At 39.1% G+C, this 72,089-nt stretch overlaps 1 pseudogene; it reads left to right on the top strand.

Annotated features, from left to right (window-relative positions):
- The first annotated feature begins 32,812 nt into the window (after positions 1–32,812).
- Positions 32,813–33,884, top strand: LOC100663130 (small ribosomal subunit protein mS35-like; annotated as a pseudogene).
- Positions 33,885–72,089: the final 38,205 nt, after the last annotated feature.

Genomic DNA, 72,089 nt, shown 5'->3' with positions numbered 1-72,089 from the left:
CTTTCCCTTCCATATGAAATTGGTGATTTGTTTCTCCATCTCATTAAAGAATGTCATTGGCATTTGGATCGGAATTGCATTAAATGTATAGATCGCTTTTGGTAGAATAGATATTTTTAGAATGTTAAGTCTTCCTATCCATGAGCAACGTATGTTCTTCCACTTATGTAAGTCTCTTTTGGTTTCTTGCAGAAGTGTACTGTAGTTTTCTTTGCTTAAGTCTTTTACATCTCTGGTAAGATTTATTCCTAAGTATTTTATCTTCTTGGGGGCTACTGTAAATGGCATTGACTTGGTGATTTCCTCTTCGATGTTCTTTTTGTTGGTGTAGAGGAATCCAACTGATATTTGTATGTTTACCTTGTATCCTGATACTCTGCTGAACTCTTCTATTAGTTTCAGTAGTTTCCTTGAATATTCCTTAGGGTTTTCTGTGTATAAGATCATGTCATCTGCAAATAGAGACACTCTTACTTCTTCCTTGCCAGGCTGGATGCCCTTTATTTCTTTATCTAGCCTAATTGCTCTGGCTAGGACTTCCAGCACAATGTTGAATAAGAGTGTATGGCTTGCTTTATGACCTAATATGTGGTCTATTCTAGAGAATGTTCCATGTGCACTAGAAAAGAAAATATACTTGGTTGCTGTTGGGTGGAGTGCTCTGTATATGTCTACGAGGTCAATTTGGTTGATTGTGTCATTTAGATCTTCTGTGTCTTTATTGAGCTTCTTTCTGGATGTCCTGTCCTTCACCGAAAGTGGTGTGTTGAAGTCTCCTACTATTATTGTGGAGCTGTCTATCTCACTTTTCAATGCTGATAGAGTTTGTTTTATGTATCTTGCAGCCCTGTCTGGGTGCATAAATATTTAATATGGTTATATCTTCTTGGTGTATTGTCCCTTTAATCATTCTATAGTGTCCTTCCTTATCCTTTCTGATGGACTTAACTTTAAAGTCTATTTTGTCAGAAATTAATATTGCCACTCCTGCTCTTTTTGATTGTTGTTTGCTTGATATATTTTTTTCCATCCTTTGAGTTTTAGTTTGTTTGTGTCTCTAAGTCTAAGGTGTGTCTCTTGTAGGCAGCATAAAGACGGATCTTGTTTTTTAATTCATTCTGCCACTCTCTGTCTCTTTATTGGTGCATTTAGTCCATTTACATTCAGGGTAATTATGGATAGGTATGAATTTAGTGTTATCATTTTGATGGCTTTTTTTACGTGTTGACAGCTTCTTTTTCCCACTTGATTTTACATGCTGAGTAGATTTTCTTTATATATTGTCCTTTCCTCATATTGGTTGTTGTCGATTTTGTTTCTGCTGAGTCTGTATTTTTCCCTTGTATTTTATTTTGATGGGGAGGATAGTTTGTCTCCTTTGTGGTTACCTTTTTTTTTTTTTATTTACCACTATTTTTCTGAATTTATAATAAAGTTTTATTTCTTTGTATCGCCATATCTTCCTCTCTATATGGAAGGTGTATGATTACATTTCTTAGTCCCTCTTTATTATTTTAATGTTGTCTTCTTCTATACAATAACATGGCCGTTACCCTGCGTTGAGATTTTTTTTTAATCTTGCTTTTTTTTTTTTTAGTTTTCCCTGTCTGGGTTGACTTCTGGTTGCTCTGCCCAGTGTTCTAGTCTTGGGCCAATACCTGATATTATTGATTTTCTAACCAAAGAACTCCCTTTAGTATTTCTTATAGTTTTGGTTTGGTTTTTATGAATTCCCTCAACTTGTGTTTATCTGGAAATATCTTAATTTCACCTTCATATTTAAGAGACAGTTTTGATGGGTATATGATTCTTGGCAGGCAATTTTTTTTCCTTCAATTTTTTAAATATGTCGTCCCATTGCCTTCTTGCCTGCATGGTTTCTGCTGAATAGTCTGAGCTCATTCTTACTGGCTGTCCTTTGTAGGTGACTTTTCCTTTATCCCTCACTGCTCTTATAATTCTCTCTTTGTCTTTGGTTTTGGAAAGCTTGATAATATGTCTTGGTAACTTTCTTTTAAGATCTACCTTATGTGGAGTTCGATGAGCATCTTGGATAGATATCTTCTCATTGTTCACAATATCAGGGAAGTTTTCTGCCAACAAATCCTCAACAATTTTCTCTGTATTTTCTGTTATTGCTCCCTGCTCTGGTACTTCAATCACTCATAGGTTATTTCTCTTAATAGAGTTACACATGATTCTTAAGGTTTCTTCATTTTTTTTTAATTCTTTTATCTGATTTTTCTTCAAATATATTAGTGCCAAGTGATTTATCTTCAAATTCAGAAACTCTAGCTTCTACTTGCTCAATTCTGCTCCTCTGACTTTCTATTGAGTTATCTAATTCTGTAATTTTATTGTTCATCTTCTGAATTTCTGATTGTTGTCTGTCTATGGATTTTTCCAGCTTATTAAACTTTTCATTATGTTCCTGAATAATCTTTCTAATTTCTTCAGTTGCTTTATCTGTGTGTTCCTTGGCTTGTTCTGCATATTGCCTCATTTCCCTCCTGATGTCTTGAAAGGATCTGTATATTAAACTTTTGTATTCTGCATCTGGTAATTCCAGGAATCCACTTTCATCTAAAAGATCCCTGTATTCTTTGTTTTGAGAGCCTGTTGAGGTGATCATGGCCTATTTCTTTATGTGACTTGATACTGACTGTTGTCTCCAAGCCATCTATAAGTTATTGTATTAGTTTATGCTTGCTTACTGTGTCATAGCTGCTTGCCTTGTTTTGTTTTGGTATATTCCTATGGGTTGCTTGAGTGAGCTAGCTTGATTATTTTTGCCTTTGGTGCTCTGGTGTCCTCTCCCCAGCTGGCTAGAGCTGTTATCAGATATATCAGTCTAGGAGTCCATTCAGTTTTCTTGTACAAATTCAGCTCAGGTTTCCAGGTAGCTGATATCAAGTGTGTAGTAAAGGCTCTGTCCTACAGTCTTAGAGGGGCAGAGGAGATTGGCGTGTATACCCATATCTGATTGCAGCAGGGGGACACACTCTGAACAAGGCACGGGCTGAGAACCAACCCCCAGGTGTCTTGAGGAAAACGGGTCTCTGTTCCCTAGAGTGTGCTGGTGGGTGGGCTCTTCAGAGGGACGGTGGACACCCAAAGTTTTTGTTTTAAGGACTGAGAGGTACCAGTCATCCCTGGACCCCTGTCGCAGGTGGCTGGGCAACCCAAGTGGAGCCACCAGTCCTTAGATCCCTGTTGTGGGTAAGTGAGGACCTTGTTTAATAGGCAAAGCAATGTCAAACGTCAAATGCCCAACTCTCCACAGCACCACTGAAATGGTTGGAGTTTGCCAACAAGGGCCTATTCTCCTGAAATAGGCCCACACAGATCCATGGAGAAGGGAAAGGTGCTCAAGGTCCGTGGATAGTTTATGCCTGGACAGGAGCCACTTCTGTCCTGAGCTCCCCCAGTTAATGGAGCTAGCAAATTATCTTTTCCCCCCAGTTGCAATTTTTTTCCTTCCCCAAGGCCGGGAGGATGGCTCCAGGTGCTCACCAGGGTCTATCTCAGGCCCAGGGATTCAGCTGCTGAAACTGGCTTGGGGCGGGGGGGCGGTAAAATATTTGCAAGTACTTAGCTTTTGCCGACAGCGCCTTTCTCCTCAGGTTCTGGAGGTGTGATTGGGCTTTGTGGCTGGCTGCTTCTCCCTGAGGAAACTGCAGTGGAATGCTAGTACCAGCCCACCATCACCGTTGCCACTGCCGCCGCTCCATGAATGGTGCCTGAGGGCTCCCCGCGATTCAGGTCCGGTAACTCCTCTCCACTTCTGAACGGCCTTTTCCTCCCCCTGCCCCTCGGTTCATTGTCTAAGCTTCCCTTTGATGCTCAGGGCTCCCAGCTTGTCACAAATATACTCGTTTCACTTGTTTTTTTGGGTCTTTGTTGTAAAGAGGGCTCGACGGAAGCATCTGTCTATTCCACCATCTTGTCTCTGCCTCCCAAGGTTGCCTTTTATTACTACTCCTATTTAACATTATGTTGGAAGTCCTAGCTAGAATGATAAGGCAAGAAACAGAAATAAAGGGCATCCAAATTGGTAACGAAGAAGTTAAACTCTCCGTATTTGTGGATGATATGATATTATACATAGAAAACCCCAAAGACTCCACGAGAAAACTACTGAACTAATAGATTTAGCAGAGTAGAGGGAAACAAGATAAAATACAAAAATCAGTTGGATTCCTATACATCAATAAAGAGATTGATGAAAAGGAAATCAGGAAAACCATACCATTTATAATAAACCAAAAACCAAACCCAGTGCCGTCGAGTCGATTCCGACTCATAGCGACCCTATAAGACAGAGTAGAACTGCCCAATAGAGTTTCCAAGGAGTGCCTGGTGGATTCGAACTGCCAACCTTTTGGGCAGAAGCCGTAGCACTTAACCACTACACCACCAGGATTTCCACCATTTATAAGATACTTGGGAATAAATAAAATAAAATACTTGGGAATAAATCTAACCAGGGATGTAGAAAATATGTACAAAGAAAACTACAAAACACTATTGCAAGAAACCAAAAGATATCTACATAAATGGAAAAAAAATCATGCTTGTGGATTGGTAGACTCAACATAGTGAAAATGACAATTCTACCCAAAAAAAAAACAAAAACCAAACCCAGTGCCATCGAGTTGATTCCGACTCATGGGGACCCTATAGGACAGAGTAGAATTGCCCCATAGAGTTTCCAAGGAGCGCCTGGCGGATTCGAACTGCTGACCCTTTGGTTAGCAGCCATAGCACTTAACCACTATGCCACCAGATTTTCTAAAGTGATTTACAAATATAACAACATTCTTTAAAAAGATGGAAAAATTTATGATTAACTTTATATGGAAAGGGAAGAAGCCTTGGATAAGTAAAGTATTATTGAAGAAGAATAAAGTAGGAGGATTCACATTACCTGACCTCAGAACCTACTATGCAGCTATGGTAGTCAAAACAGTCTGATACTGGTACAACAGATACATTGACCAATGGAACAGAATTGAGAACCAGATGTAAATCCATCCACCTACTTTCACGTGATCTTCAAAAAGTGCCCGAAGTCCATCAGATGGGGAAGCCAGCACAACCTGTACAAGGCAAGGTCATGGTAGCTCCATAGACACATCCAAACTCCCTGGGGGACCCAATTGCTGGGCTGAGGGCTGTGGGGACCACGGTCTCAGGGAACATCTGGCTCAATTGGCATAGCATAGTTTACAAAGAATATGTTCTACATTCTACATTGGTGAGTAGCGTCTGGGATCTTAAAAGCCTGTAAGCGGCTATCTAGAATACTCCACTGGTCTCACCCCTTTGGTAGTAAGTAGTAATGAAGTAAACTAAAGATACAAGGGAAAGATTAGTCCAAAGGTCTAATGGACCACATCTACCATGGCCTCCACCAGACTGAGTCCAGTACATCTAGATGGTGCCTGGCTACCACCACTGACTGTTCTGACAGGGATCACAGTAGAGGGTTCCAGACAGAGCTGGAGAAAAATGTAGAACAGTATTCTAACTCAAAAAGGAAGACCAGACTTGCTGGTCTACAGAGGCTGAAGAAGCCCTGAGAGTATGGCCCTCGAACACCCTTTCAGCTCAGTAATGAGGTCACTCCTGAGGTTCGCCCTTCAGCCAAAGATTGAACAGGCCCATGGAATAAAACAAGACTAAAGGGGCACACCAGCCCTGGGGCAGGGATTGGAAGGCAGTAAGGAACAAGAAAGCTAGTAATAGGGAACCCAGGGTTGAGAAGGGAAAGCATTGACATGTCATGAGGTTGTTAACCAATGTCAGAACAACATGTGTACTAACTGTTTGGTGAGGAACTAGTTTGTTCTGTAAACCTTCATATAAAGGACAATTAAAAAAAAAAAGTTAAAGATAAACTAACTTTCCCATCTGTACAAGGCTCCATATTATGAGACTCTATCATGTTATGTGATATACATTATAAAAATAGCAAACAAAAATGAATTTATCTCAATAATTCAAAATGCCTTAATATGGGGGGCTACATATATTCTCATTACATTAACAGAATAAAGTAAAATAAAACATGATTCAAACTGCTAAAATGGTAAAGAAAAGGCCTTCAGAAACACTCAACACTTGAATCTTGATGGAACTCAGTATCCTTTTTTACCTGAAAAAAAGTGTCTTCAAATATATAGAACAAATGTGATATTCTATGGTAAAAGTTTACAAGTATACTCTTTTGTAACAGTAGCAAGTTAAGAATGTTATTTATACCACTTCTATTAAACATTGAACCAGAAGCTCTAGCCAAAAACAAAGTAAGATATACAAACTTTGGAAAGCAAGAAACAAATGACTCCTTGCAGTTGATATTACCTGCAAAGAGCGTTCAAGAGAAAATCTGGGGAAATCACAAAAACTAGCAAGAAAGTTCAGAAAATGGGTGCCTTCTTGTTTAATAAACATATATTGTGTCCTGCACAGGAATAAAAAAAAATCTGTAATCTAATGCTTACGTTGTTGTTAGATGTCATCTGGTTGGTTCCCACTTTCAACTTATAGTCACCCTATGTACAACAGAATAAAATACTGCATGGTCCTGTGCCATCCTCACAATCATTGCTATGTTTGAGCCCATTGTTGCAGCCACCGTGTCAATCCATCTCATTGAGTGTCTTCCTCTTTTTCACTGACTGTCTGCTTTACCAAGGATGATGTCCTTCTCCAAGGACTAATCCCTCTTGGTAACATGTCCAAAGTACATGAGACAAAGTCTCGCCATTCTCACTTCTAAAAAGCATTCTAAATTCACACAGCAAAGAAGTATTTTAAGCAACATGTAAAAAAAAAAAAAATGGCAAAGCAGCACTTATGAAACCATCTTGCCAGGGGAAGACTCCGTTGACAAATGTAGAAAACACCCGTTATTTGTGTAAAAACATGGTATATTTCTTTTGTTTACTTTCATTCTTCTTCCTTTTTTTTTTCTCTAGTTAAAGAGCAGAGTACTACGAAAGATGGATGGATGGATGGCTGGATCCGTGGATGGTTGGATGGACGAATGGGCAGGTGGGCAGATGCACAAATTACTGGATAGATAGATGGATAGGGAAATAGATAGATATCTAAGGGGCTCCACAGGTGAGGATGTAGTGTATAAATGACGTGTCATGTAGAAAAAAACAATGAACTTATCTATCCTCACTCTTGACTTTAACTGGTCAAGAAGAGCCATGTTCCAGCACTAATGTATCTGGAAAGATCAGAATTAGAGCAAGGTCTTTGTACGTTCTCCAAATCTTTTTCACACTTCCCTAATATGCACTTCACTGTACAGAAAATATGGTCATAGAAGAAAAGGACATTTCCCAAACAATTACTATATTACTTCATGGCTTCTGGTTTTATAGGAAACCAGAAAATAAAAAGTTTTTATTATTTCATTTCTGCTGTTCTTTTTTATGCCGAAACTGTCACAGCCAGTGAACTATGACTGTGGCCCACACTTGACAAGATGATGAGGTCATTTGCTAGCTCTGGTATGACTGTAGGTGACTGTTTCTGGCAATGACATGTTTTTGATAATTTGCTACCAAGAATGATTTGTCATTTGTTGGAGTTACCAGAGTGATTTGTTTTTACTAATAAATTTTGTGAAACTTTGTGATTCTTTGAACTTGGTTTCTTCAGTTAAAACATTCTTTCGGTTGTTACTCTTGAATCCTTTTGAAAACTCACTGAGAGAGGGCACCATAAACAATTTCTATAACCATTAGGGCTAGAGAAATGATTATGACTGCCAGCCTGACAGTCAGGCACTGGTTTTCCGTAGGTTGCTTAGGAAAAAGAAACGTTTTTTCCATTTGTTCAAATTATTAACTGTTGTCTCTGTCAATTGCATTCGAAGTCATTAACAGACACTGATTATCATCACAGAGCAATTACTCAGCTGCACAATTGCCAAACTACTGTTTCTACAATACTGAGCACAAAACATAACCTTCAGCTAGAATTGTGAAACCCAGTTATGTCACAAAGAAGTTTATAAAGTGAGTGCGGATAGACTAAATAACTCATAAAATAAGTCTATGAACAATAAGCTTTGATTAAGTTTACACAATTGTAGAAATGTAATGTATCTAAAAGGAGCCTTGGTGGTGCAGTTGTTAAGCACTCTGCTACTAATCGAAAGGTTGGAAGTTTAAACTCACTGGCCGCTCTACAGGAAGAAGATGTGGCAGTCTGCTCCAGTAAAGATTACAGCCTTGGAGCCCTATGGGGGCAGTTCTGTTCTGTCATACAGGGTCTCTATGAGTCGGAATCGACTTGACAGCAATGGGTGGGTGGGTAATGTATCTAAACAATGAAGTCAAGATAAATATCCAGATAACCTATTCATAAGAGGAGAGTAAAAAACCACTAGCTTTTCTTTCCCCCATAAAGGAAAACTTGGGCCTAGAAGTAAACACGGAAATAACAATAAATGAAAATTTTATTCTTTAAATCTGAATCTGCGGTAACTCAACAGAGGTGATAGCAGAGACAGAGGTGAATTCATAGTATGAAGCACCTGGAATTTATATCTTTTCTATGAGGTTATGCAGAGACAAGATTTTAGTGCAATAAAAGAAGGCCTTTACTTGTCTCAGCATCAATCACTGAGCGTCAACACTATCTCTCACATCTATTCATATGTATTTCTTTCATTAATAAATGTGAAGATGATTTATTATCAGTCAGCCCACAGGTTAGTAAGTCAGTCAGTTTGGATGTTGTTCTCATAATCATAGAATGGTTAGAGCTTAAGAGAACCCTATATATCATAAATTTATACATCATAATTGTTCTTGGATTATCAAAGATCTTTTTGTAAAATTATGTTTCCCAGGACTTCTGCTTCCAGGGAGATGGGTAGATATACTTTTTACTACTCCTCCCACTAAGTCCATCTCAAAATCCTGAATACTGTATATAAAACAAACATAAGAAAACTCTGAAAAGTAGAGAGAAGAGACAGATTGGTGAAGAACTTTGGGAGACCCAGAAGTGGCATGGTGACGATTCTTCTAGGGTTTCTTTTTGCCCCATAAATTCCAAACTTGGAGCTGAAGAAGCTGTCAACCCAGAAACAGAGAGAGAGAGAAAGGCTGTTCTCTCTAAAAAGGAAAAAGGCAGCCGAGTAAAGCAGAAAATTTTTAGGTGATAACCATGCTACACCAGCCAAACACCACAGAAAAACTATACCCTCTTTCCCTCTCATGCCAGGACAGACTGGCTGGGGAGCATAGATTTTCACCCTTGCCAAGCTCTAATGAGATGCCTCCCACTTGCCCTGGGGTGATGGTAGAAAAGGCTGATAGGGAGCCAGAACATTAATCTCCACTGGTCAGTAACCAGCACCCTTTTCTTTCCTGCCCTCACACTGGACTGTGTCAATGGAGAACATATGAGGAGCCTGGAATTACATCTCCACCAGCAGTAATGAAGTGCTCCTCCCTTTCAACAATGAAATGGTGTCAGTAAAGGTCTATAGAGACTTGGAATTTTTACCACTGCACATTGGCAATGAGACCAAACCTGCTATGGTGTCGGTGGAGCCCATGTTGGGAGCCAGAGCTCCTGCTCCTGCCCAGCACTAACTAGGACCCCCACTTAGGTATCAAATGAGGCCCAGTGGAGAACTTTTATGTGGTAGTAAAAAGGTAGCACCTCCCTCCACTTCCAGAACAATGTCAGAAAAAAACAGTTAAAACAGAAGGTTTAAATAAGATCCAAATCCTCACAGCATATTATGAAAATGTCCAGGTTGCAATAAAAAATCACTCATCATACCAAAATCAGGAATATCTCAAACTGAAAGAAAAAAAAAAACAAAAAACTCAAGATGCCAACACCAACATGACAGAGAAGTTAGAATTATCTAACAAAGATCTTAAACCAGCCATGACAAAGATGCATCAATGAGAAACTGTGAACACACTAGAAACAAATATAAAAAATAGAAAGCCTCAGCAAAGAAATAGAACATAAAAAGAACCAGATGGAAATTTTAGAAATGAAAAAGAAAATAGCTGAAATATAAAATTCAGGAGCTGGACTCAAGAGCAGGAAAGAATCAATGAACTGGGAGATAAAACAATAGAATTTGCTCAATCAAAACAATAAACAGAAAATACCTCCTCTTTCCACCATCTTTACCAATTCTGACACCAATCGTCCCTCCCATGGCACTCTCTACTTCTCTGCTGGGTTCAATAATTCATTGCAATGGACTCACAGAACTCACAGACCATACTCACGATTATGGGGTATATTAGGGAAGTAACAGGTTATAATTCAAGCTCAGGAACACTCAGGATACAGGTCTTCCATCAGGACAGCCTCTTCTCAGACGTGTTCAGAGGCATGCTTCTCCTGGCCCTCAGTTTCTGCCCAAAGCACACAGCTTTCTCACTCCATGGGCGTGGAAGTCCAGTGCACTGCCTTCTGCAGGTCTCTCCTGAGGGTCTGTCCTACCTTGGTGTTGGTGGGCTCCTCTCTTTCCCACATCTGGGAGGGCTTATTTCAAGCCCAGTGGAATGGCAAAACTAACCAATCCCTTTGGTGGGCCACAGTTACCATATCTGCATAGTCTCGCCCAATCACTTGGGTGGGGGCTAAAAGACCATGGCTAGAATGGCCACAAAAAAGCGATCTATGACACTACGGGCTACCCCTGGGATTTTCCAGCCATGGTTCTTTTATACCTGGGGGGTAACTTCCCCATCCCAATCATTATACCGTTCCAAAACAGTCTTTAACAATTAGTCCTTCAAGAAGGCAAACAGTCCACAGGGTGAGGTTACTCAAGTACCAGTCACTCAGATCTGCTGCTGATTTCCATCTGATCCGGTCAGGTTCTCCAAAAGTCATCTCAGCTTCACCCTTTCTGGTGTCTGGTAAAATTTAACTGAGAAATTATACCCTTGCTACGAGCCTCAGGAGGTATCAGCATAGCAAAACCTTTAAGGGACTTTAGGTTCTGCAACCATACTCCAGTCTAGCAGTGCACCCCTCTTAGTCTACGCTTTCACAGTTACAGCTTCTACAATTACAGTTTTTACAATCACAGTTAACCCTTTGAACAAGCAATACTCACAAATGAATCAGATAATCCTATCAGGACGTCACAAGACCATGGCTAGAAAGGCCACACAAAAGCAATCTATGGCACCACAATCAGAAATCAATGAAATTGAAAACAGAAAAATAGAGAAAATCAGTTCAATATAAAGTTAGTCCTTTGCAAAGATCAATAAAATTGACAAACCTGTGGCAAATTTGACAAAGAAACATAGAGAGAAGACACAAATTATCAATATCAGGAATATCACATATCACTACAGTCTCTGAAGAATCAAAAGCATAATACAGAGTACAACTATACACACACAAACTCTACAGCTTAGACAAGATGGACCACTACATCACAAAACGCAAACTACTACAACATGCCCAATATGAAATAGATCATTGGAATAACCTTCAAACTACGAAAGAAATTGAATTCATAGCTTTAACACACCCCCAAAAATCTCCAGGCTCAGGTGATGAAGCTGGAAAATTCAACCAAATGTTTAAAGAGAAATTATACCAGTTTTACACAATCTCTTCCCAATTCATTTTTTTTTTTATTAACTTTTATTAAGCTTCAAGTGAACGTTTACAAATCCAATCAGTCTGTCACATATAAGTTTACATACATCTCACTCCCTACTCCCACTTGCTCTCCCCCTCTTGAGTCAGCCCTTTCAGTCTCTCCTTTCTTGACAATTTTGCCGGCTTTTCTCTCTCTCTATCCTCCCATCCCCCCTCCAGATAACAGTCGCCAACACAATCTCAAGTGTCCACCTGATATAATTAGCTCACTCTTCATCAGCGTCTCTCTCCCACCCGCTATCCAGTCCCTTTCATGTCTGATGAGTTGTCTTCGGGGATGGTTCCTGTCCTGTGCCAACAGAAGGTCTGGGGAGCATGGCCGCCGGGATTCCTCTAGTCTCAGTCAGACCATTAAGTTTGGTCTTTTTATGAGAATTTGGGGTCTGTATCCCACTGATCTCCTGCTCCCTCAGGGGTCCTCTGCTGTGCTCCCTGTCAGGGCAGTCATTGATTGTGGCCGGGCACCAACTAGTTCTTCTGGTCTCAGGATGATGTAGGTCTCTGGTTCATGATGCCCTTTCTGTCTCTTGGGCTCTTAGTTGTCGTGTGGCCTTGGTGTTCTTCATTTTCCTTTGCTCCAGGTGGGTTGAGACCAATTGATGCATCTTAGATGGCCGCTTGTTAGCATTTAAGACCCCAGACGCCACATTTCAAAGTGGGATGCAGAATGATTTCATAATAGAATTATTTTGCCAATTGACTTAGAAGTCCCCGCAAACCATGTTCCCCAGACCCCCGCCCTTGCTCCGCTGACCTTTGAAGCATTCATTTTATCCTGGAAACTTCTTTGCTTTTGGTCCAGTCCAATTGAGCTGACCTTCCATGTATTGAGTGTTGTCTTTCCCTTCACCTAAAGCAGTTCTTATCTACTGATTAATCAATAAAAAACCCTCTCCCACCCTCCCTCCCTCCCTCCCTCGTAACCACAAAAGTATGTGTTCTTCTCAGGTTTACTATTACTCAAGATCTTATAATAGTGGTCTTATACAATATTTGTCCTTTTGCCTCTGACTAATTTCACTCAGCATAATGCCTTCCAGGTTCCTCCATGTTATGAAATGTTTCAGAGATTCGTCACTGTTCTTTATCGATGCGTAGTATTCCATTGTGTGAATATACCACAATTTATTTACCCATTCATCCGTTGATGGACACCTTGGTTGCTTCCAACTTTTTGCTATTGTAAACAGAGCTGCAATAAACATGGGTGTGCATATATCTGTTTGTATGAAGGCTCTTGTATCTCTAGGGTATATTCCCAGGAGTGGGATTTCTGGGTTGTATGGTAGTTCTAACTGTTTAAGATAATGCCAGATAGATTTCCAAAGTGATTGTACCATTTTACATTTCCACCACCAGTGTATAAGAGTTCCAATCTCTCCGCAGCCTCTCCAACATTTATTATTTTGTGTTTTTTGGATTAATGCCAGCCTTGCTGGTGTGAGAGGGAATCTCATCGTAGTTTTAATTTGCATTTCTCTACTGGCTAATGATCGGGAGCATTTTCTCATGTATCTGCTGGCTGCCTGAATATCTTCTTTAGTGAAATGTGTGTTCATATCCTTTGCCCACTTTTTGATTGGGTTGTTTGTCTTTTTGTGGTTGAGTTTTGACAGAATCATGTAGATTTTAGAGATCAGGCGCTGGTCGGAGATGTCATAGCTGAAAATTCTTTCCCAGTCTGTAGGTGGTCTTTTTACTCTTTTGGTGAAGTCTTTAGATGAGCACAGGTGTTTGATTTTTAGGAGCTCCCAGTTATCGGGTTTCTCTTCATTATTTTTGGTAATGTTTTGTATTCTGTTTATGCCTTGTATTAGGGCTCCTAGGGTTGTCCCTATTTTTTCTTCCATGATCTTTATCGTTTTAGTCTTTATGTTTAGGTCTTTGATCCACTTAGAGTTAGTTTTTGTGCATGGTGTAAGGTACGGGTCCTGTTTCATTTTTTTGCAAATGAATATCCAGTTATGCCAGCACCATTTGTTAAAAAGGCTTTCTTTTCCCCAATTAATTGACACTGGTCCTTTGTCACATATCAGCTGCTCATACGTGGATGGATCTATGTCTGGGTTCTCAATTCTGTTCCATTGGTCTGTGTGCCTGTTGTTGTACCAGTACCAGGCTGTTTTGACTACTGTGGCTGTATAACAGGTTCTGAAATCAGGTAAAGTGAGGCCTCCCACTTTCTTGTTCTTTTTCAGTAATTCTTTGCTTATCCGGGGCTTCTTTCCCTTCCATATGAAATTGGTGATCTGTTTCTCTATCCCCTTAAAATATGACATTGGAATTTGGATCGGAAGTGCGTTAAATGTATAGATGGCTTTTGGTAGAATAGACATTTTTACTATGTTAAGTCTTCCTATCCATGAGCAAGGTATGTTTTTCCACTTAAGTATGCCCTTTTGAATTTCTTGTAGCAGAGTTTTATAGTTTTCTTTGTATAGGTCTTTTACATCCTTGGTAAGATTTATTCCTAAGTATCTTATCTTCTTGGGGGCTACTGTGAATGGTATTGATTTGGTTATTTCCTCTTCGGTGTTCTTTTTGTTGATGTAGAGGAATCCAAGTGTTTTTTGTATGTTTATTTTATAACCTGAGACTCTGCCAAACTCTTCTATTAGTTTCAGTAGTTTTCTGGAGGATTCCTTAGGGTTTTCTGTGTATATAATCATGTCATCTGCAAATAGTGATAACTTTACTTCTTCCTTGCCAATCCGGATACCTTTTATTTCTTTGTCTAGCCTAATTGCCCTGGCTAGGACTTCCAGCACGATGTTGAATAAGAGCGGTGATAAAGGGCATCCTTGTCTGGTTCCCGTTCTCAAGGGAAATGCTTTCAGGTTCTCTCCATTTAGAGTGATATTGGCTGTTGGCTTTGTAAAGATGCCCTTTATTATGTTGAGGAATTTTCCTTCAATTCCTATTTTGGTAAGAGTTTTTATCATAAATGGGTGTTGGACTTTGTCAAATGCCTTTTCTGCATCAATTGATAAGATCATGTGGTTTTTGTCTTTTGTTTTATTTATGTGATGGATTACATTAATGGTTTTCTGATATTAAACCAGCCTTGCATACCTGGTATAAATCCCACTTGATCATGGTGAATTATTTTTTTGATGTGCTGTTGGATTCTATTGGCTAGAATTTTGTTGAGGATTTTTGCATCTCTGTTCATGAGGGATATAGGTCTATAATTTTCTTTTTTTGTAATGTCTTTACCTGGTTTTGGTATCAGGGAGATGGTGGCTTCATAGAATGAGCTGGGTAGTACTCCGTCATTTTCTATGCTTTGGAATACCTTCGGAAGTAGTGGTGTTAACTCTTCTCTGAAAGTTTGGTAGAACTCTGCAGTGAAGCCATCCGGGCCAGGGCTTTTTTTGGTTGGGAGTTTTTTGATTACCGTTTCAATCTCTTTTTTTGTTATGGGTCTATTTAGTTGTTCTACTTCTGAATGTGTTAGTTTAGGTAGGTAGTGTTTTTCCAGGAATTCATCCATTTCTTCTAGGTTTTCAAATTTGTTAGAGTACAATTTTTCATAATAATCTGAAATGATTCTTTTAATTTCATTTGGTTCTGTTGTGATGTGGTCCTGCTCGTTTCTTATTCGGGTTATTTGTTTCCTTTCCTGTATTTCTTTAGTCAGTCTAGCCAATGGTTTATCAATTTCGTTAATTTTTTCAAAGAACCAGCTTTTGGCTTTGTTAATTCTTTCAATTGTTTTTCTGTTTTCTAATTCATTTAGTTCAGCTCTAATTTTTTATTATTTGTTTTCTTCTGGTGCCTGATGGATTCTTTTGTTGCTCACTTTCTATTTGTTCAAGTTGTAGGGACAGTTCTCTGATTTTGGCTCTTTCTTCTTTTTGTATGTGTGCATTTATCGATATAAATTGGCCTCTGAGCACTGCTTTTGCTGTGTCCCAGAGGTTTTGATAGGAAGTATTTTCATTCTCGTTGCATTCTATGAATTTCCTTATTCTCCCCTTAATGTCTTCTATAACCCAGTCCTTTTTCAGGAGGGTATTGTTCATTTTCCAAGTATTTGATTTCTTTTCCCTCGTTTTTCTGTTATTGATTTCTAGTTTTATTGCCTTGTGGTCTGAGAAGATGCTTTGTAATATTTCGATGTTTTGGGTTCTGCAAAGGTTTGTTTTATGACCTAATATGTGGTGTATTCTAGAGAATGTTCCATGTGCGCTAGAAAAAAAAGTATACTTTGCAGCAGTTGGGTGGAGAGTTCTGTATAAGTCAATGAGGTCAAGTTGGTTGATTGTTGTAATTAGGTCTTCCGTGTCTCTATTGAGCTTCTTACTGGATGTCCTGTCCTTCTCTGAAAGTGGTGTGTTGAAGTCTCCTACTATAATCGTGGAGGTGTCTATCTCACTTTTCAATTCTGTTAAAATTTGATTTATGTATCTTGCAGCCCTGTCATTGGGTGCATAAATATTTAATATGGTTATGTCTTCCTGATCAATTGTCCCTTTTATCATTATATAGTGTCCTTCTTTATCCTTTGTGGTGGATTTAAGTCTAAAGTCTATTTTGTCAGAAATTAATATTGCTACTCCTCTTCTTTTTTGCTTATTGTTTGCTTGATATATTTTTTTCCATCCTTTGAGTTTTAGTTTGTTTGTGTCTCTAAGTCTAAGGTGTGTCTCTTGTAGGCAGCATATAGATGGATCGTGTTTCTTTATCCAGTCCGTGACTCTCTGTCTCTTTATTGGTGCATTTAGTCCATTTATATTCAGTGTAATTATAGATAGATAAGTTTTTAGTGCTGTCATTTTTATGCCTTTTTATGTGTGTTGTTGACAATTTCATTTTTCCACATACTTTTTTGTGCTGAGGCGTTTTTCTTAGTAAGTTCTGAGATCCTCATTTTCATAGTGTTTGACTTTATGTTAGTTGAGTCGTTACGTTTTTCTTGGCTTTTATCTTGAGTTATAGAGTTGTTATACCTTTTTGTGGTTACCTTATTATTTTTTTTTTTTATTATTATTTACCCCTGTTTTTCTAAGTAAAAACCTAACTTGTATTGTTCTATATTGCCTTGTATCACTCTCCATATGGCAGTTCAATGCCTTCTGTATTTAGTCCCTCTTTTTGATTATTGTGATCTTTTATCTATTGACTTCCATGATTCCCTGTTATGTGTATTTTTTTTTAATTAATCTTAATTTGTTTGTTTTTGTGATTTCCCTATTTGAGTTGATATCAGGACATTCTGTGTTGTGACCTTGTGTTGTGCTGATATCTGATATTATTGGTTCTCTGACTAAACAATATCTTTTAGTATTTCTTGTAGCTTTGGTTTGGTTTTTGCAAATTCTCTAGACTTGTGTTTATCTGTAAATATCTTAATTTCACCTTCATATTTCAGAGAGAGTTTTGCTGGATATATGATCCTTGGCTGGCAGTTTTTCTCCTTCAGTGTTCTGTATATGTCATCCCATTCCCTTCTTGCCTGCATGGTTTCTGCTGAGTAGTCTGAACTTATTCTTATTGATTCTCCCTTGAAGGAAACCATTCTTTTCTCCCTGGCTGCTTTTAAAATTTTCTGTTTATCTTTGGTTTTGGTGAGTTTGATGATAATATGTCTTGGTGTTTTTCTTTTTGGATCACTCTTAAATGGGGTTCGATGAGCATCTTGGATAGATATCCTTTCGTCTTTCATGATGTCAGGGAAGTTTTCTGCCAGGAGTTCTTCAACTATTTTCTCTGTGTTTTCTGTCCCCCCTCCCTGTCTGGGACTCCAATCACCCGCAGATTATCCTTCTTGATAGAGTCCCACATGATTCTTAGGGTTTCTTCATTTTTTTTAATTCTTTTATCTGATTTTTTTTCAGCTATGTTGGTGTTGATTCCCTGGTCCTCCAGATGTCCCAGTCTGCATTCTAATTGCTCGAGTGTGCTCCTCTGACTTCCTATTGTGTTGTCTAATTCTGTAATTTTATTGTTAATCTTTTGGATTTCTACATGCTGTCTCTCTATAGATCCTTGCAACTTATTAATTTTTCCACTATGTTCTTGAATAATCTTTTTGAGTTCTTCAACAGTTTTATCAGTGTGTTCCTTGGCTTTTTCTGCAGTTTGCCTTATTTCATTTGTAATGTCTTAAAGCATTCTGTAAATTAGTTTTTTATATTCTGTATCTGATAATTCCAGGATTGTATCTTCATTTGGGAAAGATTTTGATTCTTTTGTTTGGGGGGTTGGAGAAGCTATCATGGTCTGCTTCTTTAAGTGGTTTGATATGGATTGTTGTCTCCGAGCCATCACTGCGAAACTGGTTTTTCCAGAAAATCCGCTAAAAAAAAACTGCAGTCAGATCCCTATCAGAGTTCTCCCTCTGGCTCAGGCTATTCGGATGTTAATGAAGCCGCCTGGGGAGGGTGGGGGCGGGAACAGAGAGATAGGAGAGTAGCACCTCAGAATATAGCCAGAGTTGCTTGTCTTGCTTGGAATGACTATTATATCTGAGATTGCCGCGGGCGCGTCGCCTTTGTGTGCTGGCTGTGTGGAGATTGCCCCCGGGGGGTCTGGCCTGCTGGAGTCAAGGTCAGATCCTCCTCTTCCAGCCCCACGCCCAGCGTCAAGGCTCCCCTATTGGAACGGTGCACTCTTGACTCCAAAGTCAGTTGCTGCCTCCCAGGGACTTCTCGTCCCTCCAGCCGCGTTTCCGTGCCACTCCCGCAAACCAGTTGGGCCACCTCCCAGGGTTAGTTCAGGTGGGTGGAGCAGCTCCCCATGCTTGTGCCATGACCGAGTGTCCCGGCTGGGACACTGTTCTCCCCCCCCCCAATACCAGTCACTGCCTCCCAGGGACTTCTCCTACCAGCTGCATCCCACGCCGCCCGCACGACCCAACTGGGCCCCCTCCCGGGGTTAGTTCAGGGGGGTGGAGCAACTCTCCGTGTTTATGCCGTACCTGCGTCCAGTCCAAATCCCGGCGGGACGGTTCCCTGGCTGGGACACTGCTCTCCCCATTCCAAGACCAGTCACTGCCTCCCGGGGACTTCTTCTACCAGCTGCGTCCCACGCCGCCTGTGGAACCGGCTGGTCCCCCTCCCGGGGTTAGTTCAGGGGGTGGAGCAGCTCTCTGTGCTTGTGCCGTACCTGACTGGTACACTGGCTCCAGGCTCTGAAAACAATCGCTGCTTCCCCGTATTAGTTCGTTCTCCGTCTCTAAATCTGTGTTGGTTGTTCAGGGTTTGTAGATTGTTATGTACGTGATCGATTCACTTGTTTTTCTGTGTCTTTGTTGTAAGAGGGATCCGAGGTAGCTTCTGCCTAGTCCGCCATCTTGCTAGAGTCATTCCCAATTCATTTTATAAAGGTAAGATTACCCTAATACCAAAACCAGACAAAGAAAACTACGGACCAATATCCCTTAAGAATATACATACAAAATTTCTTAACAAAATATTAGCAAATAAAATTCAGCAATATATAAAAAGAATTATACAACACAACCATTTGAGGTTTATTCCAAAGATGCATGACTTGTACAATATTTGAAAATCAGTCACTGCAATCTATCATATTAACAGCTTAAACTTTAAAAAAAAAAAAAAAAAAACTTTAGCAAATATTATATCATTTAATCCTGATAACAACTCCTTGAGACAGAGTTTTTGTTATTCCCGTTTTAAAAATGAGGATCCCCAAGATCACACCCATCCGTTTGTCATACTGTGGTGGCTTGTGTGTTGCTGTGATGTTGGAAGCTATACCATTACTATTTCAAATACCACCCAGGTCACCCACGATGGACAGGTTTCAGCAGAGCTTCCAGACTAAGACAGACTAGGAAGAAGGACCTGGCAATCTACTTCTTAAAAAATTGGCCAGTGAAAACCTTATGAACAGCAGTAGAACATTTTCTGATACAGTGCCAGAAGATGAGCCTCTCAGATGGGAAGGCACTCAAATTACAACTGCGGAAGAGTTGCCTCCTCAAAGTAAAGTCAGCCTTAATGATGTGGGTGGAGTAAAGCTTTCAGGATCTTCGTTTGCTGCTGTGGCACAACTCAGAATGTGATGAAATAGCTGCAAAATTCCATTAGTAACCGGAACGTGGAATGTACAAAGTATGAATCAAGAAAAATTGGAGGTTGTCAAAAATGAAATTGAACACTTGAAGATCAATATCCTAGTCATTACTGAGCTTAAATGAACCTGTATTGGCCATTTTGAATTGGACAATTATATGGTCTACTATTCCAGGAATGACAAATTGAAAAGGAATGGCATCACATTTATTCTTAAAAAGGATTTTTTAAGATATATCCTGAAGTATGATGCTATCACTGATAGGATAATACCCAAGCCCTGGTGGCATAGTGGTTAAGAGCTCAGCTGCTAACCAAAAAGCTGCAGTTCAAACCCACCAGCCACTCCTTGGAAATCCTATGGGGCAGCTCTTTTCTGTCCCATAGGGTCGCTATGAGTTGGAATCAATTCAACAGCAATGTTTTTTTTTTTTTTTTGGAAAAGGAAGGTCAGTTAATGTAACCATTATTCAAATTTACACATCAAACACTAATGCCAAAGATGGAGAAATTGAAGATTTGTACCAACTTCTTCAATCTGAAATTGATCAAACATGCAACCAAGATGCACTGATAATTACCGGCAATTGGAATGCGAAAGTAAGAAACAAAGAACAAGGATTGGTAGTTGGAAAATACAACTTGGTGATAGAAAGAATGCAGGAGATCCCATGAAAGAATTTTGCAACACCAACAACCTATTCATTGGAAATACCTTTTTTTAAATAACATAAACAGTTGCTATACAAGTGGACCTTGCCAGATGGAATACATAGGAGTCAAGTTGACTATATCTGTGGAAAAGACACTATGGAGAAGCTTAATATCATCAGTCAGAACAGGGCCAGGGGTTGACTGAGGTACAGGCCATCAACTGCTCATACATAAGTTCGAGTTGGAGCTGAAGAAAATTAAAACAAGTCCACAAGAGCCAAAGTACTACCTTGAAAATATCCTGCTTGAATTTAGAGGCCATCTCAAGAATAGATTTGATGCGTTGAACACCGGCGACTGAAGACCAGACGAGTTGTGGGATGACAACAAGGACATCACACATGAAGAAAGCAAAAGGACATTAAAAATACAAGACAGAAAGAAAGGACCAAAATGGATGTCAGAGGAGACTCTGAAACTGGCTTTTGAACTTAAAGTAGCTAAAGCAAATGGAAGAAATGATGAAGTAAAAGAGCTGAACAGAAGATTTCAAAGGAAGTCTTGAGAAGACAAAGTCAAGTATTACAATGAAGTGCACAAAGATACGGAGCTAGAAAACCAAAAAGGAAGAACACACTCAGCATTTCTCAAGCCGAAAGAACTGAAGAAAAAATTAAAGTCTCAAGCTGCAATATTGAAGAATTCTATGGGCAAAATATTGAATGGCAGAAGAAGCATCAAAAGAAGATAGAAGAAATACAGAGTCACTGTGCCAAAAAGAATTAGTCAGGAGGGAGCATAGGATCAAGAACTGATGGTGTAGAAGGAAGAAGTTCAAGTTGCACTGAAAGAATTGATAAAAAACAAGGTTCCAGGAATTGATGGAACACCAGTTCAGATGTTTCAATAAATGGAGGCAGTGCTGGAGGTGCTCACTTGTCTATGCCAAGAAATTTGGAAGACGGCTATCTGGCACACTAACTGGAAAAGATTCACATTTATGACTATTCCAAAGATAGGTGATCCAACCAAATGTAGAAATTATCAATGTAATTAATAAATACGCACAATTAAATTTTTCTGAAAATAATTAAAAAATGGTTGCAGAAGTACATCGACAGGAAACTGCCAGAAATTCAAGACAAATTCAGAAGAGGACATGGAACAAGAGATATCATTGCCGATGTCAGATAGACCTTGGCTGAAAGCAGAGAATACCGCAAAGATGTTTACCTGTGTTTTATTGACTAGGCAAAAGCATTCTGCTGTGTGGATCATAACAAATTATGGATTACATTGTGAAGAATGTGAGTTCCAGAACGACGGCAACAGGTTTGGCTTTTTTGTTTGTTTGTTTGATTATGCTCATATGGAACCTGTGCATAGAACAAGAGGCAGTCATTTGAACAGAATGAGGGGATATTACATGGTTTAAAATCAGGAAAAGTGTGTGTTAGGGCCATATCCTTTCACCAGAATTATTTAATCTGTATGTTGAGCAAATAGTCCAAGAAGCTGGACTATACGAAGAAGAATGTGGCATCAGGATTGGTGGAAGATTCATTAACAACTTGTGATATGCAGATGACAGAACCTTGCTTGCTGAAAATGGAGAGGACTTGAAGCACTTACTGATGAAGACCAATGACTACAGCCTCCAGTGTGGATTACACCTCAACATAAAGAAAACAAAAATCCTCATAACTGGACTGATAAGCAACATCATGGTAAATGGAGGAAACATGGAAGTTGTCAAGGATTTCATTTTTCTTGGATCCACAATCACCACCCATGGAATCAGCAGTCAAGAAATCAAGTGACATATTGCTTTGGGCAAATCTGCAAACTATTCAAAAGCAAAGATGTCATTTTGAGGATTAAGGTGCACCTGACTCATGCCATGGTATTTTCAGCTGCCTCATATGCATGCAAAAACTGAACGATGAATGAGAAAGACCAAAGAAGAATTGATGCCTTTGAGTTATGGTTGGCAAAGGATATTGAATATATCATGGACTGCCAAAATAATGAAAAAAAACTGTCTTGGAAAAAGTACAGCCAGAATGCTTCTTAGAAGCGAGGATGGTGAGACCGTCTCACATACTTTGGACATGTTATCAGGAGGGACCAGTCCCTGGAGAAGGACATCATGGTTTGCAAAGTAGAGGGTCAGTGAAAAAGAAGACCCTCAACGAGATGGATTGACACAGCAGTTGCAACAATGGGCTCAAACACAGTAATGATTATAAGGATGACCCAGGACCAGTGTCTTTTGTCTGTTGTGCATGGGGTCACTAGGAGTCAGAATCAACTTGATGGCACCTAACAACAACAACATCACACAGTAAACCATTTTCCTGACTGTAACTACTTGAAATTTTCTTTAGAATACAATACTCTTTATGCAGGAATCCTTGGGTGGTGCAAACATTTCAGAGCTCAACTAGCAATAGGAAAGTTGCTGGTTCAAACACACCCAAAGATGTCTCGGAAGAAAGCCCTGGCAACCTGATTCCAAAACCTCACAGCTTTGAGAACCCTGTGGAGCAGTTCTATTTTGCACACATGGATTCACCAGGAGTTGAAGTCTACTCTACTCCGTGGCAACTAACAACATTTTGCATGCAGTCAATGATCTGTATATACTATACTGGGCAACTAGATAAAAGGAGGTATAATTCTTGTCTGTACACGAAATTTTCAGGTCCATGACAAATAGTTTCTCCATAATAGATTTTCATTTTAAGAGTCTTGAATTCTATGATAGAGTTTGGAAGTTACTATGATAGATAGCGGTGGCACACTAGCGTATCAATGCCCATACATTTAAAACTAGAAAATATCTACATTGTAAATTTCATAACTGGCAGTACTCTTTCTTCCAAAAGCCAGCAGTCATGCTATCCATCCCATAGCTCTTTCCCTGACAGTGAAGAAAATAAGCTGTACTTATTTTCATTGAGCACTACCACACTGATCATAACTTTCTCCCTCATACTGTTGCTGGCAGGTAGAGGAAGGAAGTTGAAGGTACTGGTGGAAAGATAGAGTGAAAGATAAACATTTTTTCTTTTCCTTCACTTCCTCTACAGTTCTATTCAAGTCCTTCTTCAGACCTTACTAGAGACAAAGAAGTAGCAGCCGTCTGGACATCAGAAGGCACAAAACTTACAATCTCACTGAGTGACTGCAATTACTCAAGATATACAATTTCCAAATCACTTTCACACACTCTCAGTCCTCATAAAAATGCTGGAAAATAGTAACCTCATCACCATTTTACAGAGAAAGAAAAGGAGCTTAAACATGGCAAATGACCTAGTTAATTGTGGCAGCACCTGCATCTGGTTATTCTGACTCCAGATCGAATGTATTTTATACTGCATTGCATATCTCTAGGTGGAAGACCGCTGAGATTAGTCATGCTCATAAAAGGCAAATTAGTTAGACACACCATTCTATGAGCCTCTTGAGAAGAGGTGATGAAGTTGATAGAATGATGCTGACTGGTAGTTTAGAGGAGCCAGTCATCTGAATCCTGCCACCATTTGATCCTTATCTTGTGACTTGCCTTTGACTCACTGCTCTCCAGCCATACTGGCCTCCTTGCTCTTCCTCAAGGGAGCCAAGCCCACTTGCTGTTTGTCCATCTGGGATTTGCTTTATGGCTCACATCCTCACAAACACCTCATTTAAATAGCATCATTTCCCTCCTCTAGCTCTCCGTATACCCTTTGTCTGCTGTTACTTTTCTCTGTAGCCCTTAGCATCATTGTCAATACTATATATTTTACTGATACAGTATAAATTTTACTGATTTTCTTGTTTGTTGTATGTCTATCCCCACTGGTATGTAGACTCCATCATGGCAGGAATTTTTGACTGTTTTTACTGTTCTGTATTTACAGTGACTGGCATATGATAGATATTCAATGAATTCTAGGAAAGAGAGAGTGATGAGAGAGAGACTCATCTACTTCCTAGCTGGGTCACCTTTTTTTCCTCTCTACAATAAAATGTTTAGATTCCATCACCTCTGAGATTACTTCCAACACCAATATTCCATCATTCTGTACATTGTGATTCTACTTTTCCACTGGTTACTGATATAAAAAGGGTGGCAAGCAGTCATGAGCCAGGGGAAAGGGTGGCACACATTAATGGGCTCTTCTTCCTACTTCTCTCATTTTACTTAGGAGTCAATCTTCCCTTGGTCTAGGAGCTTCTCAGTGCAGGAACCTCGAGTCCAAAGGATGCTCTGTACTCCTGGCACTGCTTCTTGGTGGTATGAAGTCTCTGTGTCTCTGTGCTCGCGTCTCTCTTTTATATCTCAAAAGAGATTGGCTTAAAACACAATCCAATCTTGTAGATTGAGTTCTGCCTCATTAACATGACTGCTGCTAATCCCATCTCAAAGATATCATAGAGACAAGATTTACAACAATAGGAAAATCACATTAGATGACAAAATGGTGGACAATCACACAATACTGGGAATCATGACCTAGCCAAATTGGTACACACATTTTGGGGAAAAAAAATTCAGTCCAAGACAGTGAACAACATTTCTGTGGGCATTGTCCCTTATCAAATTACAAATGTCTTTGGAAGCCCATTATCAGTCACCAATGCCTGTGAGATGGCACTGTGGAGAGAACAAGACTTCGGAGCCTACCTGACCTGGGTGAGAAGACTGACTTTGCCATTAGAGGGCTATCAGAAATTGAGCAATTTGCTTAATTTCTTTAAACCTTGGATTTGTAATCTGCAAAATAGGGACAATAATAGTACTTGCTTTACCAGGTTTTTGTGAGAATTAAATGCAATTAGGCCTTGAAAGCACTCAGCAAATGATCAACAAATTATAGCTATTGTTCTTTTTGACAGTGTAGGAATGATTTTATCTGATCCCAGAAAGCAGTTAGCTTCTGGAATGGGTCCAAGACTTGTAAATACTCATATTTCAATTAAGGGGAGGAAATATAGATTTAGAATGCAGGAGAAAATGCATACTTGAGGAGCCAAATAGGAGACAAGGATGGAAGGGTGGATTAAGCATTTTGGAGTCACAGGGGTTCCACAAAGATGGAAGTGATCAAAGTAAACTTTGCCCTCAGTGATTCCAATGAGAACCCTGACTTTTCCCAATGGTGTTAAACCTTTTGAAATGCACTCACTGTCTTTTTGTTCATCCAAGGGCACAAATCATTTTTTGCTCGGTATACAACATGCACCATCTTACATCAAAATCAATGCAGCACTAGCAAACACAAGGGAGTCTAGTTCTCCCTGTGGCAGAAATGATCACTATTCAGTGGCCCTTACTTTTTGGCTCAGGCAAGAAACTTGTCACCCAAGGTTTTAGTTGTTTGGGAAAGCCAAGAGAAGTACTGAAATGTAAGGTGGTGCCTTATCATTAACCAAGACTAAACAAAAACATTGCTTCTGTATCTAAAGCGCTGACACCTTCTGTAAAAACTAGAGATCTTTTTCTCCTAGTGTACAAAACTTTCATTTTGGTGATTGCATTATGTTTAAAAATTGGTAGAAACCTGAAAAAACCAAACCACTTGCTGTTGAGTCTATTCCAACTCATAGCAACCCCTTGTGTTGCAGAGTTGAACCGCACTCAAAAGAAAATGAGTGGAGGGTAATCCAGAAAAATAGCTTTACATCAAGTATAAAAAGGAGTCAGTGGTAGTGGAATAATGCCAAAAAGATATCAAGAATGGTAGCACAACTTAAAGAATGTACCCAATGTCATAGAATTGTACCTGCAGAATTTGCTGAAGTGGCATATCTTTAGCTGTGTATATTTTCACCAAGAACAATAATAATAATAAAATTTATAAATAAAAAGGAATCAGTGTAAGTGGAAATGGAAGATCATTGTGAAATTTTTCCTTCTAATTAAGGCAGCTCCTATTGTATTAAATGTCATGAAAGTATTTTTTTCACATTCTTCATAATCTTCTGCAAATTATCTTAAGTGTGCAATACTCTGCTTAAGGCAACTATACCTGCAACTTGATAAAAATAAATAAATGAAACTATACAGCGAGCAATAGAGAGGGAAAATGGCATTCACTTACATGTATTACCACTTGATAAATTACGTATTTCTAAATTTGATAAACTACATATTTATCATGTGGCCTCAGATAATTCAGAACCCATTCAAGGTAATTCCAGATTCAATGCTCAACTTTTGAAGAGTTTTAGCAATTTTGAGGACTTTTTTCTTGACACAGAAATAATTATTTGCTCCAAAGAACTAAATAATGCACAAATATCAGTCATTTGAAAGTTATTTACTGAGGGCCCACAATGCTACCAATAGATTTAGGGACAATTCCCCTCAGATTCCACTGTACTCTGGACACACTGTAGCACATTTCACATTGCACATCTCACTACTGTTGTCTGTCTCTCCCATTAGGCTATGGGCTCTTGAGAGATAAAACTCTAGTTTTATGACAATCATGGTACCTGGCACAGAGTAAGCAATCCACTGAATCTTATCAATTTAATAAATGAGTAAGTAGATAAATTAGGCACTACTGGAAGTAGGAAACTGTAAGATTCAACTGATTTTACAAGTTAGCTGGGGAGATAAGACATGCAAATTTAAATAGCAATACAAGAGCTGAAGTACTACCAGAGGCTAAACTTTTCCAGGGAAAATTACCTGAGCAATAATTATAGTGGATTGGGGAAAGGCAATACAATGTGCTGGGTAAGAGTTCAGTCTCTGAAATCAGATGGAACTACTGTTTGTTAGCTGTGCAAACTTCGATAAGTCACTGTCAAAGGAAGGTGAGACCATTACATAAGATTGGATATAAAAAGGTAAAGCTGAATGTATTGCCTAGCACAGTAAGAAAGTCTCAGGCTCATCTTATTCAAGAGTTTTGGGGAGCTGTACTTCAAAGAGGCTTTTGAAGGCTCTTAGTATTTTGAGGACTTTTTTTTTTTTGACTGTGAAATAACTATTTGCTCCAATGAACTAAATAATGCATAAACGTAAGTCATTTGGCAGTTATTTATTGAGTGTCCCCAGTGCTAAAGACAGATTTAGGAACTCTTTCCTCTCAGATCCCACTGCATCCTAGATAAGTAGCACACGAGTAAGTTAATATCATTTATAGAATGTGATTACTGGGTATGGAGACTATTGTTGATTAGTTGGCACCCAGAGACAAGCTTATTGGACTGAGTCCTGATTGGCTGAATTTCAGAAACCAGGGCCTGGTCCTGATTGGCTGGCTTATAAAAGAGTGTTCACTGCCTCAGTTTCTGTTGATGAAGTAATTGGGTTTAAAACCAGTTCTGTTGGCTACTAGTTGCCATAGCAACAGAAAAATAATCTTTTACGTTTGTAAAAAATTTAAAAATGATCCTTACTAAACCTTATAAATTTCAATTTCTTTATCTATAAACTTCACAGAGAGTTTAATAAGGATTTTAAAAGATAAATCCCCGGGTGGCACAAAACTGTTAAGCATTCAACTACTAGCTGAAAGATTGTCTGTTCAAAGCCCCCCAGAGGCGCCTTGAAAGATAGGCCTGGTGGTCTGTTTCTGAAAGTCTACAGCCTGAAAAACCCTGTGAAGCAAACTTCTATTCTGTACACATGGGGTCGTCATGGGTTGGAACTGACTCCACAGCAAGTAACAACAATGACAACAATGCTCATGAAGAACTTATTCTCTGCTTGCACATAGTGAATATTCAGTGAAGGTTATTTGTATATATATAAGATACGCACGTAGCATTTTGTCTGTAAGGGGGATACCGTTCTTTTCTGGTAATGAATCCAGTTCCTATGAAATGTGATCTGAGTGCTTTTCCTAGAATATCAAAACATTTTTATCCACTTCTCTCCTCTGTCCCCACTCTTGGTGAAAAAATTCTCAACTAACTTGGTATTTTGTTCAGAAGGCCTTAAGGCTGGGTTTAAATGGGTTTATATTATCTAGGATTCTGCTTTCTTCTAGTCTTCCGTAGGTCACTTTGGATTCTGAGATAAGTCAGAATGAGATAAAAAGAATGGATGTACTCCAGTGCATGGAGTGAAAATGGGGAGTGTGATAGACTGGAACATTGCTTCAAATTCTTCACCCCCACCTTGTTACAGAATTTACATCCAACCTCTTTGCCATATGAGTTTGCAGTATCTCCCACTAGGTAAGCAGAATATGTTCTCCATTCCATTGATGTGAATTGTTTTGGCCAATGGATAGTAGCAGATGTAATGCAAGCAGATGTTTTAGGTTTGCTTGCATGATTTAGCTTGGCCTTTTGCATCTCTGCCATTTGCCAGGAGAGTAACAGGCCTCATCCAAGAACATGGAAACATGTGGAGTAGACCTGGACCCAACATACAGGCTGAAGCCAAGCCAGCTCACCCACAGACACATGGGGCAGAAAAATAAATGTTTGTTGGTGCAAGTCACTGACATTTTTTAAGTTGTTCATTACACAATAAAACCTGGCTAATATATAAGGGAAATACACGAGGCAATGCCTGGACAGCTGCAGAACAGAAAAGAGCAATGAAACAGAGTTAGGGAGTAAAGCACCAAAGAAAAAGATTGGCTGAAGACAAGTATTGCAACTACTTGTTCTTGCCTCAGCTCTAAGGGAACATTAATACATATCCTCACGTGCTCTCCACCTGGGCACAAAATCAAACTAAGAGCAATTGTGGAGGCTAAGTGTGAAGCTTTCAGGGAGAGGCAGAAACTCAGAGATTAAAAGAAAGACAGTCAATGTTTGGAATTTACTGAGGCAGAGCACTAAAGGATTGAAAATAACACGAGCTGGAAAACCTAGCCTGAGACTGGGAGGTTCTGAAAAAAGGAAAGATAAAGATTCCAGATCCTAGGACGTTCCTAAATCAAATTTTTGTTGAAAGTAATGTAATCTAACATTGATCAACCTAAGCAAAAGGGGAATTTATTATGGAACGGGCCAGCTCATGACTCAAATAACCAGGGTTGACATCAGGGCAGGTCTGGGCATCTTCACATGGACTAATGGGCAGTGTCATCAGAGTTGAATGAACTGCAATTGTTTTTATCCTGTGTCCCTCCCACAAGTTTCCAAACCCCAGCCTAGTGAAAGTGATTGCCCTGGTTTCTGTTGTGCCCAACCCTTTTGTACCTCCAAGGTCACACATACTGGAGATGAGAGAAGTTATCCAGGAAGAAATCTTTAAGTACCCAAAAAAGGAGGACTGGATAGTGGATGGCAAAAAATAACAGATGTCCAGGTAGGCATCTCTTGTTTTGGCTCTTTTGTTAACTTCTATCTTAGGTGTTGTATTCGTTTCCCGGAGCTGCTGTAACAGAGGACCATAAAGTAGGTAGATTTAAATAACAGAAATGTATTCTCTCACATTTCTGGGGACCAGTAGTATAAATTCAGGGTTTCTGCAGGGTCATATTCTTTCCAAAGGCTCTAGGGGAAGAACCTTTTTTGCCTCTTTCAGCTTCTGGTAGCCCCAGGAGTTCCTCGGCTTGCAGCTACAACATAACTCCACCATCACAAGGCAGGCTTTCCTCTGTCTCTCATTGTGTTTCTTCTCTTTATAAGGACACCACTGAGATTGGATTAGGACCCGTCCTACTCCAGTACAACCTCATGTTAACTTAGCTGATATAACCTCTTCAAAGACTGTTTCCAAATAAGGTCATGTTCACAGTTACCGGTAGTTTGGACTTCAACATGTCTTTTTAGGGACATCATTCAATCCATAAAAGATGCCTTGAACAGTATTTGACCCATAGTGGACACTAAATAAATATTTGTCAAGTGACTATTGAATGAATGAACATTAAATAAATAATCTCAAACTCATTGTCAATTCCCTATTTTTCATCTTAAAAAAAAAATTTTTTTTTTTTATCCTATCATACTCCCATTTATCCCAAAATAAATTGGGATGGTATGAGAAAGATCATTTAGAAAATTTAAAGCAGAATATAAATACAATTGCATTTTTTTCCACTATAACTTGCATTTGTTGGACACTTCTAATGGATCAGCCACCATGCTAAACACCCCGCATGAATCATTTCATTTGATCTTCAATCACTGTGGGTTAGATTTTATTAGACACCATTTCCCTGTTGGTATTTTACAGAGGAAGAAACCAGGATTTGAGGGTTAGGAGATAATATGATTTGTCTAAGGTGACACAAGAAGCTCTGGTGGCACAAAAGTTAAGCACTTGGCTTCTAACCGAAAGGCCGGCTGTTTGAACCCACCCAGCAGCTCTGTGGGAGAAAAACCTGATAATCGGCGCCCGTAAGGATTATAGTCAAGAAAACCCCACGGAGCAGTTCTAGTCTATCACCTGGGGTTGCTGTGAGTCAGAATTGATCCAATGACATCCAGCAACAATAAGGTGATACAGTAAATGGCAGAGCAGGAATTCAAATCCAGAACTGCATGGCTTCAAAGGCCTACTCTTAACCACTGCGCCCAGCGCTCTCTTTGATTTTCTGATGCACAACATACTTCCAAATCTTGAAGATTTTACAGTCGTCATTGTCAGTATACATTATTCTTGAAACATTAATTTACAACAGTAGAAAAGTGACAAATCATATTATTGAGTTGTCTAGTTTTGATTCCAGATAATTAAATTATTATATTATAAAATCAAGCATCATGCCTTTTATAAATTGTTATCATTGATTAAACACGCACTAAAAGTCTCAATAAACTCTAGAACAGCTTTGGTTATCTAGGTCAGATCCATTTCTACAGGAATTCTGCTAATTTATGAATGTCTAGTTAATTTCTTTCATAAAAGAGATAGTAATTTCACATCCCAAGGTTTCAACAATGACAGTCAAAACAAAGATGTCTCTTCGAAACCAGGACTTAAACTTCAAAGCTTGAAGTCTGTATTCCAGACTACATTTCATAAATCTAGAATGCAATAAAGTTAAACTGCTTATATTTGGAAATTCTGAACTTTTAGAAGAAATGCTGACTGGTGCCCAGTAGCTCATCACTATTTAAAATGATTCAAGCATATTTAATGGCTATGGGGTTTTTCTTCCCTCACTGTGTGATGGTGTTCATGGTAGTAACGACTTTGGATAATTATGCTTTGTTTTCATTTATTCACTTCTTTTTTTAAAAAATAACATTTTAAACTTTATCTGCACAAAAGAAAATCATATTTAGGACATTTAGAGCCCTCTCTTTTTCCCTTTCTCAAATTGTTATTGCTGAAAGAAGGCTTGAGTTGTTTAGGTGTGTTCTACATTATCAGAATTTACTGGATACTAATTCATAGTTTTACTTTGGTTTGACAACATAGAGTTTAAAGAATAAGTAAATGAGGTCTTTCAAACTGAGAAACTACTTTGACCAAATAATTTCTCATCAACTGGCATACTTCCAGCTACAGTTAACCAAAAACACAACTAAAATCTTCTTAAACAATAAGGATTAGTGGAACTCTTCTAAGAAGTTCACAGGTAGAGAAGTCCCAGAGTTGGAGAACTCAGCAGCTCACTAATCTCAGGGCTCTGGCATCTTCCATAAATGGATTTTTGTACTTGAACGTGTGCCCTCTTGGTTGCAAGAGGACTTCAGCAGCTCTGAGCATTCCATCCTCACAGTACAACCTCCATTTGCAGAAAATGAGAATATCCCTGGCTTACGTCCACTCTCTTTAACCAAAAGGCCCTGACAGACTTTGCCTCAAATCTCATGGCCAGAAGTAATTCACTTGCCTGTTCTTAAACCCAGCACAGGCAAGTAGATTGAAATCACTGTAATTGCCTTACAACAATCAAGATTCCTTCTCTGAGCTGAGGAAGAGCCCTGTGCCCCCATTGAACACCTACATAAAATTGAATTTAATAAATGGATTGAGGGCAGAATTATTGTTGGACAATATTTGCCACAGGTTTTCAGCTACATTTTGCTTAAAATTTTTCAAAACTGATTTAGATACTTATTTTCATTCTCAAAACACCAAGAAAGAGAGAAAAAAAAAAAAACACCAATTTTTCATATTGTACAAATGAGGAAACTGAGGCCCAGAGAAGTTAAGTGGTTTTCCCAAGGCCACATAACAAATAATCAGATCTTGAACCTACACCGTATTCATTTTTTTAAAACAATCATCTGATGTTAAGAAGCTTCCAAGTAACAGGAAATTATATTCATTGATTTTCCTTTTAATACATGTAGGTATTTATGTGCTATTTTTTTGTGGCAGAAAAATAGGAATCTTCCTGATATTTTATCCTGTATCTGACATGAATTTCTCTTTGGTAGGCACCTTAAGCTATTGTGAGTTTGTGTGACAGCCTCGCTCAAAGAAAAGAGTCTTCATCTTTAAATGTGGTGAAAATAGTTGAAAACTATTTCAAAAGCAAGGTGAAGTCTTTACAGCTATGGTGGCCGCCAGGCTCCCAGTGTACCTGTCCCTGCAGCTGGGGGCCAGGACCCTGCATGCCTTCTCTACTGATGTGTCTCTAGCCACTCTAACACTGAGATCAAGCCTGCATATACTAGAAATCATTAAAACATCCAGAAGTGAAAGGCTGATGAGAAGAAAAACACTACTTCCGGATAGAGAAAATGGCTGTTGACCAAGACTCACCTAGTCTTTACCTTTTAAACCATCTGCAGTACCTCTTCCTGTTCGAACGGGTTAGCCAGTAAAAAGGGGAGTGCCCATGGCAAAGGAGGGAAATCTAGAATGTTTAAAGATGCCCAGTTTTCTGTATTTGACCCCTGTAACAACTAAAAAACACTGTGAAGCTCTTAAAGATTTTTGCACTGAGTGGCCAGCTGCACTAGACAGTGATGACAAGTATGAGAAACATTTTTCTAGAGAAATTGACACAGCTGATTTTGTGTCAGCAGGACCATCTGTTTGAAACCCTGAGGCTCAAATAGTAAACTTAAGGGTTAAACTTTCCAGTCTGAATACAGATGATCATGCAAAGAAGAAACTTATTGAACTTGTAGGAAAGTGATACTGCAAGACCACAGATGTGCTTACCATCAAAACAGGTAGGTGCCCTTTCAAGAGACAGAATTATGATTACACGATTTATCTGCTAACAGTTTTATACCATGAATCTTGGAAAACTGAAGAACGGGAGAAAAATAAGACTGAAGCAGACATGGAGGAGTACGTATGGAAAAATAGCTCCTCAGAGAAAAATATCTTGGAAACGCTTCTCCAGATTAAAGCTGCTGAGAAAAATATGAAAGTGAATAAAGAACAGCTCGTTGGTACTGAAGAAATTGAAGACTACGAAAAGCCTCTTGTTACTCTTAAGATTGAGGCTGAAAATGAAAATACCATTTCTCAGTACAAAGAATCAGTGAAGAGTATTGAATCTGGCATTGTCATGGATTCAATCATGTGCCCCCACAAATGTGTGTATTAACTTGGTTAGGCCACGATTCCCAGTATTCTGCAGTTGTCCTCCATTTTGTGGCTGTAGTTTTATGTTAAGGAGGATTAGAGTGGGATTGTAACACCCTTACCAGGTCACATCCCTGATCTAATATAAACAGTGTTTCCCTGGGGTGTGGCCTGCACCACCTTTTATCTCTCAAGAGATAAAAGAAAAGGGAAGCAAGCAGAGAGTGGGGGACCCCATACCCTCAAGAAAGAAGCACCAGGAGCAGAACATGTCCTTTGGACTTGGCATTCCTGTGCAGAGAAGCTCCTAGTCCAGCGGAAGATTGACGAGAAAGACTTTCCTCCAGAGCTGACAGAGAGAGAAAGCCCTCCCCTGGAGCCGACACCCTGAATTTGGACTTCTAGCCAGCTAGACTCTGAGAGAATAAATTTCTCCTAATTAAAGCCATTCACTGGTGGTATTTCTGTTATAGCAGCACTAGATGACTAAGATAGTCATGAAGTAGAAAAATGTGCTTGATTTATTAATTTTATGATATGTATGTAATCAATATCTAATTTGATATAAAATTGAAAATGTTTAAAAAAAAAAAAAAAAAAGAACTAACTTAGCTATTGTTTCCCAACATCTCACCTTAGCCTGAAGGAGACGGCTAGGATTCAGCAAAATGAATCTTACTGATACAGAATTACAAAGAATGTCACCATCCTTAAATTCATCTACTGAGATAAAAGACCTGCAGGGGCCTTCTGAGGTCAGCTGGCCCACTTTTTGCCTCTCAGGTGGGCAAATAATGTGATTTTGTCCCACTTTAATATACCTGCAGGGAAAGATAGTCTGTAATCAGCATCAGCACCTTGCTAAATTGATTTAAAATTCTGTATCACAGGCAGCTATATAACTGAACTCATCTTGTATGCACTCACAAATGACCTTCCCTCACCATCCTGGGAGTGAAAGAGATGGCACAGCCAGATGAAGGTTTACAGAACAAACTAGTTTCTCATTAAACAGCCAGTACACACATTGTTCTATGACATTGGTTAATAACTCCATGACATGTCAACTCTATCTATTCTCAACCTTGGGTTCCCTATTACCAGCTTTCCTGTTCCCGCCTGCCTCCTAGTCCCTGCCCCTGGGCTGGTGTGCCCTTTTTGTGTCATTTTGTTTTATAGGCCTGTCTAGTCTTTGGCTGAAGGGTGAACCAGAATGTCATTCTCTTAATTAAGGTCTGGCTTGACTATCTTCTGGATTCAACTACCTCTTCCATATTTTTAGGAAGCTTTTTTTTTTTTTTTAACAAAAGAAACTTCATTTTTATTAGATTAATTTTACAACTCAGCAAGACAATTCCATTAAAAAATAAGTTTATCACTAATGCTTCTTTAAATTCACATTAGTTTTATAATTTTCAAAAGTATGTAACTTCTAGGCGTCTTGCACATGTACACCCAGATATATATACGTGGCAGTAGTATAATGTAAATAGCAAAAATTTGGAAACAACATAAATGGCCATCAAAGAAACACAGTTAAATACATTGTTGTATACATAATTGTTGTTGATGTTGTTGTTGGATGATGTCAAGTAGGCTCCGACTCATAGCGACCCTATATATAACAGAACAAAATACTGCCAGGTCCTGCGCCATCCTCTTGATTGTTATGTTTAAGCCCATTGTTGCAATCATTGTGTCAATCCATCTCGTTGAGGTCTTCTTCTTTTTCATTGACCCTCTACTTTACCAAGCATGATGTTCTTCTCCAGGGACTGGTCCCTCCTGACAATATGTCCAAAGTATGTAAGATGAGTCTTGCCATCCTTGCTTCTAATGAGCATTACGGCTGTACTTACAATGACATATTAGGCAATTTTTGTTTAAAACGTGGTAGATTTGTATGTAATAATGTAGACGATGTATACCATATGTTACATTAAAAAGCAAGATCCAGAAAAATACCCTATATTCCATTTTTGTTTTAGAAAATACATGCTGTATAAGCATACTAAAAGTTCTGGGAGGATACACAGTAAACTGTTAAGAGTCATTACCTGTAAGGAATGGTATGAAGAAATAAATAAAAAAAAAAAACCTGTTGCGTTGAGTTGATTCCAACTCATAGCAACCCTATAGGACAGAGTAGAACACCCCCATAGGGTTTCCAAGGAGTGGCTGGTAGATTCAAACTGCCGACCCTTTCGTTGGCAGCTGAACTGGTAAACATTGTACCACCAGGGCTCCATTAAGGACTAAAGGACCTTATTTTAACTTTATATACTTCTATGTAGTTTGCTAATTGATATATCTATAGTTTTGAGATAACCTACTAATGAAAAAAGTAAAAAAAAAAAAAATTTGGATTGTTTTAGTCCATAATTCCATTGGTTTTTATTTAGAGTTATTTGAGAAAGGTATTCTAGAGGTACAGCACAGGGTAGTGGTGAACAAACTTGATTTGAATATGAGCTCCACCACTTTCTAACTGTGCATCCTTGGGTAAATTACTTAGCCTCTCTGTGCCTCAGCTTTCTCATCTATAAAGTGGAGATAATCATAGTACCATTCATAATACCAAAGTGCATGAAAATTTCTAACTTAGCACAATTCCTGGAACACAGTAAGTGTCAATAAATGTTAGAAATTAGTAGATAAAGAAGTACAGAAAGGATAGATGCCTTAATGAAAAGAGTCTAATTAGTTGGTCAGAAAACTGGGATTAGAACTCAGGCTGCCTGGTTCCCAGTCTAAGTGTATTTGAGTGATAGACCTCATTCTTTCTCTTGCACATCATTACTCTTGAAATGAATCACTCCTTTCCCTGAGACTCTGCAGTCTGTCCAACTTCCTCCATTCTATACTCTAGAGAAAACTATTGTTTCTAGCATTGGAGTGGTATATGTAGGAACCTATAAAAATAAAAACAAAAACATCATGAAAAGGTGAAAAACAATTCATTCAATTAGTCCAATAATTTCCTAGAAACCCCTTTTCTTAAACTTAATCTCCTGCAGTGGTAAGCAAAATGCATGTACTGCCAACAGCAAGGAAATACGGATCCACTAGCAAAATTTATTATGAAAATAAAAATGTAATTATGGAAGAGTTGAATAGCTCAGGTAGACTACTCATCATCCAAAACCTGAAACCAAATCCATTGCTGTTGAGTCAATTCTGACTCATAGAGACCCTATAGGACAGAGTAGAGTTGTCCCACAGGGTTTCCAAGGCTGTAATCTTTTCAAAAGCAGATTGCCACGTCTTTCTTATGAGGAGCAGCTGGTGGGTTTGAACTGCTGTCCTTTTAGTTAGCAGCTGAGTACTTAACCACTGTGCCACCAGGGCTCCATTATATATACATATATATGTTCTCAAAAAATGTCACGGTAAGTCATCTGCTCCACTCAGTGCATATTAATATCAAAGCCCTTCTTTGAAAGACCTAACTTTGGGGAAACACATTGTCTTAGTCATCTAGTGCTGCTATAACAAAATATCACAAATGGATGGCTTTAACAAAGAGAAATTTATTCTCTCACAGTCTAGTAGGTTACAAGTCCAAACTCAGGGCGTCAGCTCCAGGGGAAGGCTTCCTCTCTCTATCATCCCTGGAGGAAGGTCCTTATGATGCATCATTCTTCCCTTGGTCTGGGAGCATCTCAGCACAGGAACTTCAGGTCCAAAGGCCGCACTCTGCTCTGGCACTGATTTCTTGGTGGTATGAGGTTCCCATGTCTCTCTGTTCACTTCTCTCCTTTATATCTCAAAAGAAATTAGCTTAAGACACCATCTAATCTTGTAAACCTTATCAGTATAACTGCCACTAATCCATCTTATTACATCATAGTGATAAGATTTACAACACATAGGAAAATCACATCAGAATATAAAATGGTAGACAATCGTACAATCATATAAGGGAATCATGACCTAGCCAAAGTGACAGATATTTTGATGGGACACAATTCAACCCATGACACATATATTTTCTTGGAATGTATTAGATATTCAACAAATATTTCTTAAATGGATAAATGAAGATATAATCCAAATCTGACTACATAATTGCATATCTGCTGACTGTCCATTTCAGATATACTTAAAAATCTCCATTTTTCTTTATTCCACAAGGTAAATCACTAAGCATTGAGAAATATAATTTCCTTACATAAGCTCTTCCAGTTATTTTCTAATCTCAGTGGATGTTCACTGAAATCTCAAAAAGAAAGGAAAACACTGAGAAAGAGAGAAAGAGATTTCCATACTGTGTTTATTCCTTTTCTTTAAGCATTCTGTCTCTGAGGCTGTGAAACAGTTTAATTCCCCATTATATCTTCTAGGATACACTTGTAATTTCCTGGGTAGATTGCTGACTTCCACAGTCCCTGCATATCACTTTTTCTCCCATTCAAATAACCTCTTTTTTTTTAAAGCTGTTTTTTCTCTACACAGCCCACGCCTGGGAGAATGTGCCTTCTTTGACCCATGCTAAAAACAAGAAGCAAAAGATTGGACTTACCTTTGAATTATCTGCCCTCTCATCTTCTCTCCTTGGAAACATTGGTGGCATATTGCTTAAGAGCTACAGCTGCTAACCCAAAGGTCGGCAGTTCAAATCCACCAGGTGCTCCTTGGAAACCCTATGGGGCAGTTCTACTCTGTCCTATAAGGTCCTTATGAGTCGGAATCGACTTGATGGTGATGGATTTGGTTTTTAGTTTTTTCATCTTCTCTTCTTAGCCTAAAGCAGAGCTGAGTGCCGCTTTTTTTTTTCACCCCTCAACCAAATTTTACCACTTTTGCTGCATCCACTAGGGAAAATCTATGGAATTCCCACACAACCATAAGGAAGTTTGGATGAAATTGCACAGACGACTCTTAGCTACGTTTATAGCTCCATTCCTGGCAGGGTATTGGGATTTAAGATCAAGGGGTTGGAGGGGGGAGGAAGGAGGAGCTACAAATACAAGACTGCAAGCTACTTTTTCTTGAGTTTAATTTGGTTTTGCAATCAAATTCTAGTCAAGAAGGTTGAATTACCTAATATTGACATGTTTCTGATTTAGTCTTTTCTTCTGCACTGTCATCAAAACATCATTTCACACACAGCCAATCTTTGTCATAGTGATATTTTCATACAATGCTTTCATGTATGAAATCATCATTTTGATATTTTATGTTTTATTTATGCTCCCAGCAGCCCTGGTGGTGCAGTGGTTAAGATCTATGGCTGCTAACCCAGAGGTCAGCAGTTCGAACCTACCAGTTGCTCCTTGGAAACTGTATGGGGCAGTTCTACTCTGTCCTATTAGGGTCGCTATGAGTTGGAATTGACTCAACAGCAATGGGTTTGGTTTTTGGTTTTCTTTCTTAATGCTCTCAAAGTCTGTCTATCTTTAATCTGTTTTATACCATAAAACTTATTTTAAAGCCTAAACTCCTAGTTTTTGTTCTGAAAGTTTCACAACCATCTTTGATTAAAAGCATTAAGAATTTGATAAGCTTATTATGAACTATCTTGGAAGAAGTACAACCAGAATGCTCCTCAGAAGCAAGGATGGCAAGATTAAGTCTCACATATTTTGGACATTGGGAGGAATCAGTCCCTGGAGAAGGACATCACGCTTGGTAAAGTAGGGGACCAGTGAAAAAGAGAAAGACCCTCGAAAAGATGGATTGACACAGTGGCTGCAACAATGGACTCAAGCATAACAATGATTGTGATGATGGTGGAGAACCGAGTAGTATCGTACATAGGGTCGCTATGAGTTGGAACCAACTTGATGGCACCTAACAAAAACAACATTATGAACTGTGCATCCTGTCCTAGTGTATAGAAACAAGATGCCTTTTCAGAATCTCAGAGGCAATGTCCACAGCTTCCTGGGAGTTCTCACCCCAACTCAAGGCCACAAACTGCTGGCTCACCTCTCTTGTTTCACATTATACCCAAGGCAAAGTGATTTGGTTAATTGCATGATTGTCTTATTTAAAAATTATGTATAAATGTTCAGTACAAACACCCTACACTGATACTTAATAAGAAATACAACCCAGGGAAGCAAATATTTATTGTAGGATACCAGTGGGAAACAGTAGGCTTTGAAACCAAAGAGACGATAAAGGAAACACTTTCTTCAAATGATTTAGGAGAACTAGGATGCCCCCTGAGTGGAAAAGAAAGCCAGATGAATAACTTCTAAGATTGCTTCCAGCTCTAAGATTTTATGATTCTATTAAGAAGAAAGGAGGAACGAATAACTTTAAATGCTGGAACAAATTAGATTGAATTAATTCCAATATGAGCAAAGTAATTGTGTTTATTCTCAGGATTGGTATAAAGGAAAGAAAGAAAGAAGGCGTCTTCCACCCTCTGCTTCAAGGGAGGATATGTGCTTTCTCATTCTCGGAGGACCCACCAGACCCTGAACGATCTACCGCACCATTTTATTTTTGCTTCCCTTGTGTCTGGCAAACCTCTGCACTCTGGCAATTCTTTCTAAGAAGACTTGAATTAGGTGCCTGTGCTACGTAATCCCCATTCTTGAGCATATCCCTACCACAGCTCTTGCCTTACTATACCCATCTTACTGTAAATTCCTCAAGGGCAGGAATCTTGGAATTAACCATTACATCTATGAAGAGTTCTTCTTTATTAGAGAAAAGAGACATGAGTATGCTCATACGCTGAGGAAAATAAGTCAGTAATTCAGGATATTATGGATGATTATATTGGCTTTCTACAGTGTCTCCTTCCCTCTCTCTCCTATTTTCCTTCAATGTACATCTAGATGCATGTCAAGACTTCTTCCCAAGAGTCCTGGCGGGAAAGGGGAAGGATACGGGGCCAAGAATGTTCTAACACAGCAAGCCATTTAGATTGCTTCCACAACCACTTAGATTGCTTCAAACCTTTACTGTCATCAAATAAATGAATATGACATACAAACACCAGAAGATAAGCTAGATAACTAGGATCTTCTAAAAATTAGACACTTATGCTTATCAGAAGACTTCACCAAAAGAATAAAAAGAGAACCTACAGGCTGAGAAAAAAATTTTGGCTATGACAAAACCAACAAAGTTCTAATCTCTGAAATCTATAGGAAAATTCAACTCCTCTACAACAAAAAGACAAATAATCCAATTAAGAAATGGGCAAATAATATTAAGAGACCCTTCACCAAAGAAGACATTCTGGTAGTTAACAGGCACATGAAGAAGTGCTCGCAATCACTAGCCATTAGAAAAATGCAAATCAAAACTACAATGAGATACCATCTCACCCAGAGGTTGCTGATACAAATCAAAAAAAAAAAAACAAAACAGAAAATAACAAATGTTGGAGAGGCTGCAGGGAGATTGGAACTCTTATGTACTGCTGGTGGGAATGAAAATGGTACGACCATTTTGGAAAACAACATGGCACTTCCTTAAAAGGCCTGGAAATAGAAATACCATATGATCTAGCAATCCCACTCCTAGGAATATATCCTAGAGAAACAAGAGCTGTCAAGCAAATAGACATATGCACACTCATGTTCATTGCAGCATTGTTCACAATAGCAAAAAGTTGGAACCAACCTAGGTACCCATCAACAGATAAACAGTGGTACATACACACAGTGTAATACAATGATAAAGTACAATGGTGAATCTGTGAAGCATCTCACAATAAGGATGAATCTGTAGGGCATTATGCTGAGTGAAATAAGTCAATCACAAAAGAACAAATATTGTATGAGATCCCTACTATAAAAACTCATGAAAAGATTTACATGAAAAAAGAAAAAACCTTTAATGGTTGTGAAGGAGAGGAGGGTTGAGAGGGAAAAACACCAAATAGACAATAGATAAGTGGTAACTTTGGTGAAGGGTAAGATAGTACACAATACTGGGGAAGCCAGCACAACGTGACCAAGAAAAGTCACGGAAGCTTCCTAGACACATCAAAACACCTTGAAGAACCGAGTTACTGGAGCTGAGGCCTAGAAACCATGGTCACAGGGGACAACTGGCATAGTTCATAAAGAAGGTGTTCTACATTATACTTTGGTGAGCAGCGTCCGGGGTCTTAAAAGCTTGCAAATTGCCACCTAAGATTCGTCTATTGGTCCTATCCCATCCGGAGGAAAGGTGAATGAAGAAAACCAAAGACACAAGGGAAATATTAGTCCAAAGGACTAATGGACCACATGAACCTCCACTAGCCTGACCCCAGAAGAACTACATGGTGCGCAGCTACCACCACTGACACCCTAACGGGGAGCACAATAGAGAGTTGTAAAAATGGCGTGTTGGATTTGTCTGACCTCCTCTAACTTCATCAGGCAGAAGGAGAATCAAGATCAACAACCCAAGGCTGATTCCCATGAGGCTAGGGTCAGACCTGCCTCCTGTCTCCACCAACCATCCCTCCCATGGCACTCTCTACTTTTCTGCTGGGTTCAATAACTTATTACAATGGCCACATAGAATTCACAGATAATTGTTGTGATTACAGTGTTTATTGGGAAAGTAACAGGTTACGATTCAGGTCAGGAACTCTCAGAATACAGTTCTTCAGTCAGGATAGCTCACAGGCACACCTCTCCCTGACCCTCCACCTCTGCCAAAAGGCACTCAGCTTTCTCTCTTCATGGGCTAGGAAGCCCACCATGCCGTTCCCTGCTGCTGGGCCTCTGCTGCCAGGTCTCTTCTGCCACTGCTTCTCAGGGTCTTAAGGGTTGCAGCTCGCTTTCTCTCTCAGTCTCCTGCTTCCAGGAGCTTCTCAGCACCAGGATCTAGGATCCAAAGTACGTGCTGGCTCCTGGCTGTTCTTCCATAGTGGTGGTGGGATTCCTCTCCTTCCACCGCTGGGGTAGCTCATTTCAAGCCCAGCGGTATGGTGAAACTGACCTATCCCTTTGGTGGGCTACAATTACCCTATCTGCATAGTCCAGCACAATCAGTTGAATGGAAGTTACAAGACCATGGCTAGAAAGGTCACACACAAAAGTGATCTATCACACTGCAAAGATCCTGGACAGAGCAGGAAAAAAATGTAGAAGAAAATTCAAATTCACAAAAAAGGCTAGACTCGCTGGTCTGACAGAGACTGGAGGAACCCCTGAAACTATGGCCCCAGACCCTGCTAACTTAGAATCGAAGCTACTCCCCAAATCCACCTTTCAGCCAAGGATTAGACAAGCCTGTAAAACAAACAATAGCATATGCAAGGAACATGCTTCTCAGTTCAATGAAGTAAGTGGCAACATCTGCCCAAAAGAAAATACGAAAAGGCAGGAAGAGAGAGGAAAACTGGACAAATGGACACAGGGAATCCAGGGTGGAAAGGAAGAGAGTGTTGACGCATTGTAGGCATTGCAATCAATGTCATAAAACAATAAGTGCATAACTTTTTAAATGAAAAACTAATTTGCACTCTAAACTTCCACTGATCACACAATAAAATTAAAAAAAAAAAAGAATACATTTGGACTTATAACTACCATCTTATTTTGTATTTCCTAATTGCTTTACTTATTAAGGCATGTTTTAGATTGGGTATTTTTCTCATTTTTTTTCCTACATTAGTTAAGAAATCATACATTCAGTTTCTATTCTTTTATTGGATCACATTAGTAATCACAACATACATCTTACTTTTATAGCTCTAAGTGTGATTTTTACACTCTTGCTGAACAATTAATCACCTTAGAATGCTACTAAAAGTGTGGTCACAGAATACTGACACTCAGCTAACTTTGTTACTGGTCAGCGACAAGTATAGAAATAGGGAATAAGGATTTAATTTTAAGTTGAGAAACTTTCATGGCATTGCGACAACAACCAAGCATATGATAAGGGGAATTATCTTATTGAACAGTGTACAGAGCAGTGCTAGTGCTATTGAACTCATTTTGTGAGTCAATGTGGCATGAGCTATTGACCTTATAGGACAGAGTAGAACTGCCTTATAGAGTTTTCAAGGAGCATCTGGGGGATTCGAACTGTTGAATTTTTGGTTAGGAGCGGTAGCACTTAACCACTATGCCACCAGGGTTTCAAAAGCTTAGTAGGACTAGATAATGTTCTGTGATATGTTAAGTTTGGCTTATCAACTGTAAATCAAAAGTGGAGAAAATATAAAGTTCTTTAACCGAAAGTAAAATTAATTATAACTTTAGAAGCTAATTTTTTAAACTGGTTACTGATAAAAGACCACCACTGGTCTGTCAGTTTGTCATACTCTGGTGGCTTGCGTGTTGCTGTGATGCTGAAAGCTATGCTACCAGTATTTCAAAAGTCAGCAGGGTCACCCATGCTGGACACTTCTCAGCAGAACCTCCAGACTAAGACAGACTGGTATTTTCAATCACTTAATGTGCATGCTACTATGTATTGAATTGTGTTCCCCAAAAATGTGTGTCAACTTGACTATGACATGATTCTCAGTCTTGTGCGATTGTCCACCATTTTGTGATCTGATGTGATTTCCTATGTGTTGTAAATCCTTCCTCTATGATGTTAATGAGGCAGGATTAGAGGCAATTATGTGAATGAGGCAGGATTCAATCTACAAGGTTGGGTTGTACCTTAAGTCAATCTCTTTTGAGATAAAAAAAAAAGAGAAGCAAGCAGAAAGACAGAGGGACCTCCTACCACCAAGAATCAAGAACCAGGAGGGGAGTGTGCCCTTTGGACCTGGGGTCTCTGTGCTGAGAAGCTCCTAGATCAGGGGAAGATTGATGACAAGGACCTTCCCCCAGAGTCAACAGAGAAAGAAAATTTCCCTCTGGAGCTGGCAACCTGAATTTGGGCTTCTAGCCTACTAGGCTGTGAAAGAATAAATTTCTCTTTGTTAAAGCCATCCTCTTGTGGTATACTTGTTATAGCAGCACTAGTTAACTGAGACAGAATTTGTTACTGGAAGAGTGGGGTGCTACTCTAACAGATACCTAAAATGTAGAAGTGGTTTTGAAATTGTGAATTGGTAGAGGTTGGAAGAATATTAAGATGACTAATAGTAAAACCCTAGATTGCCTTCAAGACACTGTTGGTGGAATTATGACCATCAAAGGCAATTCTGGTGGGGACTCAGAAGGAAGTGAGAAGAGCTGCAACACCAGAGATGGAGCAGACAGCAAGAGAAACAGCAGCAGCAGAACCAGGAGACTGGTATTTGAGACAGACTGGAGCTGACCCATGGAGCCAGAAAGCTAAGTGCCTTCCAGTCTAGGTTTACTGGCAGAGTAGGGTGCCTCAAGGCACTGGTCAGTAGAGCTAAAGAGCTTTGGAACACTAGCCCCAGCAGGGCAGATGCCAAGGGGTCGAGAGACCAAGGAATCATGAAGCAAAGCTGAAGAGACAAAGAACAGAGGAAGCAGAGCTGCCTAGGTCTCAAAGGGTATGGACAAGACCTCTGGGGTCTCAAAGGGTGAAGCCACAGTTTCTGGGTTTCAAAGGGTGGGGCCACAGTATCTAAGGTTTCAAAGAATCAGGTCTTCACAACTCAGTTCCAGAGTGTGAGGGCTGCCTTTCATAAGTGCCAGTGGAATGGGGCCAGATCTGCTGTCCAAAGCTGAGGGAGCTGAGTTGCCATTCCCAATGGGCAGAAGAACAGGGCCTGCAGTGGGTAGCATTGCCACTCAGACAGACTAGGAGAATGGGGCTACCCAGAGTTACCGTTCCAATAGGCCTGGAAGGTAGAGCTGAAGCCCAGAGCCCAGGGGCCTCCACACAGAATCCAGAGAGTGTGACCAACACCCACAGTCCAGAGGGCAGGGCCATTGTGTAAATTGTCTCTGGTAACAGAGAATTATTTTCAAGCTTTGACAGCTAATGTAATGTGTTCTGCTGACTTGCTTGGTGCCTGTTATCCCTCCTTTTCTTCCAGTTTCTCTCATATGTAATGAAAATATCTGGGTTGTACCTCTTCCACCATTGTACTTTGGAAGCAGATAACTTGTATTCTAGATTTCATAGATGGAGAGGTATTTTTGGATTTTGGACTTGGAGTTGATTTAAGACTTTTACTATGATATGACAGGGTGAATGTGGTTTACATGTGGCAAAGACATGAATTTTGGGGGGCCAAAGGGTGGAATGTTATACATTACCTGTTTAAATATACATCATCCCTACAGGCAGCATTTTTATTGATCTAATCTATGTTAAATAAGTTAATAAACAAGAAGCAAACTCATTCCTCACAGAATTCTTTCAAAGTGTGTGTATATACATGTTTAACTGACTCTCCTGTTCACTCGTAACTTGTTTAAGTTATGATCCCAGGACAATAAAAATTTACCAATAGCAATATTCAATGAAGAAAGCTTTTGTAATTCTTTCTTTTGCCCCTATGTTTTGTTTGTTCTGATTGCATATATTCAAATATAATTTATGTCTGTTTAACCTAGTAATAAACAATTAGAGCTTGCATTTTTGTCTTTTTTATTTGTTTTTTTTTTTTTTAATAAAAGTATTGGCCTACCTTGGGTTTGGAAAATTAAAAAAACTGGTTCTTCATCACCCGTGGTTTGAGAAGAATTGCCTTAGAATACTTTAATGCCATTTGCTCTCACACAGTTAACATGTTCAGCTGCTAACTGAAAGGCTAAAAGTTTGAATCCACTCAGAGCTGCCTCAGAAGAAAGGCCTGGTGATCCACTTCTGAAAAACTAGACATTGAAAACCCTACGGAGCACAGCTCTACTTTGATACACGGGGGTCACCATGAGTCTAAATCGACGACAACTAGTATACTCTCATCTTTCAGAATTTATACTGATATCTATCTTTATAAGCCCCATAAGACATTATTACTACTGCTTAAAAATAGTGAATATTTATTGGTATTTATTCATATATTTAGCACTTTCTGTGCTCTTCATTTTTTCTTAAACCCAGAAACCCAGTGCCGTGGAGTCAATTCCGACTCATAGCGACCCTATAGGACAAGGTAGAACTGCCCCACAGAGTTTCCAAGGAGCGCCTGGCAGATTTGAACTGCCAACCCTTTGGTTAGCAGCTGTATTCTCAGAACACTTTCCTTCTGCTACAAATACATCTTTTAGAATTTATCTAGTGAAAATATGCTGGTGGCAAACTCCTAGTTTTGTTTTTCTAAAATGTCTTTATTTTGCCTATGTTCTTTAAAAATATTTTTCCTGGATATACAACTAAAGGTTGTCAGTCCTTTTCTCTCAGCACATTAAAGACACTATTGCATTGTCTTCTGGCTTTCATTGTTGTTGAGAAGTCAGCTATCACACTATCATTTCTATATGAGTTATCTGTTCTTTTTCTCTGGTTACTTATAAAGTAATTTCTGTGATTTTGATGTTCTGAAGTATCATTAGGATATGACTAGGTATGGTGTTTTTGTTTTTATCATTTACCCTGTTTCAATTTCATCAGACTCTCTGAGTTCAAGGATTGGCATATTTCATCAATTCTGGAAAATTACTAGCTATTATCTATTTTAAGATGACAGGGTTGAACTATTTTAGCATGTCGTTGTTGTTAAGTGCCATCGCGTAGGTTCCAAATCATAGAGACCCTATGTACAACAGAACGAAACACTGCCTGATGTGCCATCCTCACAACATTTATTATGCTTGAGCCCATCCTTGAAGCCATGTGTCAATCCATTTCATTGAAGGTCTTCCTCTTTTTCACTGACTCTCTGATTTACCAAGCATGATGTCCTTCTCCAGGGACTGGTCCCTCCTGATAACATGTCCAAAGTAACTGAGATGAAGTCTCACTGTCCTTGCTTCCAAAGAGCATTCTGGTTGTACTTCTTCCAAGACAGATTTTTTCGTTCTTTTAGCAGCCCATGGTGTACTCAACGTTCTCCGTCAATACCATAATTCAAAGGCATCAGTTCTTCTTCAATCTTCCTTATTCATTGTCCAACTTTCACATGCATATGAGGTGACTGAAAATACCATATCTTGGGTCAGCACACCTTAGTCCTCAAAGCAACATCTTTGCTTTTGGGTAATTTAAAGAGGTCTTTTTTTTTTTTTTGCAGCAGATTTGCCCCATGCAATATGTCACTTGATTTCTTGACTGCTGTTTCCATGGGCTTTGATTGTGGATCCAAGTACAATGAAATCCTTTAATGTTTTCTCTGTTTATCATGTGTTGCTTATTGGTCCAGTTGTGTGGATTTTTGTTTTCTTTATGTTGAGGTGCAATCCATACTGAAGGCTGTAGTCTTTGATCTTCATCAGTAAGTGCTTCAAGTCCTCTCCACTTTCAGCAAGCAAGGTTGTGTCATCTGCATATTGTAGGTTGTTAATAAGTCTTCCTCCAGTCCTGATGTCACATTTTTCTTCGTATAGTCCTGTTTCTAGGATTATTTGTTCAACATATAGATTGAATAAGTATGGTGAAAGGACACAACCCTGACACACACTTTCCCGACTTTAAGCTATGCAGTATCCCCTTGTTCTTGTCAAACAACTGCCTCTTGGTCTACGTACAGGTTTCTTATGAGCACAGTTAAGTGTTCAGAGGTTCCTGTTCTTTGCAATGCTGTCCATAATTTGTTATGATTCACAGAGTCGAATGCCTTTGCATAGCCAATAAAGCACAGGTAAACAACTTGCCGGTATTCTCTGCTTTCAGCCACAATCCATCTGACATCAGCAAAGGTATCTCTCAGTCCATGTCCTCTTCTGAATCCTGCTCGAATTTCTGGCAGTTCCCTGTTGATGTACTCCATTTCTTTCCTTTTTAGCATGCCTTTCCTCAATTTTCTTTAACTTCTTCTAGAACACCAATTCGATGTTTATTAAACCATCTGTGGCAAACAGACTTATAAGGTGGCTCTCAAGAACGCTGTTTCCTGGCGTTCATGCCCTTATGGAATCCCCTCCGCTTGGGTGTAGGCAGGATCTGTGAATTTCTTCTAAGCAATAGAATATGGCAAATGTGACAAGATGTGATTACATATTATCAATACTGGATTACATTATATAGTATTGTAGTGCCTATCTTGCTGCAGTTGAGTCTCCACCTGTCTTCATTTCTGGCTTTGAGAAAACAAGTAGCCACATTAAGTAACACCATGTGGCAAGGAAGCCTTGGAGCCTTCTAGAAACTAAGGCTGGCTGGTACTAACAGCGAGCAAGAAACTGAAACATTCAGTTCTCAATAAACTTCAGAATAAGAGAAATTTAACCACAAGGAACTTAATTCTGCCAACAACCTGAATGAGCTTGGAAGTATACCTACCACCACAGAGCCTCTGATAAGATCACAACTTTGACCAATACCGTGATTGCAGCCTGTGAGGCCCTAAGGAGAAGACCCAGTTAAGAGGTGCCAGGACTCCTGACCCACAGGAACTGGTGAGATAGTAAATGTGTATTGTTTTAAGCTGATAAGATAGTGTTAATATTGTTATAAGGAGCCCTGGCACTGCAAAGGTTAAGCTCTTGGCTGCTAACTGAAAGGTTGGTGGTCCAAACCTACCCTGTGGCTCCAGGGGAGAAAGAGTTTGTGATCTGATCCTGTAAAGATTACTGCCTAGGAAACTCTATGGAGCAGTTCTACTCTGTCACATGGGGTCACTGTGAGTGGAAATTGACTCAACAACAATATTGTTATATATTAATAAATAGCTAATAAAAATCTCACTCTCCCCTTTGTCTCTTAACAGATTTTTTGAATCTTTGTTTCATTGTGCTGCATTCTTCTTATTTAGATATATTATTTAGCTCACAAATTCCCTCTTCCCCTGAGTCTAACTTGCACGGTTTAACTATGAGTTCTTAATTTTAATTGTTATATATATTGTATTTCTTTATATTCTATTTGGTTTCTTTGCCTAATCTGATTGGGAATTCTTTATAGTTTCTTGCTCACGTTGTAACCAAACACGAGTTCTTGTCCTGTCCTACTAGCCAATTGAAATAAGACAGACATACATCACCAATTGCAAGGGAAACAGAAAGTGGGAATTTATTGTTTGTGCAAACAAGGAGCAACGTGTGGCCTAACAGCCTAAAGATCACGAGCTCTCCACTCCAGGAGAGGTGGGAGCTGTTAAGTCCTCCAGTCCCCAGGGGGCAAGAATTGGTGCCCAAAATCTGAAACCCTGAGCCCTCCCATTCCCAAATTTGGAGATCTGGGTGCTGAGTCATGTTTGCAAAGGAAGTCCACATTGTGGGACTTCTCGCTTTTCAAAGGTGCTTGGGTGCTGCAGTGTGTCGGAGAATATCTTCCCCTTTGGTGGTACTCAGGTTCGGGACAGGTAAGGACACAGTTCTTCAGGTCCTATGCATGTACCAAGATGCTGGTTTGTGCATGTGCAGGGTTCTGGAGCCAAATTAGAGCCATGGTTAGAGACTGTGGCTTGGCGGGCTGCAAATGGAAAGGTGGGGGAGAACCACAGCAGAGCGGGAGAAGCCTCAGTGCTGGCTTCAACATCACAATTTTCATGCTTGACTTTCTTTTATTACACGCTTTTAAACATAATCATATTAAGTCCATGTCTAATAATTTCCTTATCTGAAGTCCTTTCCTGCCTGTTTTAGAGGCTTGCTGATTTTGCTGGTGTGACGTTTAAGATTGTGTGTCAGCGTGGTTGGGCCATGATTCTCAAGTCTTTTGGCAGTTGTATAGTGTTGTGATCACTTCCCTGTTGAAATGTGATATGTGATCACCCCTATGATGGAATCTGCTGAGTGGTACCAGCAGGGGCGGGGCCTGTGGCTCCTTATCACTCCCTCAGCATTCATTTCTCTCCCTTCCACCACCTTACTTCCTTCCTGTTCACCTTTCAAAGGTCGTTGGCTTGTTCTGGATCTAACAGCTGTCTCTTGTCTGATCTCTGGTTCTTGGGACTTAAGCTAGCAGCTCACCTGTCCATCTTGGGATTGGTCTATCTTCATGGGCTGCAAGCAAGAGTCCTGCTCCCTGACCTGCCGATCTTGAGTTCACAAGCCCCTGCAGCTATGTGAATCAGGACAAACCATGCAGTCTTGCCTGCCAACCTTGGGGATTCCTTTACCTTCACAGCCTGTGAGCAGAAGCCCTGCTTTCCAACCTGCTCATCTTGGGTTCACCTCCTTCTGCGGCTCTATGAATTGGGGAAGCCCTCTAACCTGATCCAAGGACTTGGGATATTCCAACCCCTACAATTGCGTGAGCTGTTTCCTTAATATAAATCTCCACGTATATATTTATACTCTTTACTAGTTTTGTTTCTCTAGAGAACCCTGTCTAAGAAAGCTGAGTTTTGTAGGTTTTTTTTTTGTTTGTTTTTTTCTGCTTGTATGCTTACTTATTATTTAATTTGAAGTACTTGTTTTCCTTGGAATTTGCTTGTGAAAATTTTTGAGGGCTGAGATTAAAGTAGGTTCCTCCAGAAAGGATTCATATTTGCTTCTGCCAGCCTGTTGGGACACAGCAAGTTTATAATCATTTTACATTTTATTTTTGGCTTAAAAGTTTTCTGGAAGCTGAATGGTTAACGTGATTTTGTGCTACAGACCCACGTAGGGATAATTCTCATTCCAAATTCTCAGTGGCATATTTTCCCCTTCTCTGTTCATTGCCAAAGTTTGGGATACTTGATTACCCTTGCAGTTACCAGGGAGGTAGTTACTTCTATTTCATTGTACCTTGAAGGTCAAAACCTGAGGTAGTTGCTATTCTGTTTCATCATGGTATTGAGGGTGAAGACCTTTAGAATCCCAACTCTATGCAAATATAGTCTCCAGTTAGATTCCCCACCCTGAGCAGCCTGGTTCTTCTCTTGTTCATTATGTCCTCTGAGGGCTTGTAAACAAAGTCTTAATTTACCCCATGTTGCAAAGTGTTCTCAGAGTGAAAGCCAGCTATGGGGCTCAGTTTACTTCTCCACGTTTCTACCTTTATATGGTCACTGGTATGAGAATTACTTTATCAGCTCATCCATGCTCATTGGAAAATATTTTGTACCTTTCCCCATGATTTTTAGTTATTTTCAGTGGAATCCAAATATTTAGACCACCACAGTTACAAAAACAGAGCATTTCATGGCTATGAGCTCTGAGTGGACTTTTTTTTTGTAAAAATATAGACAATACAACTTTTGCCAGTTAAATATTTTTCATGTGTACAATTCAGTGACACCAATTACCTCAATCATATTATGCAACAATCACCAATATCCATTGCCAAATCTTCCATTTCTGTGTGGACTTTTTAAATGAGTGCTTTTGTAAAACAAGGACATTTGGTAATTAAAAACAAAATTTCTTCAAATGCAGGTTTATCTTTAAAAAACAGCAAAGTCATTCTTCATATGACTATTTCTGTGTTACTACTACTTGGTAAGGAGCTCTGGTGGCATAATGGTTAAGAGCTCAGGCTGCTAATCAAAAACGTCAGAATTTGGAATCCACCATCCGATCCTTGGAACCCCATGGGGCAGCTCTACTCTGTCCTATAGGGTTGCTATGAGTTGAAACTGACTCGATGGCAAAGTTAAGCACATGCAGTTTTAAGTACAATTTTATGAAGGAAGTCCTCTAAGGAGCCAGAGGAAAGTAAGAGGAGGATGTTGTCTTAAAGAAAAAGAGTTGTATTCAGGACAATTAGCTTCTCAATTATGTTTCAGAATAAAAGGAATCTTTGGCAAATAAATTTGGGAAATACTGCATACTATATTCTCCTCTTGTTTTTGTCAAGTCAGTTCTGATTCATGGAGATCCCATGTGTACATAGTAGAACTGCTCCACAGAATTTTCAAGGGAGTGACCTTTTGAAAGCAAGTCATCAGGCATGTTTTCCCAGACACCTCTGGGTGGGTTCAAACCACCAACCTTCTGTTTAGCAATCAAGTGCTTAACCATTTGGGCCACACAGGGAACCATATTCTCCTCTTAGAAAATCATAAAATGTGTTCACATAGTAAGGTTGCAAGAACTGAAATAAAGAAACCTATTTTGAAACTTATTTGAACCTGGAATTCTTTCTTTCTTCTACTAGGATACTAGCGCTCCATGTAGTGAAGCTTTCTTTAAGATGTTCTGGCATATTATACACCAAAGCTAGGAGAATTTTCAAAGCATAATATCTCCCACTGTCTTAGGTTGAGTTCTCTAGAGAAGCAAAACCACTGAAGCATATACATATATACAGAAAAAGAAAGAGAGAGAGAGATTTACATCAAGGAAATGGCTCACAAGGTTGTAGAAGCTGGAAAGTCCCAAGTCCATGGGTCAGCCTGGAGGTTTCTCCTGACTCACATAGCTGCAGGGCTGATGAACCCAAGATTGGCTGGTAAGATGGCAGGCCACTAGCTGACAGGCTGTGGAGGCTGATGAATCCCAAGATCGGAAGGTAAGTTCCTAGCTCAAGTCCCAAGAACCAGAGGTCAGATGACAAGCCAAATACAGGATCCAGAGCAAGCAAAAGCCGGCAAGCTTTGCCAGAAAGTCTACATATATGTGGATGCAGACAACATCCCCAAGAAAACTCTCTTTCAACTGATTGGCTGCTCATAGCAGATTCCATCATGGAGGTTATGGAGGGGATTACATCATTACATAGCTGCCAGACTACAAATTAACTGCCAGACCACTGAGAACCATGACCCAGCCAAGTTGACATACAGCCTTAACCTCACACCCACATAGTACTTTTCTCACCCAAATTTTTGGTAGCAGATGAACCACAGAGAAATAAAGATAAAAGTTCTCTAGCAAGAATCAGAATAGTGATATTCTTAGTTTCCTCTTTCCTCCTTGAAATACCTTCTTCACTTAACTTCCAGGATAGTACACTCCCAGTTTTGCTTCTATCTTACTGACTGACTGGTATAGATTGAATTGTGCTCCCCCAAAATATAAGCTGTAAATCCTAACCCCTGGACAGTCATAGAAGATTCCTAGACACATCCAAACACCTTGAGGGACAGAGTTACTGGAGTTGAGGGCTGGGGACCAAGGTCTTAGGGGACAGCTAGGTCAATTGGCAAAAGGTAGGTCATAAAGAAAATGTTCTACATCCTACTTTGGTGAGTAGCATCGGGGGTCTTAAAAGCTTGTGAGTGGCCATCTGAGAATACATATACTGGTCCCATCTCACCCAGAGCAAAGGAGAATGAAGAAAACCAAAGACACAAGGAAAATATTTGTCCATAGGACTAATGGGCAACATGAATCACAGCCTCCACCAGCCTGACCCCAGAACTAGATGGTGCCCAGCTACCACCACCAACGGCACTGACAGAGATCACAAATAAGGGTCCCAGACAGAGCATGAGAAGAATGTAGAACAAAATTCAAATTCACAAAAAAGATCAAACTTACTGGTCTGACAGAGACTATAGGAATCCCTGAGAGTATGGTCCCAGGATACTCTTCTAACTCAAAACTGAAGCCACTCCTGAAGTTCACCTTTCAGCCAAAGATTAGATAAGCCTATAAAACAAAAAATAACACACATGAGGAATGTGTTTCTTAGATCAGTCAAGTATAGGAAACCAAATGGAAAACACCTACCCAAAAGCAAAGATGAGAAGGCAGAAAGGGATAGGAAAACTGGACAAATGGAAATGGGGTGAAAGGGGAAAGTGCTGACACATTGAGAGGATTGCAACCAATGTCACAAAACAATCTGTGTATAAATTTTTTAGTGAGAAACTAATTTGCTCTGTAAACTGTCACTTAAAGCACAATTAAAAAAAAAAAAAAAAAAACCTCCTAACCCCTATACCTGTGGAAAGGAGCCCTAGTGGTGCAGTAGTTAAGTGCTCAGCTGCTAACCAAAAAGTCAGTAGTTAGAACCCACCAGCCACCCTGAGAGAGACAGATGTGGCGACCTGCTTCCACAAAGGTTACAACCTTGGAAACCCTGCGAGGCAGTTCTACTCTGTCCTGTAGGGTTGTTAGGAGTCAGAATCTGTCCCAAGACATGTAACAACACACCTGTGGATGCAATCCCATTTGGGAATAAGGTCTCTTTGTTGTGTTAATAAGCCCATAACAATTTAGAGTGTGTTTTAAAGCAATCACTTTTGAGATATTAAGAAAAAAACAGGAGAAAGATAGCAGAGGAGCCAGATCAGTGCTGCAGCACACTCCCTCCAATGTTGCTGGTGGCGAAGGACTTACAGTGGTCTCCCCACACTAGAAGCTGTCACCACTGAGCCTCCTACTTCTGCTGCAGTCCCCCCAGGGCCAAGGAACCTACCCGAGACACCAGAAAAAAATTTTTTTTTTCATCCTGCTAAAGGCTGTGGGAGACACTCCTATTATGAAAACAGTGGAGTGGGCTATAGAGGGAACCCGAACCATCCAAGGATTCATTGACTTCATCAAAAAGTTCCTTAAACTTGTGGCCTCAGAATAGTTGTTTACTTATGTGTATCAGTCCTTTGTCCCTACCCTAGACCAGGAAATTGAAACACTCTATGGGTGTTTTGGCAGTGATGGTAAAATGGTCCTACATTACTGCAAATCTCAGGCTTGGGGATGAACCACAAAGGAAAACAGCTTGCTACTTAAAATTAATCTGCACAAAGAAAACAGCTCTGAAAAGCTTTGGTGCTTGTGGCAAGAGACTTTAAGGATAATACATCAGTGTGTAGCTACTGTGACCAATGTTTATACATAAGAAAACATCCATAGAGTGGACTCTCAAAAATGTAACTTATATTAACATGCAAATTATTATAAAAGATTAGAGTATACCCACTGCTACTACAATCAATAATACAGATCTGCCTCCAAAGTATTGAAAAGGAGATTAAGACAATAAATACAAAGCTTCTTCATTACCAATTCTTAAAATGATGAAAATTGTTTACTTGTAGTATTAGCATTCTGTTGGTTTTTTCCACTGTAAAAGTTAATTTATTAAGCTTGCTTTTTTAACCTATTCAGGAAAGTTCAGCTTGTTTGGGGTATGGAATATGCCTTTCTAGTTTACTTTTACATCTACTATGTTATCTTCTTGTAAAACAAAGTAGCACATTCATCACTGGCTTTATAATTTACATAGACCAGAGGAAAGCAGCCCAGCCGGCAGAAAGGGTTAGGCAGCTTGGTTTAACTTCTTTGCCAGCGATAATGGGGGAAAAGCTATTCCTGCTAATTCTTAGTAAACAACTAGCCAGGAAAGCAGGCATTTTGACAAATTGGAAGACTGCCTTAGGGAATACGTCTAGTTTTAAATGAAGTACTTTATTGGGAAACGAAGAATTTTACAAACTCTGGACTAATGAATCTCAGAGCTCTTTTCAGCTCAGTCACATAATGACTCTTGAATTCCAGTGATATAATTGGTTTTACTCTATTTACTGGAGTAATCCTAGCAACATTTTTTTAGTTTTTCGTAATGCATTTTTCCACTTGAAAGCCCTCAAAAAATAATTGAAAAATAGCCTTAGATTTTCTGTGTATTTCATGCCATGACTAAAAGTCATAATATCATTTTAATGATGTTATGAGGTAATTGCTTAAAGTGAGACTGGATTTATTCCTTCATTCTGTATTACGTTTGTAATGAAGCATTAAAAAAAAAAAAAACATTCATCTAAATGACAGATTGGTTCATAAAATAAACAATATCACCCATGAGTACTGTGCTCCTTTAAAAAATCATCTATTTGAAACTACATAGCCAACATTTACCCTAAAGCAAAGATGGGAAGGTAAAGGAGGAGAGAGGGAAGCCAGATTAATGGAAATGAAACAACCAGAATAGAAATATTGAGAATGTTGACACATGGTGAAAAATGTAGCCAATGTCACTGAGCAATATGTGCAGAAGCTGTTAAATGAGAACCTAATTTGCATGTAACCTTTCACCAAAAACACAATACAATATTATAATAAACCAAAAACAAATAAAAACAAATAAACAGATTAGGCGCAAAGACAGCATACATAGGAAAAGATAGATACTATGCCACATGAAGGTCACCAAGGAACATGCTGAGAAGAGATAAGAACCTTCCACCAGAGCCAACAGAGAGAAAAAGCCTTCCCCTAGAGACAGTGCCCGAAATTTGAGTCTCTATCCTAAACTGTAAGAAAACAAATTTCTGTTTACTAAAGCCACCCACTTGTGGTATTTCTGTTATAGCAGCACTAAGAAATTAAGGCACTGTTCCTTCCCAGACTCCTTTGCTGATTCCCTCTCATCTACCAAATGCCCTAGTGGTAGGTCAGTCCTTGCACATCTTCTCTATTTACACTCATGCCCCTGTCGATTTCATCCAGCCTTGTGACTTTAGGTAATATCTTTAGACTGAATACTCCCAAATGTATATCTCCAGCCTAGACTTCTCTCCCGAACCTCAGTCTCACATGCCCCACCGTCCACTTGACATCTCCATTTAAATGCCTAACAGGCATCTCAGATTTACCATGTCCAAAACTGAATTCCTGATCTCAAAACCTGCTCCTGCTGCAGTCTTCCCTGTCTCGTTAATACCCTTTTTTCCAGGATCCACAAACCTTGAAGTCATCATATTTGATTTCTTTTTGTTACAGTGCAAATTCAATTGACCAACAAATTCTATAAAACCTGCCTTAAAATACATTCAGAATATCACCAATTTTCTTCTCCTTTAGGGCTCCAACTCTGTTCCAGGACACCTTCAGCTCTTTTCTAGCTTACTGCAAAAAAAGAAATTGACATCCAATTGATTCCAACTCATGGTGACCCCATGTGTGCTAGAGTAGAATTGCCCTTCACAGAGTTTTCAATTGCTGATTTTTTGGAAGATTACCAGGTCTCTCTTCCAGGAGCCTCTGGGTGGTCTCAATCTGCCAACCTTTCAGTTAGTAGCCAAGCACTTAACAATTTATGCTACCCAGGAACTTCAATAGCACCTATATTAAACACCAAGCTTCCATCCTTCCTTACCCACGATACTCAACTCTCATTGCAACAACACAGGTCTTTCTGTTAAAACAAAAGCCAGATCATGTCACCACCCAAATTCTTCATTGGCTTCCGATCTCCTTACAATTACTTATTAAGACCCTACATGATCTTTACCTTCCACTCCTCATTTCCTCTCTGACCCCACTTCCTTCAACTGCTCCCTTCGGTTATTCAGCTCCAACTACACTGATACACCTTGCACTTCCTCAAGGGCACCAGCCAGCTCCCCATTCAGAACTTTTGCACCTGCTGCTCCCTCTGCCTCAATTGTTCTCGCCCTTGGACATCTATCTGACTCACTCACTCACCTCCGTCAAGATGTTTCTCAAGTATTACCTCTCAGTAAAGACCTTCCCTAGACATCCTATCTAAAACTTAATCTCTTCCATCTGTACTCCCTATTTCCCTTCCCTGCTTGATTTTTCCCAAGGCATTTATTCACCATCAAACTTGCTATTTATTTTACTCATCTATTTTATTTTCTTCTTTCCTTGATTGGAAGATAAGCTCCACAAGGGTGGGGATTTTTGTCTGTTTAATTCACTATCATAGCCCCAGAGCCCAGAAAATTCCTGGGACATAAAAAATACTTAAAATACTTGTGACTATATAGTTTTCATCTTACAATATAACATGTGACGGTAATGTATCATTATGAGCATTTTAAAAATCTGACTTTTTTTCTTGCTTTAAAAAACAACTGCACTACCTGCACACAGAAAGACTGTATAAGTAAGTGCAGGCTGAACTCTTGAAATAGGAATTCCTAGTTTTTCATGTTCTCAGGTAAGTACTCCATGGAAGCCTTGTGATTTTGTTTTGTTTAATGAAAAATATCTAGAGAATATTTTCTGCTGCTAGTCAGCTGGAACAGAGAACTCTAGATCTGGGATCCTAAAATATTTCTTACAGTGCTCAAGAGGTTTTGCTCTTTTTAATTTGTCTCAATTTTTAGATCATAATTATTTTCCTAATATATGTGAAATTCAACAGTGGGGCAGCAATATACAAGAAGAAAGAAGATTCTCCCTTTGACGGGGGGGTGATCACTTTTGATCCTGCCCCAATTGTTCAAATTCAGAATGGAGATATACAGGGAAGCTCTAGTTGTTGAGTAATCAGTAGAGCTGCTTAGCGACCCTATAGGACAGAGTAGAACTGCTCCATAGGGCTTCCAAGAAGCGCTTAGTGGATTCAGACTGTATCCTTTGGTTTCGCACAGTAGCACTTGACCACTATACCACCAGAGTTTCCTTACTCAAGCAGATAAGTGAAACACCTTTTCTATTTAGTCCGCTGGATAATACAAAATAATAATAATTTAAGATTGAGGATAATTTTCCTAAGCATGGCTTTTTTGCTTAAAATTTCCTTCTGTAGAGGCCTAGCAAGCAAGGTAATTGTCTTTAAACCCAGATTATCCATAGGTAAAATTGTGTCTTAGTCATTTCCTAATCCAGGCATTTAAATTACCTATAATTATTAAGTCAACCAAAGAATATGCAAATGAAAAGTTTCAAAAGGCCAACAAAGAAAAAAAGAAATTAGTATGGATTTCTTGTCTACTTTGTACCAGTCACTACACTGGGCAGTTTCGTGAGTGTGTGTGTGTGTGTGTGATATTACTTATAATAGTCCCATTAAGTAGGCAATATTATTTCTGCAGGTGAGATAATTTGTCCAAGGTATCCTAGCTAGTATATGACTAAAAGAAAATAATAGCAAGGTCGATCTAATCCCAAAATTTGTGACCTTTCTTGCTATGATGTTTTCACATAAGATTTATGAGGGGAAACTCTAGAATGGCAAATAGGTATAAGACTGACTCCATCAATGGCCTCAGACTAAATCTTTGTTTTCACTTCCCATGAACTCTGAAGAATCGATAGGGATACATGAACTGAGGAGAGTTGTGTCCTCCCTCAGCCCAGCGCTCAACTGCCAGCTTCCCAGAAACCTAAGGAAATGAATCATGTGGAATTTAGAAGCGAAAACTTCAGCTTCAGGTTACAGTGCCTTCTCAGACAGCAGACAGAGTGGTCTTTTTTAAATGTAAGCTTGACTCTATAGCTCCTCTGCTTGAAAACTCCAGTGGCTCCCCAGGGAGAAGCAGCAGTCCTTACAATGTGTTAAAAGGGCCCATGTGACCTGTTACCTCTCCAATCCAATCTCCTACCATTCTTCCCCTTTCTCATGCTTCTGTAGCCAGACTGCTCCCATCAGAAATGCTCCCGCCTTGCACTTGTTTCTTTCCACTTGTTCCTCTATCTAGAATGCTCTTCCCACAAGTAATCACATTGCTCTCTCCATTACTTTCTTCAGGTCTTTACTCAAATATTACATTCTTGGGAGTACTTCCTTGGCCATTCTACCTAAAACTGCAATAGCCCCCAAGCCTCCAGCACTTCCTACCCTCCTTCATTTGTTTATTTTTCTTTTAGCATTTACCGCTACATAATATCCTATGTATTTTATATATCTATCTGGGTTGTGATCTTCCTCTCCCATTAAGAACTTGAAATTAACAAAGACAGGCATTTTGTGTGTTTTAACTTCTATATGTGTAATGCTTATACCAGTACTTGCCTATACAATATTTTTCAATAAATACTTTAGTGAATCAATAAATTTGATACTACATTTTCATGATTTTGAGTAGAACAATAATAAATCTGCTTCTAGTCAGCCTGTCCAATTATACACGTTCTGATAGCACCTAATGAATTTTCACCAGAAAATATAACATGATGGGCATTAAATGGTTTTTGCCTCCTAGGCTATAAGAACCTAAAGCCTTTACAATATTATAATGAAGATTCTGCATTTTCACCCTACCAGGAAGAACTACATTATGCATGATGTTATTCATATTTAATTTTTTATAATTTGCTTCCTGAACCTTGAGATTTTAATCTCTGGGCCAAGACTTCCTGATGCAAGAATTTTCCAGATGTTCTTAAATAAAATCCAATTTGACAAGGTGACAACAGATATGTGAATATTAAACTCTTGAATTGCTATCATTATCAGAGTGTGAACTATCTGGAATGGTTAGAAATATGTTAAAGAATGGCACTGTCTTAGTCATCTAGTGCTGCTATAACAGAAATACCACAAGTGGATGGCTTTAACAAAGAGAGTTTATTCTCTCACACTCCATTCGGCTAGAAGTCCAAATTCAGGGTGCTGGCTCCAGGGGAAGGCTTTCTCTCTCTATTGGCTCTGGAAGAAAGTCCTCGTCATCAGTCTTCCCTTGGTCTGGGAGCATCTCAGCACAGGAACCTCAGGTCAAAAGGATGCACTCTGCTCCCAGCACTGCTTCTTGGTGGTATGATATCCCCACGTCTCTCTGCTTGTTTTTCTCTTTTATATCTCAAAAGAAATTGGCATAAGACACTACCTAATCTTGTAGACCTCATCAATATAACTGCTGCTAATTCATCTTATTACCTCATAGTGATAAGATTTACAACACACAGGAAAATCACGTAAAATGGTGGACAATCACATAAAATGGTGGACAATCACACAATACTGAGAATCATGGCCCAGCTAAGTTGACAGATATTTTTTGGAGACACAATGCAATCCGTGACAGGCAATAACCATATACCCACATTCTTAGACTTTTATGCTATTCTCTCTTCTGTTTTTTCTAATAACAGATGTATATTTAATTTCAACTAAAGAGTTTTTAAATCACAAAGATTAAAGTGGAATGATTTGCTTTGATTTCAATTTGATTTTAAAGGATGAGAAAAGAACAATACTGTGTTACTTGTTCCTCCCCACCACATCTCAGAAATTAAAACTCAGAATACAGGGAGAAGCACAACTCCTATTTAGCTCCCAATTCAACAGGCATGATACTAGACATGAACAAAAACATTCTAAGTCTTTGGAAGAAAGAGTGTATAAATGACTATCCTCATCAACAAAAATGCCGTCTCTGAGGGAAATGAAAATGAAGGAAAAATTACAAGTGAAAAGCTCTATGGCAACAAATACTTGTCCTAATGAAGAACTTTCATCTGTTTCTATCTCTTTCTACAATCAGTCCCTACCATTCACAGTATCAGCTACACCATAACACCTAATTTCAGCTTCAGATTTTGAGGCCATTTTCATGCTTATTTACTCCTGATTTTCAGTTGTTGTTAGGTGCCGTCAGGTTGGTTCTTACTCATAGCAACCTTATGTACAACAGAATGAAACACTGCCCAGTGCTGCACCATCCTCACAATCATTGCTATATTTGAGTCCACTGTTGCAGCCACTATGTCAATCCATCTCATCGAGGGTCTTCATCTTTTTTGCTGATGCTCTGCTTTACCAACCATGATGCCCTTCTTCAGGGATTGGTCCCTCCTGATAACAAGTCCCAAGTAAGTGAGACAAAGTCTATTCATCGGTGCTCCTGAGGAGCGTTCCTTCTGTACCTCTTCCTAGACAGATTTGTTTGTTCTTCTAGAAGTCCATGGTGTACCCAATATTCTTTGCCAGCACCATAATCCAAATGCATCTATTCTTCTTTGGTCTTCCTTATTCATTGTCTTGCTTTTGCATGCATATGAGGCAACTGAAAATACCATGGCTTGGGTCAGGCATACTTTAGTCCTCAAAGTGACATCTTTGCTTCTGAATAATTTAAAGAGGTCTTTTGAAGCAGATTCGTCCAATGTAATATGTTGTTTGATTCCTTGACTGCTACTTTCATGGATGTTGATTGTTGATCCAAGTAAAATGAAATCCTTAACAACTTCTGTATTTTCTTCATTTATCATGCTGTTGCTTATTGGTTCAGTTATGAGGGTTTTTGTTTTCTTTATGTTGAGGTGTAATCTGTACAAAAGGCTGTAGTCTTTGATCTTCATCATAAGTGCTTCAAGTCCTCTTCACTTTCAGTAAGCAAGGTTGTGTCATCTGTGTATCACAGGTTGTCTATGAGTCTTCCTCCAATCCTGATGCTGTGTTCTTCTTCATATAGACCAGGTTTTCAAATTATTCGCTCAGTATACAGATTGAGTAAGTATGGTGAAATATACAACCCTGGCACATACTTTTCCTGATTTTAAGCCACGCAATATCCCCTAGTTCTATTTGGACAACTGCTGCTTGGTCTATGCACGGGTTCTTAATGAGCACAATTAAGTATTCTGGAATTCCCATTCTTCACAATGTTACCCATAATTTGCTGTGATCCACACAGCTGAATGCCTTTACATAGCCAATGAAACACAGTCAAACACCTTTCTGTAATTCTCTGCTTTCAGCCAAGTTCCATCTGACATCAGCAATGATGTCCCTCATTCCACGTCTTCTTCTGAATGTGGCTTGAATTTCTGGCAGATATACTATATTTTTTCCCACACAACCCAAACCATTGTTTATACAGGCTGCATGTATCTAACTCTGGGCCTTCATTTTCCTAAAAAAAAGATCTAAAACTAGAGTCATTATTTTCTTTCTAAAATTTACTCATTTTCATTTTTACAAAAGTAATTTTATTTTGCCATATTTACAGTCACATAGCATTTGTAGGTGGCATAGTGGTTAAGTGCTACTGCTGCTAACCAAGAAGTCAGCAGTTCGAATCTGCCAGGTGCTCCTTGGAAACTCTATCGGGCAGTTCTCCTCTGTCCTATAGGGTTGCTGTGAGTCAGAATTGACTCGACGGCAGTGGGCAGTGGGTAAGCATTTGTAGAAGGAGCCCTAGTGGCACAATGGTTAAGCTCTCAGCTGCTAAGTGAAACGTTGGGGGTTCAAATCCATCAGCTATTCATCAGGCGAAAAGACTTGGCAATCTGCCTCTAAGGATTATAGCCTAGGAAACCCAATGGGGCAGTTCTACTCTATCATATAGGGTTGCTGTGGTTTGGACTAGACTCGATGGCACACAATAACAATGAGTATTTATAGAGTCTTAACATTAATTTATCACTTTAAAATAGATACGACATTGGGTGTGACGGTATTATAAAAGGTAGAGAATTCATTACCAGTCTTACGAGTGTTTTCATATTCATGGGTGATGGCCATATAGTATAATGTAAGTAAGTAACTGGGTTTCAACCAGCATAAGAGGATAGAATAAACTTAAATAGATGACAGAGAAACCCAATCCTTATGAAAAAATATTCCCTCAAGAACGTAAAGCACTAGCAGAGGTTTATGGACCAATCAATAGAAAATTTGCAGACAGAAAAGCAGTACCTTGGGCAATTAAGCCTTTATTCACTTTAGGGAATGCAGCTCAGTGAAGTCAGACCAATAGTTGCAACAATGCCCTGAATATTTACCTCCTCGTCCTTGACTCTAATGATTCATGTGGTTTTGTTCCATTATCTGTATACATGGCAAACTTACTTTTGTAAGTGAAATTCCATGAAAAGATGCATTGAGTACCATTTAAAATTAGTGGCATTTTTCTCATCTTGCCCTAAATGTAGATCAATTTAGTACTGATTATACTCAACTGGTTAGATTTTTATGCTATGTACTTACATGGTTATTTGAAGCTCTATGAGAATTGCTATTAATAATTATGATCAAGTTACAAAGCTAGCACTCTGATGTTCTCTTATATGAATTCTTTAGTGTAGACAAATTCTTAAAGCATCTTGTCCATTTGCACATTTTTGAAATCCTTAAGAAAACATAGACGCCAATGATTCATGGGAAAAAAATGATTGCATTGCCCAGTTACTTCATTTGAGGATTACAAAGTGATTTTTCTAAATCTTACATCTAACCTTAAAATGGTAATGGCAATGTAATAAGATGAGCTATCGCTGATCGCGTCAGCGTCATGCTGGGTGCTTTGTTTACACTCTGTTTAATGTCAGTGATGGTTTTGCAAGGTATATAGGATTTACAGCTTATTTTATGAGTGGAAAATTTGAGGCTTAGAGAAATTAAGTAACTTGCCCTTGGTGACACAGCTAAAAAATGGCAAAGCAGGAATAATGAGCCCAGTTCTCTGAGTATCCTCCCCATTGGACTATGGTATAATTTTGTAAAACGAATCTCAATTGATACCTGTTGCTGTTGAGTCGATTCCAACTTATGGTCATCAAACCTCATCTTCAATTTCTACCCAAGTGAATTCCTAGCTCTTCTGGAATTTCAAAGTACAGTCAGTATTTAATTGTCCAGCAGCATCCCCTTACCCCCAATTACCTCCTAATGTAATCTGGTATGATTTTTAAATTAAATAGATTTTCCTTTAATTTTTTTCAAGAAATTCAAAAAATCTCAATAGGAAATTGAATGACTGAAACTGTTGATTTAAAGAAATTCGTATTTTAAAAAAGTCTTTTTCACTGTAGAGCCTGTCGTTTAAACTAAATATGTATTCTGATTTTTTAGTAAAACAATTTACTTACCCCTCAATATTTCCTTGCCTGCCACAGATAAGAACATATTTTTTAATTTTATCTAATCAATGCAATAAAAATTTTTCTATTTCTGCTATGCTTTGCAATTATGCTATTGGTGAAGAATATTGAAAATATCATGGGCTGCCAGAAGACAAACAAACCTGTCTTGGAAGGAGTACAGCCAGAAAGCTCCTTAGAAGGAAGGATGGCAAGACATGGTCTTATGTACTTTGGATATATCAGGAGGGACCATGCCCTGAAGAAGTACATTATGCTTGGTAAGGTAGAGGGTCGGAGAAAAAGAGAAAGATCCTCAACAAAATGGACTGACACAATGGCTGCAATAATGGGCTCAAGCATATCAACAATTGTGAGAATGGCCCAGGACCAGCCAGGGCTTCATTCTGTTGTATATCGGGGCACTCTGAGTTGGAATCAACTAGACAGCACCTAGCAAAAACAATGAAAACATGCTTTAAAAACAGAAGGTATTCATAAGTAATTCTTGGCAACATAAATAAATATTGTATTTCCACCATGATTATGTCAGTTTGTCATACTGTGGTGGCTTTCATGCTGTGACCTTGAGTATTTCCTATCTGAATTTGGAGACCATCTCAAGAATAGATTTGATGCATTGAATACTAATGACCAAAGAACAGAGAAGTTGTGGGATGATATCAAGGACTTCATACATGAAGAAAGGAAAAGTCATTAAATAGAAAGAAAAGACCAAAATGGATGTCAGAAGAGACTCTGAAACTTGCCCTTGAACATCAAGAGCTGAAGAGATTTCAAAGGACAGCTCCAGAAAATAAAGTATTAAAGTGAATACTTGGATACTTGGAAGCACTCATTTGTCTATACCAAGAAATTTGGAAAACAACAACCTGGCCAACCAACAGGAAGAAATCCATATTTGTACCCATTCCAAAGAAAAGTGTGATCCAACACAATGCAGAAATTATTGAACAATATTATTAATATCACACACAAATAAAGTTTTGTTGAAGATAATGCAAAAACTATTGAGGCAGAAATTCAAGCTGGATTCCGAAGAGGACATGGAACCAGGGATATCACTGATAATGTCAGATGGATCTTGGCTGAAAGCAGGGAATACCAGAAAGATATGTACCTTATTGATTATGCAAAGGCCTTCGACCATGTGGATCATAACAAATTATGGATAACATTGTGAAAAATGGGAATTCTGGAACATTTAATTGTCCTCGTGAGGAACTTGTACATAGCCCAAGAGGCATTTGTTCAAACAGAACAGAGGGATACTGTATGGTTTAAAATCAGGTAAGGTGTGTGTCAGGGTTGTATACGTTCACCATACTTATTCAATCTGTATGCTGAGCAAATAATCTGAGAAGCTGGACTATATGAAGAATAACATGGCATCAGGATTGGTGAGAGGCTCATTAACAACCTGCGATATGCAAATGACACAACCTTGCTTGCTGAAAGTTAAGAGGACTTGAAGCACTTATGATGAAGATCAAAGACTACAGTCTTCAATACGGATTACACCTTAACATAAAGAAAACAAATATCCTCACAACTGGGCCAAGCAATATCATGATAAATGGAGAAAAGATTAAAGTTGTCTCTGCAACAGCCAAGAAATCAAAGGATGCGTTGCCCTGCGCAAATCTGCTTCAAAAGAGCTCTTTAAAGTGTTAAAAAGCAAAGATGTCACCTTAAAGAGTAAGGTGCACCTGACCCAAGCCATCATAGTTTCAATCACCTCACATGCTGCAAAACCTAGACAATGAATAAGGAAGACCGAAGAAGAATCAATGCCTTTGAATTATGGTGTTGGTGAAGAATATTTAATATTCCATAGACTGCCAGAAGAATGAAGAAGTCTGTCTTGGAAGAAGTACAGCCAGAGGGCTCCTTGGAAGTGAGGATGGGAGACATCGTCTCATGTACTTTGTAGTATTTATCATATTTTAACTTTTCAGGCTGTACATTATAATATGCTTTCTTCTATGACTTCATAGTATGTTTTGATGTTTCTCCTCAAAGCTAAAACCCTTTTGATTGGACTAGGTGCTTCTCCTCTTTACAGAATCTTCAACAAGAAAAATTTTATTATCATTTTCAGAGTTTGTGGAGTGCCTGAAATGAGCTCTAGAAAATTCAGCCTGTTGAGGGTTTACAATAGAAGGCAACATGACTCATTTTTGTTTGGAGTGTGTATCACTGAAATGCATTATCAGGATCATTTATCTCAGCCTCACAACTATCTGGAACAGAGCTGAGTACTAAAAGTAAAAAAAGTAAAAACAAAATAAACCTTGGAGTAACCTTAACCAAAACAAACCTGAACCTTAGAGTATGGTCAGTCTCTTTTGGGAAGCCAAAATCGATGCTGCAAGCCCATGGCCCTGGGTCTGTGTTCTTTAGAAACAGAACCTTTGACATTAAAGCCAATTTCATTTAATAAGTAAATATAATTCTAACTAGCTTGCCTCACCCTTCTCACCATCTCAATCTCCTCTCCCTCAACGTATTCATTTGTATCTGCAGTGCCATGGCCTAAATTCAGGTTTTCATTCTGTTTCTTCTGGAATTCGGTAACTATCTCCTCAGTATCTCCAGTCTCATCTCCTCTCTAAGGTAACCTTCACCAAAACCACCCTGCCATAAATACAATCATATCACTCTCCAACTTAAAAACTTTAAGAGATCCCAATTACCAAAGCCTAGACAGAGGGAAGCTGACCTCTGGCTTTGCGCAGAGGTTTAATGTGATGTGTGACTTCTGAATGTCTGCTGTTCTTGAGCCTTTGAAAAGGTGAAGAATCTACAGGTTTAGGAAAAGTTCTTCTTCCTCGGCCTTGCATAATCTAGCCTCAAAGACTGAATGTTTTTATCGGTTCCAAAGCATAAGCTTCTATTAAGTATAAATTCATGAATTTTTTCCAGTCTTCAAAATCCAGTAACTGTCATTGCTTGAATAGAAGAAATCTTACATTATTTTGAAAATCATATTCCAACATCTGATACTGGTACCTTGTTGAATATTCTTAAGCTTTTGTTCAGAGATTTTTGGAAATATTTTAAACATTCCATTACAAAAATTTTAATATAGACAACTTTCAAAACAACAGCATAGAATATTTAAAAGCTCAGAAACAATTTGAGTCAAGGTTTAAGCAAATAAAAGCACTTGGTAATATGATTTTTAAAAATCATTCTAAGAGTGTAATATCATTCCCTCTATTCTTTTTATTATTTATTTTTTAAGCATATAGATGCAAGGAAGATAGGTTGAAACCAGAAAGCCATGTTCTCCTTTATTCTATAATATGTTATTTGTTTGATTTTGTCATAATTTGTCATAATTCTAAGACACAGACTTTTATATTAACTATTTTTCATGAGCTGAAATAGGTGAAGAAAGAAGATATATGACAGCTCCATCTTCTTGCAGGTCACATATAGGGCAGTTGAAGGGTACACAGTGGTCTGTAGATAAATTTACACTTTATCTTTGACAAAGGGATTACCAGACCAAAAACCAAACCAGTTGCCATCGAGTCAGTTCCAACTCATAGCAACCCCATGTCTGTCAGAGTAGAATTGTGCTTAATAGGGTTTTCAGCAACCAACTTTTCAGAGGTAGATCACCAAGCCTTTCTTCTGAGGTGCCTCGGGGTGGACTTCAACCTCCAACCTTTCAGTTAGTAGCAAAGTGTGTTAACCGTTTGCACCACCCAGCGACTTAGCAGTGACTTAATTGTACAGAAATTCTGCTTAAGAATAAGGTGTGGCAGCAGGCAAGGCATCCAAGAGCTGACGCCTGTAATTTACCTTCCCTTGGAGTTTTCTCTCTGATTTCCTCAGTCTTCCATTCCGGCCTCAGATGAACCTTGTACCATACTTGAAGTATAATCATAACTTAATACAATATAACAACCATATCTGTCATAGAAAAGGCATTATACATACAAAATCATAGGTGAGTTGTTTCCTCGCAGATGGGAGCATCTGGTCTTGTTCATCAAGATGCTCTCAGCTATAGGTGTCAGAATAGCAGACGAAATGTGGTTCAACTATAAACTCGTTGCCATCGAGTAGATTCTGACTCATAGTGACCCTTTAGGGCAAAGTAGAACTACCCCATAGGGTTTCCAAGGAGCGACTGGTAGATTTGAACTGCTGACCTTTTTGTTAGCAGCCGAGCTCTTAACCAGTGTGCCACCAGGGCTCTTGGTTCAACTATAAGAGGTTTCTGATATCATATAAAAGAAGTCCAGAAGTAGAAAACTTCAAGGTGAGTTCAGTTATCGGAGTCACAAGCTCATTCAGATTCTCTCTCTCTTTCCCTCCCCACCTCCCTCCCTCTCTTCTCCTCCCACCTGGCTGAGGGACAAGTCCCAAGGCCATCTAAAAACAACCTTACAAGAGGCTGCTGAAGCTCAGAGAATAAGCTGCTTATCCTAGAAAACTTGCTCCACGGGCATTGAGATCTGAGTAAGTGGGTCCTGTGGAGAAGGGGAGAAATGAGTTTTTCTTTCATAAGTGTATTGGATTCACAGTCAGCTCTCAGTCATCTGGGAACCAATTGCACAGTTTGAGGAGTCAAGATCAGCTCTGCTTCCCACCGGCATCCTACATTTTGGTCTCTCTCCTTAACAGAAGGGAAGCAAATAAAATCATGCTACTCTAATCAGTCACCTTTGTAGTTGATTAATAGATTTCATAAGCCTTCCCTAAGGCAGAAGTTTGATTTATAGGCTTTGAGGATGTCTATGGATTCTGAATCATAGCTCTTTTTGAGAACAAGTGCAATGTTTTTATTTTAATTTGACAATTTTATGTCACTGAACCGTTCTTTTTTTTTTTTTTTTCAATTTTCCAATCATTCTTTTTCAAAGCCCTCACTTGAATTTATCACATAATAAAGTTAGTGAGGTAAATGAAGAAGTAAGGAAAGAAATGGGCACATATGTGTAATCACTCTAAATGATATAAAAAAAAAAAAGACAAAGTTGAGTATGGTGGGCTTAATAATGACCCCCAAAGATATTCATGCCTAGAAGAGATGGGAAATAACCCTAAAGCCTTTTCACTCCATGCTGGAGCCTGTGAATGTTACTTTATATAGTAAAGGGGAAATAAAGATGTGATTAAGTTAAGGTTCTTGATATGGGAGATTATCCTGGATTATCACAAGTGTCCTTACAAAAGGGAGGCAGAGAAAGATCTGACTATAGAAGAGGGAAACGTGATGTGATGATGGACACAGAGATTGGAGTGATATGCTTTGAAGATGGAGAAAGATGCCACAAGCCAAAGGAATATAGGCAACCACTAGAAGGTGAAAAAGGAAAGGAAATGGATTTTCCCCTTAGAATCTCCAGAAGGAACATGCCCTACCGACATCTTGACTTTAGCTCAGTAAAACTGATTTCAGACTTCTGGCCTCCAGAACAATATGAGAATAAATTTGTGTTATTTTAAGCCACCAAGTTTGTGGTAATTTGTTACAGCCATTATAGAAAACTAATACCCTAACTTTTACTGTGCATTAATTTTTAAAGAGTAATTTCCAAGGAGGCACAGAGTATGGTAGAAAATGAAATAAACTTGAAGACAAATGAAGTGATTTTTAATATCAGATACTCCAACTATTAGCTGTGAGCTTAAAGATCATTCACTAGCCTAAGGGGAAAATTATTAAACCCCTCCAAACCTCTTCACTCATCCTTGAGAGGAATAATTACTCTTTTATGGGATTATTATGATATTATGAGGTTATCGGAAACCCTGGTGGCAGAGTGGCTAAGTGCTACAGCTGCTAACCAAAGGGTCAGCAGTTCAAATCCGCTGGGTGCTCCTTGGAAACTCTATGGGGGCAGTTCCACTCTGTCCTATAGGGTCGTTATGAGTCGGAATCAACTCGACAGCACTGGGTTTGGTTTGGTTTTTGATGAGGTTATTGAGAAAAGATACAAAAAATATAAAACAAGGTAAAGATATGATGTTATTAACATTACTAGTTACAAAGAGGCAAAAAGATATATTGCAAGGGGCATAAGTATTGAAATCAGGCAACTCTGAATTTAAATTCTACCTTGATCGCTAGCTATATCTATGACTTTGAGAACCTTAAGCTCTCTATCAACTTCTCTTTTTATAAAATGTCATTAACAAAATTTAGCCCATGAGAGTATATGAGGAGTAAATAAAACATTAATGTGAAAAAAATGTATTGTGCTAGGTGGGAACAAAAGTGAATGTTCCTAACATAGGCTTTTCTTCCGTCCTCTCCCTTCCTGCCCTCCTCAGCTTTCACTGCATTATGGGCCCTGTGGCTTCCAATGATCCTGCTGCCTCTCCAAATGGACCTGAGGAGAAGATGGAATGAGAAGTTGGCGAGGTCTAAAGGTTTATGATTAAATGTCTTCACTGAAAACACCATGCTCTAGAAAAATTCTGGAAAAACCCACTATTTTAACATAAGATTCTATTTCATGAAATGATTCCCATATCCTGGCTGATGGCTCACACTAGCAAAGATTTGCTTATCTGGTTTCAGCAAATTCTATTAAAAAAAAAATGCTGTAGACAGATGGATTCCCAAGACTCTGTGCATGCTGGAGCCAGCCAATTTGGCAATTACATTGTAATTTTCATTCCATATTTGTACATTCTACTATAACTAAATGTCCTGTAGTACATTCTACTATAACTAAACGTGTCCACCAAGATTAAGGTGAATTACAAAGAAGAAGAGAAATGGAAAGAACACTGGCTCTGGGGTCATTCAGGAACTGGTTTGGATTCAAGTTCAGTCACTTAACAAACTGTGTGACCTTGAGTAAGGTTCTGGTGCTTAACTTCCCCTTTTAAAAAAGAAGATGGTAATAGTGCCAGTGTTCCAAATGGTTGCAAGGATTAGGGATAATGACTGTAAAATACTTGGCACGTAAAAAATAAATGTAAATATACTATTGTCATTATAAGGAGTTTTCTGGGGTCTAGATAAGACTTTAAGAGGTA

Source organism: Loxodonta africana, chromosome 3, assembly GCF_030014295.1.
Source record: "Loxodonta africana isolate mLoxAfr1 chromosome 3, mLoxAfr1.hap2, whole genome shotgun sequence".
Lineage (NCBI taxonomy): Eukaryota > Metazoa > Chordata > Mammalia > Proboscidea > Elephantidae > Loxodonta > Loxodonta africana.
Note: the sequence above shows the minus strand (reverse complement) of the source record. Positions and strands in the feature narration are given on the sequence as shown.